This window comes from Lethenteron reissneri, chromosome 50 (assembly GCF_015708825.2).
Source record: "Lethenteron reissneri isolate LAM-NWPU_2019-01 chromosome 50, ASM1570882v1, whole genome shotgun sequence".
NCBI lineage: Eukaryota > Metazoa > Chordata > Hyperoartia > Petromyzontiformes > Petromyzontidae > Lethenteron > Lethenteron reissneri.
Window position 1 is genome coordinate 8909573 of NC_083828.1, and position 72089 is coordinate 8981661.

The following is a 72089-nucleotide window of genomic DNA, read 5'->3' on the forward strand; positions in this document are numbered from 1 at the left end:
CTCGTCCTCTGGCTTGAGATGGCTGCCACCTATGGGTCAGATGATTGTCTGCCAGTATTAAGCAATTGGTAATTAAATATTTAATTTGTTTTCCCTAAACAGTGTAAAATTTTGGAGAAAAAAAATTCACGAACATTAATTGTCTCGCACAACGAGTCTGTGTGGAAAATGTCAGCTCGATTGGATCACGGGAAGTGGGTTAAAAAACGACCGAAATATTTGCACGGTCGTAAGCAAGCAAGCAAGCGAACTTAATATAAAGGATTTAATCATCTGTGCCGAACTGGCCGGACGTGACGTCTGGACGTGACGTCACTTTCAAAGCCACGTGCGTGCCGCTCACTTGAAGGTACATCACGTGACATCCCGCTCCTCTGATTGGCCCAGTGGGCTACGTACAACGCGAACGAAGCTCAACACGCACACACTCACACGCACGCGCACATCACTTCCTCACACCGCCGTTAGGCAAGAGCAAAGGTTTAATTATGATTCTTTCTTACAAACGGAACGAGATACAGAGAGGGAGGGGGGGATCCCTGTGCCACGCAAAGTCTGGCAGTTAATAGGGCACGTGATCATCGTCGTCATACTTAGAATAACAGCCACGCAATAATAATAATCAGAACGACAGCCAACAGCATCAACACTGAACAAATGATAGCACGAGAAGAGAGAGGGGGGGGGGGGGTACGCGCAGACACGTCGCCTCGGTCTCGTGGGATTAAAATAGTTTAATTTTTTTTTTTACATTTTTTTTCGTGTGAATATTCTCTATTTTACAAATCTCCAAATATTGTAACCGCCAAGTTCACCGCTCCCTCCCCTTGTCCCCCCCCTTCCCCCCCCCCCCACACACCTTGTGTTGATAATAAATTAAATAATTATTTTGTTATGATACAAAGACGGGAAGGGAGGAGAGAGACGCGCTGCGTGGAGTTGATGCGGTCGCTGATGGGGGGGTAATTGGAACGGTCACGTGGTCCAAACTCGCTGTGACGCCGCATCGGAGAGGAACGCACGTGAGTGATGGATACGGATTGACCGCACAGGGCGTGGCGCTGAGGAGGACAGTTTCACCGGAGTGAGTGCCACATGGTGGTGGTGGTCACCCCTGCTGATGATCCCCAGAAAGGGGGGGCAAACCCGATCGAGACTGCCCGATTAAACCAGTTGCCGAGGGTTAACAACGCAACGGGGTTTGCGAGGCCGAGAGATCGATGGGCGAAGATAGATTTGTTTTTGGTTTGTTTGATTGCGGGGATGCAGATGTTTAGCTATTGTCGTCGCCACCGCTCGCCGGCTCCATTTGATCTCCGGGCGCGGCAGTTGAAGCAATGGCCAAGTTCATTCACCCCCCCCCCCACCCACCTTGCCACCCAGCGGTGTTAATAGGTTACGCCGCTACAGGTGATCGATCGACAGGTCGCGCGCGCGTGTGTGTTGGTGGCGTCAAGTGTGGGCATCTCCCACGCGGAGAGCGTGGAAGAGTTGGGAAAGGGGGGGGGGGGCAAGATCGCCCTCTCGGGACGAGCTCCACGGAGCAGGTTAGAGACCCCCCCCACGCCCCCCCGCCCCCCCCCCTTTCGCCTAACTTTTTTGCTACCAACACGAGTTTCGTGCGTAACTTGGGGTGGCGTTTTAACAGACCGCAGCCCGTGTGTGTGTCTTTAAAAATTAAAAAAACCCAAATTTATTTTTTGCCGTCGGTGCTCCGCAAATTTTTCGACGGAAAAACCCTCGCGGGGTACCAGGCACGTGATCACTCGATGACGCGCCACGTGATCTCGCGATGACGCGTCACGTGATGACTCGATGACGCGCCACGTGATCACTCGATGACGCGTCGGCCGCTCATTGTCTCGGTCACCACGCGGAGTTCAATCTCTCGGCGGTGATTGGTGGAGGCGACGACCCGCGACGCTCGGATTGGAATTGAAGCGGTGGTGGTGGGTGGGGGTAAGGGGTGGGGTGCGAAACGTCGTGAGGAGAGGTTAGGGCTTGGGCTACTAGGGACAGCGCTAGCGGCTGATTGGCTAGTTATGGTTACGTGCTGGTTAGCTGGTGTGGTTAGAGTCTCTGGTTAGTTGTGGTTATGTGCTGGTTATCTGTTGTGGTTACAGCTCGTGCAGTGAGCGATAGATTCTAATATGTGCACCACTCCTCGCGCTCTCCGTGTTCCAACGCCAATGATGCAATGCGGCCACGCACGTGGGCAGCGTCATCACGACATCATCCCATCACATCGCGTCCCCATCGGACAGTCACGGCCCCAGCATCCAATCCCGTCGCGTGCCGGGCTAAACACGCCTGAAGCGTGTATACACACACATACATACACGCACACGACACGGCATATGTATACATGCACATATGCAGTACATATGCCCCTCTTAACCTGTAGACTCGCGTATATAAATACAGACACACTCAAAATAATCTCTTGCCCCTCCCCCCCCATCCCCCCAAAGTAAAACATCGTTTTCCCCCCTGGTCCATCAGCCTTGGGGAACCACAGTTTTGCAGCAGTGTTGTTTTGTAAGCAAGGCACACCCTGGGGCCTGTCTGGGCCTCTCTTACCCACTTGTTCCACTGGCACATCCGAGCCGTGTGTGCGTTTTCCTCTCCCTCCCCCCCCCCCTGGCTGGATAAATTGCCGCGCCGAGCCGGCACCGAAGCCATGCTACGACGGACAGCCTCGCGGAAAGGCGTTCCTGGGTCTGGCTGGGGGCCAAGCAGGGCCAGGCGCGGGTGCGGGGCGGAGGGTAAACGCTGCGTGAGCGCCGGTCGGAGGACACTTTGCAGCGTCGCGGACGAGCATGGCTCGGGTCCCGGGGTGGGGGAAAAAACCAAACGTGGGACCGGCGCGGCTCGGTTGTAGTGGCGATAACGTAGCAAGCATCTCACGGGGATCGGGGCCGGGGCCCGTGGAGCGAACTCTGCCGGCGCGGTCGGACTGTTGTTGTCGGCGGGATCACTCCACCGTCCGCGCCCTGGAGGCCCCTGCAGCGCGACGCGGCAGAATTGCAGCGACGAAATGGCCGTGAGATGCGAGCGGCGAACGTGTGCGTGGCTGTTCATTAGTCGCCCGTAATCCTCGATGGGGGCACGTGACTTGTCTGTGCTCGTGACCGACTGTGCACGTGACCGACTGTGCACGTGACTGACTGTGCACGTGACCGGCTGTGCACGTGACCGACTGTGCACGTGACCGACTTTGCACGTGGTCGTTGCCTCCACGGCGAGCTGCAGCGCTGCGGCCGGCTGCTGACGTTCTCGATCGCCGGTTGCTGGTTGTGGTTTTTGTTGTTGTTGTTGTAGTCGTCGTCAATGTTGTTTCCGTAGTAGTTGCTGCTCGTTGCTGTACTCTGCTGTAGACCTTGTCGTTGTTGCTGTCGTTGTTGTTGTTGTCTGGCTCAATAACACTTATGAAGAGGAGTTGCTACCCCCAACGCGCTCTCCGGCATTGCTCCTAATCACTGCCATCATCATCATCCTCATAACGTCAACAACTTCAAATTGACCATGTCACTCCCTTGCCGTTCATTTCTAATCCTCCTGTATCACTATCACCATCGTTTTTATCATCGACATCACCAACATCTCCGTTGCCATCACTATGATTGCAATCATCCATGCACATTGCGGGGAGGGCCACACACTGGTATGTACACCGTGTACGTACACCGCCACCTCCTCCTTCGTATGTACACCGCGTATGTACGCATCTATGTACACGGGCTTCGGGGGGGATGCAGGGATTGGAGAAGTGTAGCTGCTGCTGCTGCTGCGTCACTACACGTGCCCCCCCCCTCCCAGCCCGAGAGCTCGACGCTTCGTTGGCAGTCGGGCACAGAGAGCGACGTCCCACGGCACGCGCGACGAGCCGCAGCGATGGAGCAGGGGGTCGCGGGGTCGCGGGGTCGCGCTGGGCCGCTCGCGACCCCTCGTCGTCGCCCCTCCGCGGGCCACCCAGGCCCACGCGCTCTCTCGCGCCGCTCCTCGCCCCGAGGTTCCACGGTCCCCGTGGTTTTATTTCAGTCCGCCAGTTCGTCGCCCCACCCCCCACACCTCTCCAACGTTCGCAATGCCGCCCCCCCCACCCACCCACGGCTCCAATCGTCGTCATCCCACACCACCCTCCCCCCATCGACCAGCAGGGCAACCGATCAACCGACAGACCGGCCGTCTAACCGCCGAGTGACCGACCGACCGGCCGATTCACCAGCAAACCAATCGGCCAAACAACCAGGCGAGCAGCCAAAGCGGCTGACGGACCGACCGACTGTCCAAACGACCCCATCAACCAAACAGGCCGGCCCCATCGGCCCGGCCAGCTGACTGCCACACGTCCGCTCCAGGCCGGGGGCGATGCTCTGCCCCACCGCTGCCGCTGCCGCCGCCGCTGCTGCTGCTGTTGCTCAGGCCTCGATGGGGCTGGAGCCGATGCTGGTGGGAGTGTCGGGCAGCTGCGAGAGCGACGTGATCTCACTGCCCGTCGAGTTGGAGCCCGGCCGCCCCTCCGAGAAGTTCACCTGCTCCACGCGGCCAGAAACCACCGCCACCATCACCATTAGCACCCACCACTCACCACGACCATCATTACCACCACCACGAGCCACCACCACCACCATGACCACCACCATCACCACCACAACCGCCATGATCATCATCACCACTACCACTACTACCACCACAAGCCACCACCACCGTCATCACCACCATGACCACGACAACCACCATGATCATCACCATCATCACTACCACCATGAACATCGCCACACCGTCAGTGGTTAGAGGACTGTGCCACAAACCCGGTGACCCGAGTTGGATTCCCGCTCACGGCCATCACTGGTCTCTCTACGTGTGTGTCTGCGCGTGCGTGGATGAGTGCGTACGCGCGCGCCTCTGTGCGTTTTATGTGCGTGCGTTTGCCTGTGCGCGTGCGCGTGCGTGCGCGCGTTGCGAGCGCCAGCGCGCGTTGCGAGCGCCAGCGCGCGCCCTCACCAGCTGCTGGAAGGGCCCCTGGTCGAGCTCGCTGCTGAGCGCGAAGTCGCTGAGCGCCTTCCAGGGCGGCTGGTGGAAGGTCTGCACGTCGACGGCGCCCACAGGGAGGCCCGGCCCGTCCTGCCGCACGGGGCTCCCAGCCACCAGCGGCGTGCCCGTCAGGCCTTGCAGGTTCTGCGCAACGGCGCGGCACGGGAGGAGACACGCACGCAGAGGGACGCACGCAGAGGGACGCACGCAGAGACACGCACGCAGAGGCACGCGCACGGGAGGAGACACTCACGCAGAGGCACGCACACGGGAGGAGACACGCACGCAGAGGCACGCACCAGAGGCACGCACCAGAGGCACGCACGCAGAGGCACGCACCAGAGGCACGCACGCAGAGGCACGCACGCAGAGGCACGCACGCAGAGGCACGCACGCAGAGGCACGCACACGCAGAGGCACGCACACGCAGAGGCACGCACCCAGAGGCACGCACGCAGAGGCACGCACACACAGACACGCACGCAGAGGCACGCACGCAGAGGCACGCACGCACAGACACGCACGCAGAGGCACGCACGCACAGACACGCACGCACAGACACGCACGCAGAGGCACGCACACACAGACACGCAGGTCAGGTGATGAGCGTATTTTGTGTGGCCAGATGAGAACCCCCAGAGAGTAAAGCAAAATTAATCAAAAGCAACAGCGTCGCAAATAGAAAGGCGAGGCACAAACAGCGTCACAGGTGTGGAGGCGTTTCTGGCTGGGTACACTCCCCTCCATCCCCCCCCCCCCCGCTCCGTCATTCACCACTAGAGAAGGCTCATCACCACCACACACCATCACCACCACCATCATCATCACTACCATTACCACTACTACCATTACCATCACCATCATCACTACCATCATCACTACCAACACCATAATCAACATCGGGATTAACTCTGCCGTAGTCGTCATCATCATCATCAGCCAGCGGTCAATCCATCGACCAACGGATAGAGTAATTGGGCGATCAAGCGAGTAAGCAATCTATCAAATCCATCGAGAAATAAAAAAATCGAGCGATCAAAAGTGCAGCTGATCTATTGATCCATCGAGCAATCGAGCCATCAAAAGAGCAGCTGATCTATCGATTGATAGAGCATGTGAGAATCGAGCGATCTTAAAAAGCAGCTGATCTATCGATCCATCGAGCAATCAAGCCATCAAAAGAGCAGCTGATCTATCGATCCATCGAGCAAGTGGGGGGGGGGGGTGGGAGGGTTGGGGGGGAGGGGCCCTCACCGTCTTGTCACCGCCCTGCTGCTGGATCTGCTTCATGAGGATGCTGCGCTTCTTGTCCTTGCAGCGCTTGTTCTGGAACCAGACGCGGATGACGCGGGGGCTCAGGCCCGTCATCTCCACGAGCTGCTCCTTCATGAGCGCATCGGGCCGCGGGTTGGCCGCGTAGCAGGTCCTCAGCGTGTGCAGCTGCTTCTCGTTCAGCACCGTGCGCACGCGCGTTGTCTTCTCCGCCTGCTTGTGCACGTGCGGGCGCAGTGGGTGGTGGCGGCCAGCCGCGGACATGGGCTCGGCTGCGGGGGGGAAGGGGGGGGGGAGCCCGCGGGGGGTGCGGAGATGGAGGAGGGAGAGAGGAGTGAGATCAAGCAGGTAAGGCCCCAACTGGGCTATACGGAGCTTCTTGTTCAGAAGCGACCTGGCCGTCACAAATGAGAGCTCGACGAAAGTGGATTATCGTCATCATCGTCGTCGTTGTCGTCGTCATCATCACGTGGAAATTTAGAGCGGCCAAAGAAAGTGTGAAACGCGCGACGTCGATTCTAAACGTGGAGGGGAGAACACGGGGAGAACGTGCAAGCTTCAGATAGACAGGGGTAAGGGGTCGTCGCGATTGAACCCACGACCTCCTGTGTAACATACGCTTTGGTTCTTTCGGTAAAGTCACGTTGGTATAAAAAAATTAATAAATAAAAATTACGCAATTGTTTTCTTGCTGTGGTTGTCCCACCTGATGAAGGACGCTTGTGTTGCGCCCGAAACGTCGTGATTTAATTTATTTGTATCTTTTATACCTCCTTCAAGTCTCCTGTATACCGGCTGAGGTAGTTAACATCTCCTAGCCACCGTGGCGCCCGACTGCGCTAGGAACCCGGCGACCCGAGTTCTATTCCCGCTCACGGCCAACATCGCTTGCAAATATCTGAACCGGTCCTGCACCTCCCCTAGGTCGACTCAGCCTGGTGCAATCCGTGATCATTGTTACTCGGGAGTCAAAGTCAGCTGGACGTGGTACTGGCCACCCATCATTTTGTGTACCGTGCGGACCTAACAGCACTTGCCCCTACAGTCTGTTAAGGTTATGAGGGGGATATTTGTCTTTGTGTGCGGCCGGAAGGAGGCCTTCATCCAACGGTTGGATTGAGGAGACACACACCCGGAATAGCAGCGCTCCTGCCATACACCCCCACACTCACCCCATCTCACCCCCCTCTCTCTCTCGCTCACCCCCTCCATCAACCCCTCTCACTCACTCACTCTCAGCCCCTCACTCACTCACTCACCCTCTCTCTCTCACTCACTCCCTCTCAGCCCCTCGCTCACTCACCCACCTTCTCTCTCACTCACTCACCCTCTCTCTCTCACTCACTCCCTCTCAGCCCCTCGCTCACTCACTCACCTTCTCTCTCACTCACTCACCCCCTCCATCAACCCCTCTCACTCACTCACTCTCAGCCCCTCACTCACTCACTCACCCTCTCTCTCTCTCTCACTCACCCCCTCCATCAACGCATCTCACTCACTCACTCTCAGCCCCTCACTCACTCACTCACCCTCTCTCTCACTCACTCACTCACCCTCTCTCTCTCACTCAGCCCCTCCATCAACCCATCTCACTCACTCACTCTCAGCCCCTCACTCACTCACTCACCCTCTCTCTCGCTCACCCCCTCCATCACCCCCTCTCACTCACTCCTTCTCAGCCCCTAACTCACTCACTCTCAGCCTCTCACTCACTCCCTTCAACCCCTCACTCACTCATTCACCCTCTCTCTCTCATTCACTCCCTCCATCAACCCCTCTCACTCACTCCTTCTCACCCCCTCACTCACTCACTCACCCTCTCTCTCTCACTCACCCCCTCTCTCACTCACCCCCTCCATAAACCCCTCTCACTCACTCCTTCTCACCCCCTCACTCACTCACTCACCCTCTCTCTCACTCACCCCTCTCTCACTCACCCTCTATCTGTTATTCAACATCCTCACCCCCTCTCACCCCCCCCCCCCCCCACACACACCCCCCCCTCACCGGCGAGCTGCAGGGGCCGGCCGCCCCCCTGCCCCGGGCTGCCCAACATCCTCACCCCCCCCCCCACACACACCCCCTCACCAGCGAGCTGCAGGGGCCGGCCGCCCCCCTGCCCCGGGCTGCCCAACATCCTCACCCCCCCCCCCACACACACCCCCTCACCAGCGAGCTGCAGGGGCCGGCCGCCCCCCTGCCCCGGGCTGCCCAACATCCTCACCCCCCCCCACACACACCCCCTCACCAGCGAGCTGCAGGGGCCGGCCGCCCCCCTGCCCCGGGCTGCCCATGCCGTCGGCGGTGCCGGCCCTCTCCAGAAGCTCGTGGTCAGCGCGGCAGAAGAGGCCGTCCTCCCGCAGCGCAAACTCGTCACCCGGGATGAGCTGGCGGCTGCACGCCACGCAGCGGAAGCACTCGAGGTGGAACACCTGGGTCCGCACCCTCATCACGAAGTCCGTCTTGCTGAAGCCCACGCCACACTTAGCGCACTTGATGCCAAACAGCCTGCGGGCGCCCACAGGGAGAGGGGAGCGAGAGGGAGGGGAGGGGGAGAGACGGAGGAGGGAGAGGGATGGAGAGAGAGGGAGCGAGATTGGAGAGAGAAAGAGAGAAAGTTGATTTTGATTAATCAGGTGGGAATTCAGGAGGCCCAGGGTAGAGCCTCGGGGGCTGCAACGTCGACCTGGGTCTATAAGATAGCGAGGGCTCAGCTGACTCGGCTAACTCAACTAGCTCAGCTAACTCAGCTAAATCAGCTGACTCGGCTAAATCAGCTGACTCGGCTAAATCAGCTGGCTAAGGTCAGGCTTGCAAATGAGCGGGATCCGAACCGCTTTGGCTTCTCGCTCCGGTGAAACGAACAACGGCGAATCGCGTCGCTCCGATGCGCTCGCAGGAGGCAGTGATGGCGATTGCGTTGCGCAAACAAAAAAAAACACTCCATTTCTTTGGGAGCGGTTGGGGTTAGCGTTTGTTGAGTGTGGGTGACGCCGGTCTCGGTATGGGCCACTGGTGACCACGCTGTGCTGACGAGGCCTGAGAAGGACGAAACCGGTCTGCAGCTGTCCGTCTCTGCATCACCGCTGCTCGTCAAAGCAGCCACGTTTCCTCGAATGCATTCGATGGTTGAGCAGAAGGTAACGGGATGGTAATGCAGGGGCGCCGCGGTGGCTAGGAGATGTTAACTACCTCGCCTGGTGTACAGGAGGTCGTGGGTTCGATTCCGACCCTGACGCCTGCTGTATATTTGGAGTTTGCATCTCTCTCTCTGTCATCGTCATCACGGTGGCTAGGAGATGTTAACTACCTCGCCAGGTGTACAGGAGGTCGTGAGTTCGATCCCGACCCTGACGCCTGCTGTATATTTTGATGTTCTTAGTTTTTTTCGGTAAAGTCACGTGGGTAAAAAAATTTAAATTAATAAAAGTAAAATAAAATAAAAATCACGACGTTTCGGAGGCAACACAGGCTTCCGTCTTCAGGTGAAACGTCGTGATTTTCATTTTATTTTACTTTTATTAATTTTAATTTTTTTTATCTACGTGACTTTACCGAAAAAACCTAAGAATATGAATCCTTGCAGTCACGAAAGCTTCAAATCTAGAATGTATATTTTGAGTTTGCGTCTCTCTCGCTCTGTCATCGTCATCACGGTGGCTAGGAGATATTAACTACATCGCCTGGTGTACAGGAGGTCGTGGGTTCGATCCCGACCCTGACGCATGCATGGAGTTTGCGTGTCTCGCTCTCTCTCTCTGTGGAGATGTTAACTACCTCGCCTGGTATACTGGAGGTCGTGGGTTCGATCCCGACCCTGACGCATGCATGGAGTTTGCGTGTCTCTCTCTCTCTCTCTCTGTGGAGATGTTAACTACCTCGCCTGCTATACAGGAGGTCGTGGATTCAATCCTGACCCTACTGTATATTTGGAGTTTGCGTCTCTCTCTCTCTCCCCATGGTAGCGTGGATTTTTATCCGGATCCTCCCTGTTTTTGCTCCACATTTAGAATCAACATCACGCGTTCTAGAGTATTTGGCTGCTAACAAAAAAAAATCCACACGATGAAAATGATGAGCCACTTCGTTGGGCTGTCATTTGTGCGCGCCAGGTCGCATCTGAACAAGCGCCACGTAGCTCAGTGGGGCACTTACCTGCTTAGATAAAAAAAAATTGTAAATAACAATAACTGCAGACGATTCTCTTTTGCTGCCATGACGCACGAATGGCCGAGAGTTTTGGTTTATATCGAGCACGCGTCTCTGCGCGAGTCGTTTGAAACTTCTGTACGTACGGCGCCCCGCGTGGCGATCAAAATATCCGCCACTGATGTTGGCCGTGAGCGCGAATCGAACTCGGGGGTGGTTTCGTGACGCAGCGCGGCGCTAACCACTGCGCCACCGCTCTTCCCGCCCCACTCCCCGCAGCTGTCCGGCAGTGACGGCGCGGGCGCCAGACAGCTCCTAAACCTCGCGATGTCACTTCCGCGAATGGCTATTGACAGATCTTATCAGGCGAGGTGGCAGGGCGAGTGATGGCTATTCACCCCCACACACACACACGGGCTCCCCTACCCCTCTACTCCAGCTCCCTACCCCCTCTACCCCCCCTACCCCTCTACCCCTCTACCCCACCCCCCTACCCCTCTACCCTACCTCTCTACCTCCTCCATCCCACCCCCTACCCCCTCTACCCCACATCCCTACCCCCTTGTATCTCACCCGCCCCCCGCACGGACTTGAGATAGCGAGAGGAAGTAGAGGTAGGGGAGCAGAGGGAGGAGAGGGAGGGGAGCAGAGGGAGGAGAGGGAGGGGAGCAGAGGGAGGAGAGGGAGAGGGAGGAAAGGGAGGGGAGAGGGAGGAGAGGGGAGGAGAGGAGGGGAGGGAAGTGAGGAGAGGGAGGAGAGGAGAGGTAGGAGAGGGAGAAGAGGGAGGGAGCAGAGGGAGGAGAGGGAGGGGAGTAGAGCAGAGGGAGGAGAGGGAGTTTTTAACCTCCGCCCGAGCAGCCCCACGTTGTGTGCGCGTGTCGTGCGAGTGCCACGCCCGATCGCCTTTGTCTCCCCGGTGCCGATTGTTTTTGACATACCGTCGATTCAAAACTAAAACTACGATAATAACTTTTATTTTATTTAACCCGATGAGGCCCCACTGAGCTCTTTAGCTTTTTTATCAGAAGCGATCTGCCACAATTGATAGCTCAACGAAGTTGGCTTATCATGCGGAAATGCAAAGCAGCCAAAAGCCCTAAACGCGTGATGTTATTTCTAAATGTGGACGGGAAACCGGAGGACCTGCATAAACATCCACGCGAGCACGGAAAGAGAGAGAGACAAGCCTATCAGGCGAGGTAGTTAACATCTCATAGCCACCCTGATGATGATGATGAGAGAGGCACGCAAACTCCAAATATACAGCAGGCGCCAGGGTCGGGATCGAACCCACGAGCTCCTACGTATCAGGCGAGGTGGTTAACATCTCCTAGCTAGCGTGATGATGATGACAGAGAGAGAGAGACACCCAAACTCCAAATATACAGCAGGCGTCAGGGTCGGGATCGAACCCACGACCTCCTGCGGATCAGGCGAGGTAGTTAACATATCCTAGCTACCGTGATGATGGTGACAGAGAGAGAGACGCAAACTCCAAATATACAGCAGGCGCCAGGGTCGGGATCGAACCCACGACCTCCTGCGCGACAGGCGAGGTAGTTAATAACTCTTAGCCACCGTGATGATGATGATGACAGAGAGAGACACGCAAACTCCAAATATACAGCAGGCGCCAGGGTCGGGATCGAAGCCACGACCTCCTGCGTATCAGGCGAGGTAGTTAACATCTCCTAGCCACCGTGATGATGATGGATGATGGTGAGAGAAACACGAAAACTCAAAATATACAGCAGGCGTCAGGGTCGGGATCGAACCCAGGACCTCCTGTATACCGCGCGCGGTAGTCAACATCTCGCCACTGATGTTGGCCGTGAGCGGTCATGTAAGCTCCGGTTCGCCGGGTTCGTAGCGCAGTGCGCTAACTCATTGCGCCACTGACCCGAATTGAATAGGCGCTCGCTAACAGCGCTGACACAACGCTCTATAACGCTGACCGACCGGGCTATTCCACCATTGGAACCTCATTTGCCAGAAGAAAAAATATGATAATTGTTTTTTTACCATTTTATCTGGCAACAAAACGGACACATTTTTTACAAGGAGTCAGGTTTGCATAGACCACAATACCTGCAGTCGTAATGCAAACAAAAAACATAACTCTGATAATGTATGCACTGTCCTGGAAATTGATTGGTCCACACCCGAGACAGCTTTCCTTAGAGCCTAGTCTCACATGGTGTTGGACCAGATGACGCTAAAAGGTGCACAACTCAAAGACAATGAACCATCAGAGTATGAGAGCTCGGGGTAAGAATTTACATCATTGAAACCTCATTTGCCAGAAGAAAAAATATGATAATTGTTTTTTTACCCTTTTATCTGACTATTGTCAGTGATCTTCTTGGTTCTTTCGGTAAAGTCACGTAGAAGGGAAGTAATAAAATAATAAAAAATTGTGTTTTCTTTTTATTATTTAATTAATTCCCTTCTACGTGACTTTACCGAAAGAACCAAGAAGATGAATCCCTGCAGTCACGAAAGCTTTAAATCGAAATTTATTGTCAGTGAGTTTAACACGTGGTAGGTTTGCGCGACCAACATCATCCATAATACAGGGGTGGTTTTTTGTGTTGGGTTAGAGCGCGTAAATATATAAACATATAACGAACACAGGAGGATTTCTCCACAAATCTGGCTGTCGCCTGATGAAGCTAGTTGTAATTTCAGGCGAAACGTCGTACTCGGATTGTAAATGTTGTGGATTTGCTCTCCAACACACGCGTGTTGCCGGACTAGCAACGGATTGGCCACGTGCTGTTCACGTGACAAACCTTACTACTGTTTTGTTCTTTCGGTAAAGTCACGTATAGGTAGAAAAATACAAATAATAAATCACGACGTTTCGATCGCAACACAAGCGATCGTCATCAGGTGAAACAAAACTCCAGCAGTGAAACAACACAGCGAGAGCGCTGCGGTCGAAACGTCGTGATTTTTTATTTTAAATTAATTTTTCTACCTACGTGACTTTACCGAAAGAACCAAAGAGTATGGATTCCTGCAGTCACGAAAGCTTACTCATTGGCCGTGTCGGGTGGTGGCGGGTTTAACGACACACTTATATATTTACGCGATCTAACCCAAAACAGAATCTCTATTGTGGGCCTAGTGTTAAGGTGTATTGTATATGCAGCTTTGCACGGAGACTTTGACGGGACGCGACTTTTATTTGCGATGCACCGATTAAGGGCCGCACGGAGACGCGTTTGGGAATTCGTCGGATGGATTTAATTTCCCGACGAAGGGTTTCCTGTTGATTCAATTCGTCGTATCTGGAAGTTTCAACGCCCGGCGAGAAACCTCACCAAGTGATTCAGCTGTAACGTGTGTTTCGTTACAAGTCAGCGTGCAAAAGGCGTGCGAGTGATTGTGGCGCTCGCAACGAATTGGCAACGTCGTCCATTTAAACCGCAAAGGGTTCAACATTGCCGCGTCGAGGCGGGAGCGGTGGCGGAACGGTTAGCGCACTCTACGCGCTCCTTGTCCCCGCCGACGGAACCCAGTTTGATCGTCTCTCGCAGCGGCGAACATCATCATCATCAATCCCCACTGCGTGACCGGTAAAACGCGTGGGGGAGAGGAGGGGGAAACCGGTTAATAAACCGGTTAGGGGCCGTCCATAAATGACGTCACGCACCTGGGGGGGGGGGGGTCAGACATTTGTGACGATGTGTGACGGGGGGGAGGGAATTAGAAATCTGACGTCACATCAAAATGCGCAACTTTAAATAAATATAGAATTGTTATAACGACACTAATTGTTATAACAACACTCCTACAACATCGGAGTGCAGCGCCACATTAAATACGCACTACAATGACAATAGTTTAAAGCGATTTGAAGCATGTTTTATTTTCTAAATGGAAACATGCTTTTGGGGGGGGCAGAGCTTTGTGACGTCATATTTGAGGGGGGGGGTCTGACTTTTTGTGACGCCGTGTGACGAGGAGGGGGGTGGGGGTCACAAATCGTTAAAAAGCACGTGACGTCATTTATGGACGGCCCCTTACCCGTTTGCCGCGCACACACGCTCATACATATACAGTCCAGTATGTATATATCTGTGCGGTTGGTATCGACTGCATAGACCTCTGGCAATAAGCGCTGGTTTACTCTCTGACTGAGAGTGGAAGGGACGACGCAGCAAGTTGGATTTGGAGAGGTTCCGAAGCAGCTCACGGGGCTCGTGGGTCGTTTCGATCTCTCGGCGCGGCATTTGCAACCATGGGGGGGGGGGGCGATTCCTAAATCCTCCCCCCCCACCACCAGCCTGCTTCCCCCCCCCCCCCCCCACCGTCAGGAGATGTGGGCAGGTCACGTGTATGGTGGGGGTCAAGTGCGGGTACGGCCACCTCTTCCGAATAAAAATAAATAAATCCCCACTGGAATCTATGATCGATTTCTGAATCGATGATCGTTGAAGAATTCTAATTATATATGTAATGCCGGTTCCATTCTCGCTCATGGCCAACACCGGTGACGATTATCTGAACCGGTCCTGGGCCTCCCCTAGGTCGAATCAGCCTCAAATTAGTACCTGGTGCGGTGTGTAAACATCGCCACTGGGGAGACAAAGGCGGCCGGGCGTGGTGTTGGCCACCCACCCCGTTGTGTGCCGTGCCGGCCTTCATAGGTGCTCGCTAACAGCACTTGCCCCAACAGTCTGTTAAGGCTATACGGGGGATCTTTTTAACGAACTAAAACATCTCATTAATTTAATCAATAACACTGTGTGGCCTTCACATTAATTATATAATAGGCGACGTTTCGGCCAATGGCCCTTCACAACGCATGGGAAGAGAAGGCAGAGACGGAACTGAGAGCTGAGATTGAGCGCGTCATTTCAAATGTCTTCTGATGACCGGTTTGTAAATAGGCGCATGAATAATGTGAAGATACTTGTCTTCACGCGGTTAAACCTTCAAACACGAAATATAATATGTACTTGTTTTACTTTTAGTATGCATTGTTTTATTTCGTGATAATAACTCGGTTGGTTATTGAATGGTTCGTCTGTTCCTCAGTAGCTATCCTATACAGAGACTCCTCTACTTGCGAACATTCGACTTACAAACATTTAGAGATACGAACAAACCTGTCCGTATGTCCCGTTGGGTATTCAGACCGAGAGTCATAAGTTCAACCGCCGCGCAATAGATGACGGTGGTGGCATCTACATCTGCAGAACGTGAAGAACCAGTGGCATCTACATCTACAGAACGTGAAGAACCAGTGGCATCTACATCTGCAGAACGTGAAGAACCAGTGGCATCTACATCTGCAGAACGTGAAAAACCAGTGGCATCTACATCTGCAGAACGTGAAGAACCAGTGGCATCTACATCTGCAGAACATGAAGAACCAGTGGCATCTACATCTGCAGAACGTGAAGAACCAGTGGCATCTACATCTGCAGAACGTGAAGAACCAGTGGCATCTATATCAGCAGAACGTGAAGAACCAGTGGCATCTACATCAGCAGAACATGAAGAACCAGTGGCATCTACATCTGCACAACGTGAAGAACCAGTGGCATCTACATCTGCAGAACATGAAGAACCAGTGGCATCTACATCTGCAGAACGTGAAGAACCAGTGGCATCTACATCTGCAGAACATGAAGAACCAGTGGCATCTACATCAGCAGAACATGAGGAACCAGTGGCATCTACATCTGCAGAACATGAAGAACCAGTGGCATCTACATCTGCAGAACGTGAAGAACCAGTGGCATCTACATCTGCAGAACGTGAAGAACCAGTGGCATCTACATCAGCAGAACGTGAAGAACCAGTGGCATCTACATCTGCAGAACATGAAGAACCAGTGGCATCTACATCTGGAGAACGTGAAGAACCAGTGGCATCTACATCTGCAGAACGTGAAGAACCAGTGGCATCTATATCAGCAGAACGTGAAGAACCAGTGGCATCTACATCAGCAGAACGTGAAGAACCAGTGGCATCTACATCAGCAGAACATGTAGAACCAGTGGCATCTACATCTGCAAGAGATTAAACAACTTTTAAAGCCATTCCCCGCATTCAGTGTACACGCCGTACGCTCTGTTTGGAATCGACAGGGGTAAAGTTGGACTTACGAACAAATCGACTCACGAACAGACCTCTAGAACCTAACTTGTTCCTAAGTAGATGAGTCCCTGTATCAGCAACAGCTTCAGAGATTCGCTATACTTCGCCCAATTCATACATTCCGAATACTCGATCTAGAGAAAAAACGGCGTCACAAAAAGTCAGACCCCCCCTCAAATATGACGTCACAAAGCTCTGCCCCCCTCCCCCCCCAAAAAAATAAAAACATGCTTCAGATCGCTTTAAACTATTGTCATTGTAGAGCGTATTTAATGTGGCGCTGAACTCTGATGAAGGAGAAAACATTTATTAAAAAGTCTATTTAATTAAGTAGAACGTGTTGTCTATATTTATTTAAAGTTGCGCATTTTGATGTGACGTCACATTTCTCACCCCCCCCCCCTCGTCACGCATCGTCACAAATGTCTGACCCCCCCCCCCCCTAGGTGCGTGACGTCATTTATGGACGGCCCCTTAGCAGATTTGACCAACAGACGCACGCACGTACACGCATTACATACACGCAGAGAAATATGTACACACAGATACCTATATACATACGTAACACGATACGAGTTATTTCTGGAATTAACTGCAGTATTTAGTGACAATACTATTAATGTGTCTCTCACAGTAGGTCATCAAAATAATGTTTACGCAATAATATACTCTAATAACAATAGATAAATAATCGTATGAGCGTGGATGGTGTGGTCCAGGACCACACCCGGCCGCATTTGTCTCCCCAGTAGCTGCCGTTCACACACCGCATCAGGCAGCGCTCGTTTAAAGCTGAGTCGACCTAGGGGAGGTCCAGCACCGGTTCAGACATTCGCCAGCGATGTTGGCATGGGCAGCGTGATTCGATCTCGCGTAGCAGCGCAGCGCGCTAACCATTCCGCCACCGCTCTTCACACGTGCGCATAGGAGCAATGCATTTAGTAGCTACGCAAAAATCTGTCAAAACTTGACCCCCCCCCCCCCTCCCTGTACGCACGCGGACTTCTTACACCCCCCCACCTGCGTACGTACGCTTCATGCCCCCCCCCCCCCCCGAATCCTATAGAACGGCCGATAGTTAATCCACGCAGAAACGATCAAGGATTAATAATATTAACGTGTTTAAGCGAACAGATAGTCCACCGCCCGACTATCTAACTCTTTTGAAGACCAATGTAGACAAATTATTATCGAGACCCCCCCATACGCAAGCGGAACGCATTTGGGTTACCCCCCTCTCCTCCCCCTCCATGTGTACGTACTAAATGGATGGCCCTATACGAGACACGGACACAATCGGTGAGCGGGTGATACGTTCGTACGCCACGCGCACGCACACACACACAGGCCTGTGGATGAAGCAGCATTACTAATCTCGCCTTCCCATCTCCGTCCGTCTCTCCCGCGTGAAATATTTTTGTTTTGTTTTATTCAAAAAGGATAACCCGGCCTACGCGTCCGTCCATCTGTTAGCGGCGTCCTCGTCGGCCGAGTGACGCTCGCTTGGCTCGCTGCCGGCGGTGAGCTGCCCGACGTTTTGGGGCCGTCCATAAATGACGTCACGCGATTTTGGGCGATTTTGGACGATTTTTGACCCCCCCCCCTTCGTCACACGGCGTCACAAAAAGTCAGATCCCCCCCCCTCAAATATGACGTCACAAAGCTCTGTGCCCCCCCCCCAAAAGCATGTTCACATTTTGAAAATAAAACATGCTTCAAATCGCTTTAACTATTGTCATTGTAATGAATATTTAATGTGGCGCTGCACTTTGATGTTGTAGGAGTATTGTTATAGCAATAATATATTTATTTAAAGTGGCGCATTTTGATGTGACGTCACATATCTCAACTCCCCCCCCCCCCCCGTCACACATCGTCACAAATGTCTGACCCCCCCCCCGTCCCCTAGGTGCGTGACGTCATTTATGGACGGCCCCATAGGCAAGGACCCTCCCTCGGGGTTCCCTGTAACTCGTAGAGGGCCGGGCAACGCTTTCTATCGGCTTTAGCGTCGCACTCTACCGGGGGGGGGGTGGGTGAATCGAGCCAAACCGAGTTTGATTCCCAACAATCAATATCTGAACCTCTCCTGCGTCCCTCCCCTAGGTCGGCTCAGCATTAAACGAATACCCGGTGCGGTGTGTGAACATCAGCACTGTGGCTGCTCCGACCTTAATAGGTGCTCGCCAACAGCATTTGCCCCTAATAGTCCCGCAAACTAAACGGGTCTCGGTGACGCTTTCGTCTTGCAGCGCCGTGGGAGGTGAGGATTGACATTTGTCAACAAGCGCCAAAGCAAGCAGGAGCCACTCGGAAGCTCCCCCTCACCCCCCCCCCCTCGTCAACTTACCACAAACCTTTAACTCCGACCGCGTCTATGATTACTATCGAAACGATAGCGAAAAGCCTCGGAGGTTTTTGGGTAAACTGCTCGCGGATAAAGGCGTCGGTGACAGTCAGCCACGGACGCGAATGGCGTCGATTGGGGGTTGTCGTCGAGGTTGGAAGGCGAGCCGCAGATTTCTAAGACGCGCTCCTCTGTAACCCAAACCCAGAACTCGGTAGGGGCCGAAATCCGCGGAAGCTCCTTCGCGTCCCGTTTCAATCGAGCAGCGCATTCGATTCATTTCACCTATTCGAGAGCGAAACTTGATGTCGATCTTTCGATTTAAAGCTTTCGTGACTGCAGGGATTCATCTTCTTGGTTCTTTCGGTAAAGTCACGTAAAAGGGAAGTAATAAAATAATAAAAATAAAAACGTCGTGAGAATTATTTTATTATGTTTTATTTTTATTATTTTATTACTTTCCTTTTACGTGACTTTACCGAAAGAACCAAGAAGTTGATGTCGATCGATTCAATTATTGCCGCATTCCAAGACGCACTTGCCCTCCAGTATTACAAAGTAACGCTTGGGAGCCGGGAGGTGCGTCTTATAAACCGGTAGGTGTGTGGTCAGAATTTGTATGACTTTAGATTTGAAGTTTTCGTGACTGCAAGGATTAATATTCTTAGGTTTTTTCGGTAAAGTCACGTGATACAGCTGTCGTGGCTGTGACGGTTCCACCTGAAGACGGAAGCTTGTGTTGCCTCCGAAACGTCGTGATTTTTATTTTATTTTACTTTTATTAATTAAAATTTTTACCTCCGTGACTTTACCGAAAAAACCTAAGAATACGAATGTGTATGACTTTATTGACAGCGGGCGCAAGCTTTTTTTGGGTGGGGGTCAATTTTACTTTCCGGCGCGCCTTTTTATAATCCAGACAAAAAACGCCAACTAAGTTGTTATCGCGATTAATTATCAACAAAAAAAATATCTAGAAATTTGCGTCAGAAAAATCGCCGCGAGCAAGATAAGCGTATGTATAAAGAAATATTATAATGGCGGATTTTATTTTGTATTAAGTTGCCAAAACACGATATGGGCAAACTAGTTCGTTGTCCAAAATCCCCCGATTGTCCTCCCCTCCCCCCGTGACTCCCCGCTACACCCACTTGGAGTCAACAGCGACAGGGAACGTCCCTTTATTTCACCAGGACGAGAATTTCAACGTCCCTGTATTTAACCAGGACTAAAAATTTCAACCAGGCCGCATGCACCGGATTATAAAGACGCTCTCGAAACGAAGACGCACCTTCCCCCCCTACCTGCCGCAAACTCGTGCCTTTCTTAATTAAAAAAGAAAAGAAAATTTTAGGGTGAGATCGCGTAAGTATAAATCTTGTGTCGTAACCCTCCACCACCCGACACAGCCAGCAAGGTTCGTCACGTAAACAAAACGCGCCCATTAGTTTACGACTCCAGCTCACCGGTGCGTTGGAGAGTAAATCCACAACATTTACGATTTTGAGTAGTTCGACGTTACATCCAACATCATCGGGGCGATTTGCCAGAATACGTGTTAGAATAACGCATTGTGCCTTTCTGTCGTCTGTAAAGTTATTGAAATCTGCAAGAGGTTGTTTTTTTGCGCGGTTATATCGCATAAATTTATAATAAATGTGTCGTTGGACCCGTCACCACCCGACACAGCCAATTAGTAAAGTTTGTCACGTAAACAGAACGTGTCAATTTCGTGACTACACTGTAAAAAATAATTCCGTAAATTTACAGTAACTTTGCTGGCAGAAAGTTGCCAGTGAATTTTACCGTAATTATACGGAAGATTAAATCCCATTTTTTACAGAAATATGTACATAAACGTACATAAATAAACGAGTATTGCTGTGCTACACTACTACACGTGTAGTAGTGGAGCTACACTACTACACGTGTAGTAGTGGAGCTACACTACTACACGTGTAGTAGTGGAGCTACACTACTACACGTGTAGTAGTGGAGCTACACTACTACACGTGTAGTAGTAGCTACTACACGTGTAGTAGTGTAGCTACTACACGTGTAGTAGCTAGTAGGTGCTCGCCAACTGCACTCGCTCCGACAGACGCGTGCGGTGTGGAGCGTTGCGTGTGCACGTGAACGCACGCGCATGAATGGACACTACACAAGTACGCATCTACCAACTGTGTGCAACGTTTGCGGTGCGTACGCGTGCACGTATTACGTACTGTGTATGTATGCGCATATTTACGTGCAGTACTATGAAGGGGCCGTCCATAAATGACGTCACGTGATTTTGGACGATTTTTGACCCCCCCCCTCGTCACACGGCGTCACAAAAAGTCAGACCCCTCCCCAAAAAAAATAAAACATGCTTCAAATCGCTTTAAACTATTGTCATTGTAGTGCGTATTTAATGTGCCGCTGCACTCTGATGTTGTAGGAAAAAACATTTATTATTAAGTCTATTTAATTAAGTAGAACGTGTCGTCTATATTTATTTAAAGTTGCGCATTTTGATGTGATGTCACATTTCTCAAACCTCCCTCGTCACACATCGTCACAAATGTCTGACTCACCCCCCGCCCCCCCTAGGTGCGTGACGTCATTTATGGACGACCCCTAATGTATGTGTATCATATTTTTTCATGTCCGCACCTACGATCGGCAACGGTTGGCTACGTACGGTGCGAACGAAGTTCAACGTACTTACATGCAACAGGAACGCGTGTTGTGTACATGCTTAATAATGTATCGGTCGGTCATTATGTATACATATGCATTGTGCATATTTTATATGCATTTATGTGTATTACATATTGTGTGTATATGTGCATGGTAATAATACAGACTATGCAATATATATGTACAGTACGCGATGAATGTGAATGTGTTTGTGTGGGGAGCGGTGGTGCAACGGTTAGCGCTACGCTGCGCTACGAACCTGGCGACCCGGGTTCGATTCCCGCTCACGGCAAACACCAGTGACGATTATCAGAACCGGTCCTGGGCCTCCCCTAAGTCGACTAAGCCTCAAATGTATACCTGATGCGGTGTGTAAGCATCGCCACTGGGGAGACAAAAGCGGCCGGGCGTGGTGCTGGCCACCCACCCCCCTCGTGTGCCGTGCCGGCCTTCATAGGTGCTCGCTAACAGCACTTGCCCCAACAGCCTGTTAAGGCTATACGGGGGATCTTGTGTGTGTATATACTGTATATATATGTGTAGGAGTCTAGTGGTTAACTGCGCTACGAACCGGGAGCCTCATGTTCGATTCCAAAATAGGTGGCATCTCCTAGGTTTATTCAGCCTTAAATGAGCACATGGTGCGGTGTGTAAACATTACCACTGGGGAGACAAAGGCGGCCGGCCGTGGCGTTGGCAACCCACCCCTGTGTGCTGTCCCGACAGCCTTGCTAAACGCTACACGGATATATATTGTAGATGTGTGTGTACATGCATATACAGTATATGCATGTGTATACTGTATATATATATTACACACGTGTCATAGTGTTGTCGCGATAACATTTCTCGAGATTTTTAACGATGACGATTTTTTTTCTTTGCGATATCAATTCAATCCACAATTGTATTCTCTATGTTTTGTTGTTGGTGCTTTGCCGTACAACGGTTTAATGTACCACGTCCTTCGACCGCAGTTCGCTCGGCGTTAAGAGGCCAGGGGCTCTGTCGCGCTCAGAGCGCGCGCGCACGCCCCGAGACGAAACCCAAAACGCCGCTAACCAATCAAATCTCGGCAACTCCGCACCCGCGGACAGCACCCACGTGGAGAGGGGGAGGTAGGGAGGGAGAGTCACGGACGCCATCGAACGGGGGAAAAATTAACCCGTAAAAAACAAAGTTTTTCACTATAAATCCTTTATATGCGTGGCATCGGTTTTATTTTATTATTCATTTCTGTTTTTCTTGAGTAAGAGTTTCATTTTTATCACATTGGTATTTTAAATTAAATATGAATTTTTTCTTTCCTAAAAAGTGGAAAATTTTGGAGAAAAAATTTTCACGAAAATAAATTGTCACGCACAACGAGTCTGTGTGCAAAATGTCAGCTCGATTGGATCACGGGAAGTGGGTTAAAAAACGACCGAAAGATTTGCACGGTCGTAAGCGCGCGAGCAAGCGAGCAAACAGGTGAACTTAATATAAACGATTTAAAAAGAGAAAGGAACGGGAGAGGGACGAGAGAGGATGACGAATAAGAAGATGATAAATAACGAGGAATGAGAGGAAAGAGGATGTGGAAGTAGACGAGGACGAGGTCAGAGACAGAGGCTCCGCCAGGTGGCATCGACGCTCCTGCTGCTCCACGTGGTTCGTGACGTCACAACGGCGATCATGGCGGTGAATCCCCCGGGCGGGCAGCCATCACCACCCCCCACCCCCACGTGGGTTCAAGTACGCCACGTGACCCACGATGGATCGCGCGGCACGGACGCCAAGGGGCAGGACGCCGTGTCGCCAGCGACAACGCGGCGCCGTTGTCAAAGTTGTAAACGGGACCCGCGTATGGACAAGGCCGAGCCGGTAGGGTGGTTCGCCCCCTTTCGCTTGAATTCACGGTTCGAATCCACTCGGCCGCCCTGATTAATACTGCCGGTGTGATAAGCGGAATAATAATAATGTTACTCCGCTGTCTGCTTGACGGTGGACGTGACAGGTCCCGTGAAGTCACGGTGTTGAGATGTTAACTACCTCGCCTGGTATACAGGAGGTCGTGTGTTCGAACCCAACCCTGACGCCTGCTGCTGTATATTTGGAGTTTGCGATGTCTCTCTCTCTCTCTCCGTAGTCGCGTGGATTTTGTATACGGGTCCTCGTGTTTTTCCCTCCACGTTTAGAATCGACATCACGCGTTTCGAATATTTGGCTGCTACGAATCCCCACGTGATGATAAGTCACTTCGCTGAGCTGTAATTTGTGATGGCGAGGCCGCTTCTGAAAAATATCTATATGGCTCAGTGGGGCCTCCTTACCTGTTAAAATAAAAAAAATTAACCCGTAAAAACAAAGTTTATCACTATAAATCCTTTATATGCGTGGTGGCTAGAGTCCTCTCGTCCTCTGGCTTGAGATGGCTGCCACCTATGGGTCAGATTATTGCCTGTACCATTAAGCAATTGGTAATTAAATATTTAAAAAAATTCCATAAAAAGTGTAAAATTTTGGAACAAATTTTTCACGAACATTAATTGTCACGCACAACGAGTCTGTGTGCAAAATGTCAGCTCGATCGGATCACGGGAAGTGGGTTAAAAAACGACCGAAAGATTTGCACGGTCCTAAGCAAGCAAGCAAGCACGCAAGCACGCGAACTTAATATAAAGGATTTAAAAATAGTTTAGTTTTTAGTTTAGTTTAAAGTCGTTGGCAGCAGTCGACTGGGGTTCGACACATCGCGTCAAAAGGGCCTCCCAATAGATGGGGAGGTGGCTATAAAAGAGAGGCACTCGAGGGATATCACTTGGTCTACTCTTCCACGCCTGCCAGACGCCTCGGAAGACGTGGGCCTTACCCACAAGTTTACCCCACCACACGTGACCGGCCGTTCGATCGGCTGTTGCGAACCCACTCAAACCGCTGGGTGGACAGAGGTGGGGGAGGCACGTGGGGTTGGGGTAGCTTCAAGTTCCACTGCTCCCCACTCTTGCACGCACGCGCACGCACACACACACTAGCACCGTATATCTAATTGACATCTATATCTAATTAACACGCGGTCACATTATAAACGTCTCGTCGAAAGGCCGCAGCCGTGTAATGCAAATGAGCGCTAATGTCGGTAATTATCCACAGGTAACACGCCGGACACGTGACGTGTAATTTGGAAATTTTAATTCCGCGAAGGTAAAGATGCAGGCCTGCCATTGCTTGCTCATGCCACACACAGACAAAGATCCCCCGTATAGCCTCAACAGACTGTTGGGGCAAGTGCTGTTAGCGAGTAGCACCTATGAAGGCCGGCACACGAGGGGGCGGTTGGCTAACACCACGCCCGGCCGCCTTTGTCTCCCCAGTGGCGATGTTTACACACCGCACCAGGTACTCACTTTAAAGGGGGAGGCCCAGGATCGGTTCCGTGAATCGTCACCGATATTGAACTCCACATGGTGGTGGGAAGGTGGGTTAAACCGGTGTGGGGGAGGTGATAATAAAGGGAGAGTTGAGGGGGGGGGTAAGTGGTGTTTGAGTCGGAGGAGCAGTTTGAGGTGGAGCTGTAGTGCGATGGTGTGTCACCACCACCCCCCACCAGCACGACGCACGAGCCACCAGCAGTCATCGCTCGCTTCATTGTCTGACCATTCCCGCCCGGTTACCAACTCCAGCGGTGCCCCCCCCCCTCCTCCCCCCGTCGCCCCCACCACCTTGGGAGGGGATACCCCGGGGGCAACCGCCCACTCACCCCACCCCACCCACAGAGTCTCTGGAGAACACACAAAGACAAAGATCCCCCCTGTAGCCTGTAACAGGCTGTTGGGGCAAGTGCTGTTAGCGAGCACCTATGAAGGCCGGAACGGTACACGAGGGGGTGGGTGGCCAGCACCACGCCCGACCGCCTGAGACTGAGTCGACCTAGGGGAGGATGCCCAGACCTTGTACAGATAATCGTCACCGGTGTTGGCCGTGAGTGGGAATCGAACCCGGGTCGCCAGGTTCGTAGCACAGCGTAGCGCATAGACACACACACCACGTGCACGCACAGACACACACACCACGTGCACACACAGACACACACCACGTGCACAGACACACACACAGACACACACAGACACACACAGACACACACACAGACACACACACACAGACACACACACAGACACACACCACGTGCACACACACACACACAGACACACACACACAGACCACGTGCACAGACACACACACCACGTGCACACACACACACACACAGCACGTGCACAGACACACACACAGACACACACACCACGTGCACACACACAGACACACACCACGTGCACACACACACACCACGTGCACACACACACACCACGTGCACACACACACAGCACCGTGCACGCACCTGACGTAGTCCCGCTTGCAGTAGGTCTTGCCGTCGCGCACGAAGCATGTGCACGTCTCGTCCAGGTACTGCGCGCACTCGGCGCACTTGAGGCACGAGGCGTGCCACTCGAGGTCGGGCGACACGCGCAGGATGAAGGGGTCGCGGATCTGGGCGCCGCAGCCAACGCACACGGACGCCAGCCGCTTCTCTTGAGGCAGCGACAGGTGAGAGTTGGAGGCGAGGGGGCGGGGGGGAGACGGGGAGGGAGGGGGGGGGAGATACAGAGGAGAGAGACGAAGAGATGGACGGAGGAAGTGAAATTGGTGAGGGAGGTGAGGTGGGGGCGGGGGGTAGAGAGGGGGCCCGAGGGGCGAGACGGAGAGACGCAGAGAGATAGGAGAGAGATGGTGAGATGATGGAAGGAGAGGGGCGGGGGGAGTAGAAATAGATACGGAGACGCGATGAGAGAGATGGAAGGCGGTACACGTATCGATGATACACGGAGCGAGAAAGAGACGTGAGGATGGGAGAGAGAGAGAGAGACAGCCAGCGAGGGACGAGGAAGAGGAGGAGGCAGATAAGGAAGAGGGAAAGTCGGCAGATCGACGCGTGGGGAAGAGTTGGGAGCCGACGGGGAGGAGGCGAAGCGCGGGGAGGAGAGAGAGACATCACGGAACAGTGGAGGGAAGAAAGAGACGGACAGAGACACAGACAGACAGTGGACACAGGGCAGACAGAAAGACGACGTGTGTTGAGTCACGCACGTGTGTGTCAGGGATACACATGCAAAGGACGCAACCAAACGCACGTGGAAACACGCGCGTGGATGCAGATCGGGGAGACAGAGAGAAACAAAAACAATCGGACGGACAAACGCACGGATAACGTCAGAACGAAATTATAGCGGGCATGGATAGCGGTGGTGGAGGTAGAGGTGGGAGGAGGGGGGTGGAGGTGGGGGGAGGAGGAGAGTCCGGCGTGAGGAGGAAGGTGTATGAGACGATGGGCAGAAATGAAGATTGCAGGATGGAGGGAGGAGGGGAGTCATGAGTGGGGACACGAGAGGCGATTCTCGCAGATAGCGAGAGGGGATGAGAGAGAGGGGGGGGTAGAGGGGGGGGGTGATAGAGGGGAGGGAGACGCGGGGAGAGAGAGAGAGACACACAACACAGCCATTCATTAACATGAGCGCCACTTATAAGCACAACAGCCACCTTGAAAACATCCCTGCTGCTGCTGTTGTTTGCGAGCACCTATTAGGGGTTTGTCACGGCGCGCACAAAACCGCTCGCGCGCGATGGCACTGCCAACAGCACGGACTGGGGAGACAAAGGCGGCCGGGCGTGAGCTGGTACGAGAGCGCACGGACCGCATTGTGCGTGAGCAACACCGGCGGTGCGGTGCAGATCCACCGAAGCAGGTGTCCGTGTCAGCTTGAGTTCGACACGAGGGAGAGGGTTCAGGGGGGCGTTAGATTCAAGGTGATCGCGCAGTGCCACTGGATGCGCGCCGTGGCCAGGTGAGCCGCAAAGGTGAGACTAATGCGCCGTGCCCAGGTGAGCCGCAAATGTGAGACTCACGCGCCGTGACCAGGTGAGCCGCAGGTGACACGCACGCGCGGCCCGCGTTCATCCCGTGGGGCTCCGTTTTTTGGCTTTTGCGATTCTGTGCCGCGCGTTCGCGTTGGGGGGCTGGGCGCATAGTGAGCAGTCGTCCTCTACCCCCCCCCTCTCTACCCCCCTCTCTTACCCCCCCCTAACGCAACAGCACAGTGGTGAAGTATGGACATTCAAGCCCCCGTGGCCACAAACAAGGCGTGGGGAAGCCTCCATCCAAGCCGAGGATTGACACAGGAGCTGGACATTAGCATTAATAATTAACAACGCTCGACGCGTTAGTCAATAACACTGTAGCCTTAAAAGGAACAAAACATATATATATCTAATAGGGGGACGTTTCGGCCAAAGAAATCAGTGTGTGTGTGTACTGTACACACACACGCGTAAGGTAAGGAGCGGTGGTGCAGTGGTTAGCGCTGCACGCTCTGTGCAGCTGGCAATCCGAGATCGGTCCAGGGCCCTTCGATGGCTGAATGAGGAGCAGGTTTGCAAAGTGCACAAACCGGCACTGGGGAGACAAAGGCGGTCCGGCGTGGTGCTGGTCACCCAACCCACTCTTACACCGTACCGGCCTTCATATAAAAAGGTGCTCGCGAACAGCACTTGCCCCAACAGTATGTTAAAGGCTATTCGGGGATCTTTGTCTTCATGTCTATGTATTTGAATTGCCCTGAGCGGATTCTGCCAGATTCATATCGGCTTTCGCGTCACACTCCACGGGAGGCAAATTACTCGGTCCGCTGCTGATGGGGATCGTACTGTGCGTAATCAGTCTTTAGCGCGAGATTCAGAACAGCGATTTAGAACTATCTCTCTCTCTTCCGGCTGATCCTGCCGAACGTAACCAAATCAACATCCATCCCAGCCCTAAATCTTTGAGCCCTTGTATGATCATCATCATCATCATTTACGTCACTCACCGTCGCTGCTCCGGCCCTTCTAGAACTTCAATACGTACCACGTGACTCAAGCCATAACGCAGCGTTTATTTATACTAGCGTTAAACATCGCACTAACACACACGACTAAGACAAAGATCCCCCGTGTAGCCTTAACAGGCTGTTGGGGCAAGTGCTGTTAGCGAGTAGCACCTATGAAGGCCGGCACGGCACAAGAGGGGGTGGGTGGCCAGCACCACGCGCGACCGCCTTTGTCTCCCTCGTGGCGATTTGTACACACAGCACTAGGTACTGATTTGAGGCCGAGTCGACCTAGGGGGAGGCCCAGGACCGATTAAGATAATCGTCACTGGTGTTGGCCGTGAGCGGGAATCGAACTCGGGTTGCCGGGTTCGTAGCGCAGCGCGCTGACCGCTACACTCCCAAGACACACGCGCTAATGCACTTGAAGACAAACACACACACATATCCCCCCGATAGACGTCAACTACTTTTGTGGAAAGTGCTGTTAGCGAGTAGCACCTATGACGGTGGGTACGGCACACGAGGGGGTGGGTGACCAGCAGCAGCAGCAGCCTTCGTCTCCCGAGTAGCGATGTTTACTACACACCGCACCGGGTCCTCGATTTGAGGCTGAGTCGACCTAGGGCGAGGCCCAGGACCGATTCAAATAATCGTCACTCGTGTTGGGCGCGAGTGGGTTCGTAGCGCAGCGCGCGAGGACCGGTGCACGACCGCTCCGCCTTTTACGCACGCGCGCACTCACGCATCATTGCACGGTACTGTACACGAAACAAAGACAAAGATCCCCCAGTAACGCCGTTTACTGCTGGGGCAAGTGCCGCAAGCGAGCAACTATTAGAGACGCGACGCCAAGCGTAGTTTTTTTTAAACACTGGGGAACTCCCCCCCTCCCCAGCTACACACACACACTGAAAACGCGTTTCGTTATTTGTCGCTAAACCATCGCGATCGACAATGTCGTTGGTGCCGGTGCGGGAGCATTGTGGGTGACAGGGAAGACGACGACGACACCTCGGTCTGTGTGAGTCATCGCCAGTCCATCGGCCTATCGACTCACCGCGCCAACATTATAGCAGCACCAGAGGCGGAGTGCAGTGGAGGGGGTTGGCAGGGGTTCGCTTTGTCCCTCGCATTAGGAATCTAGGGTGCATTAATCAATTTTTTATAATCATCGTAAACTTCTGAAACTCCGCCCGTGCCCATCAATTCAAACACTGGTTTCGATCGGCTGGGTCTCATCAGTAGAGTAGTAGTAGTAGTCCAAGTATAGTTGTTGTTGTTATACAATCAACATCAGGGCCGATGCTTGTTAAACCCGGTCGCCCACGCTGTTGGCAAGAGCACTCCATATAAACTCCGGGGCCCTGTTCAACACCAAATATAAAAACAACAAAAAAACCCGACGTTGTTTAACCGAAACTCATTGAGCGTCTCCGCGCATAAAGTGCAAAGTAACAAAATATAAAACTCCGACGAAATCCGCCAACAATAATCACTGCGCGTGTGGCCTTCAAATGAAAGCGGAACGCAACGGGCGACGCGTCGTTCGGGACCCTTCCTCGGCGTATCGAGAGTGGCGTCATGTAAACATATACACACACACACACACGGCACTGCAATTGAAATGTTTATGAAATCTGAAAGAATGCTCAAGAGTGATTATCCCCGCACAAGTGAGCTCATCTCCCGTTCGCAGTCATAAGCCAGTGGTGGAAATTCCACATTCATATGGCGGGCAAGGGTTGGGGGTGGTTTATCTAAAAGATAACCATGTTGACTTCCCCACAAAATGGAACCAATTTTATCGACCCCCCCCCCCCCCGGGACTCAGTGAGCTGCTACGCTGGCAATTAATGTATCCATTCCAATGCACGGCCTATTCGTGAATTCCGCCAGAATTGTTCTATGGAGAACATTATTCCCGAAAAGGTTTTGACCGATAGAATCGCCCCGAGCGCGCGTGGACAATCAGCGACATCATTTCTACTCGAGCGCGCGTTCACGTTCACGTGACAAAAGACAAAGGTCCCCCGTATAGCCTTAACAGACTGTTGGGGCAAGTGCTGTTAACGAGCACCTACGAAGGCCGCAACGGCACACGAGGGGGTGGGTGGCCAGCACCACACCGGGACGCCTTTGTCTCCCCAGTCGCGATGTTTACACACCGCAGCAGGTACTCATTTGAGGCTGAGTCGACCTAGGGGAAGTCCCAGAACCGGTTCAGATAATCGTCACCGGCGTTGCTCGTGAGCGGGTATCGAACTCGGGTCTTCGGGTTCGTAGCGCAGCGCGCTAACCGCTTCACCACCGCTCCCCACACGAACACACACAATCGACTACACATTCATCGTATTGGTGCAGGCAGTGTGTGTGTACATGTGTGTACGTGGGGTAGTGAGACCCAACTTAGAGTCCCGGTCACGGCTATTATCAGTGGCGAGCGCTATCCGACCCGGGATATGAACCAATCTTGGGCAAATCCTACCTCGGTCGACTCAGCCTTACGCCTGTATACAGGAAGTGCCTGGTGCGGTGTGTGTATGTATACACACACCGCACCGTGTGTGTATGCATACACACACACCGTGTGTGATGGGGAGACAAAGGGGGCCGGGGACGTGGTGCTTGCCACGCCACCCCGTGGTTGACCTTACTGGGTGCTCGCCAACGGCAATGGGTCAGTCCGCTCGGGGCTAAGTGGGGCATGTTGTGTGCTGTTGGCGGTGTAAGGGTGCTTGTGCGCGTGTGTGTACCCACGAGTGGATGTACTCTGCCTCTGTGTGCGTGTCTGCGTGTGTGTGTTTGCGTGTGTCTGCGTGTGTGCGTGCGTGTGTGTGTGCGTGTGTGTCTGCGTGTGTGTGTGTGGGGAGCGGTAGTGTAGCGGTTAGCGCGCTGCACTACGGACCTGGCCACCCGGGTTAGATTCCCGCTCACGGCAAAACACCAGTGACAATTATCTGAACCGGTTCCGGGCTTCCCCTAGGTCGACTCAGCCTCAAATGAGTACCTGGTGCGGTGTGTAAACATCGCCACTGGGGAGACAAAGGCGGTCGGGCGTGGTGCTGGCCACCCACCCCCTCGTGTACCGTTCCGGCCTTCATAGGTGCTCGCTAACAGCACTTGCCCCTACAGTCTGTTAAGGCTATACGGGGGATCTTTGTCTGCGTGTGTGTGTGTCTGCGTGTGTGTCTGCGTGTGTGTGTGTCTGCGTGTGTGTGTGTCTGCGTGTGTGTGTGTCTGCGTGTGTGTGTCTGCGTGTGTGTGTGTCTGCGTGTGTGTGTGTCTGCGTGTGTGTATGTGTCTGCGTGTGTGTGTGGGGGGAGCGGTGGTGTAGCGGTTAGCGCGGCTGCGCTATGAACCCGGTCGAGCCGAGTTCGATCCCTGCTCACGGCCAACACCGGTGACGATTATAGGAACCGGTCCCGTGCCTCCCCTAGGTCGACTCAACCTCAAATGAGTGCCTGGTGCGGTGTGTAAAACATCGCCACTGGGGAGACAAAGGCGGTCGGGCGGGGTGCTGGCCACCCACCCCCTCGTGTGCCGTGCCGGCCTTCATAGGTGCTCGCTAACAGCACTTGCCCCTACAGTCTCTTAAGGCTATACGGGAAACCTTGCCCTTGCGTGTGTGCGCGTTTGTATTTTTAGTACGTAAAACGTACAGTGTGTGCACGCAACGTATCCTAGCCCTGTTAGCGAGCACCTATTAAGGGCGGCACAACGCACGAATGGGGTGTGTGTGTGTGTGGGCAGAGCCACGCCCGGCCGCTTTTGTCTTCCCCAGCGTAGATGTTATACACACTTGAGGCCGGATCGATCCAGGGATCATGCTCAGGGGGCACGGTTCAGATCATCGCTTGCGGCGCGGGGAAATTGAACCCGTGGTTGATTAAGCGGGTTCGTAGCGCAGTGCGCTAACCACTGCGCCACCGCTCCGCCCCCACCATTCACACACACACACGCGCGCGGTGTACAGACGATACTGGATAAACATTCCGTGAGCAAACTATTGTCGAGTAGCAGAGCAATTGTTATGAAAACCCTTACGTCGCTCGGAGCGAAGGTATGCAAATCACATCGGCAGTGACGGCTATGCATTAGAGCCTTGAGCACGACTTAAATACGTGACGGGTTTAGTGCTTTACCATCCTGTGTACATCTGTACGGTCGTGTGGATGTTTATACATTACACTGTAATTATAACGCACTCGCAGGCACCAACCCATCAACACAAAGCTACCGAAAGAGAACTTGTACACGCGTCTATAGATATACCCACACACACACAGGACGGTCAAACACACCGTCGCGTCTCTGGAAGGCCCTCGCCCAGCAGTAGATTGACAACAAAGACAATGACACCCCCCCCCCCCCCCCGTATAGCCTCAACAGACTTTGGGGGGCAAGTGCTGTGAGCGAGCACCTACGAAGGCCGGCACGGCGCACGACCCGGTGGGTGGCCAACCCAAGGCCCGGCCGCCTTTGTCTCCCCAGTGACGATGTTTACACAGCGCACCGGGGTATTCATTTTACACGCGCCGTCAGCTGCGCGGACTTCTGGGAATGCGTGGGGGGAGAGGCCCGGTCACACAATCAGAGATTGGGCCACTGATGTTGGCCGTGAGCGCGAATCGAACTCGGGTCGCCGTGTTCGTAGCGCAGCGCGCTAACGACTACACTGCCGCTCCCCCACCCCACCCCCCCTTACATTAAGCACACAACCTCTCAAAGTCACACAAAGACAAAGATCCCCCGTATAGCCTGAACAGACTGTTGGGGAAAGTGCTGTTTGCCAGCACCTATGAAGGCCGGCACGGCACACGAGGGGGGTAGGTGGCCAGCACCATGCCCCGGCCGCCTTTGTCTCCCCAGCTGCGATGTGTACACATCGCACCAGGTACTCAATTGACGCCGAGTCGAGGCCCGGGACCGGTTCAGATAATCGTCACTGGTCTTGGCCGTGAGCTGGAACCGAACTCGACCCGCTGCATTCAGTAGTACAGCGCGCTAACCACGACACTACCGGCTCCCCACGAACACTCATACACATGTGTAGTAAATCCACACACCATACCGTATACAGTGTAGTGTACATGGTGATAAAAATAGTTTTTTTTCGATTGCCGGTCACCGCATGAATAAAACCGGTTTCTAGCGGGTTACCGGTTTTTCACGTCTCGCTATGAACACAACGCGTGGCGCCATTGACGGCAGAGACCCAGGGAGGAGCTGTCACGGTGGCGGAGTTAACGGTCAGGGCACTGCACTTGCAGCTCGATTCCATCTCTTCCCGGTGCGGCAGATGATACGATGCTGAATGTATTTAAACGATGTTTTTTATTTGACCAGGTAAGGCCAGCTGTGCTACCGTATACAGCTTTTTTTTTTATAAATGATAGCTCAACGAAGCGGCTTATCGGCATGCGAAAATTTATAGCAGCCAAATACTCTTGATGTTGATTCTAAATGTGGAGGGAAAAACCGGAGGACCCGGACAGAAATCCACGCGACCACGGGGAGAGAGACACGCAAACTGCAAATATACAGACGGCGTCAGGTTCTGGATCGAACCCACGACCGCCTGTATACCAGGCGAGGTAGTCGACATCTCCTAGCCACCGTGATGATGAGAGAGAGAGAGACGCAAACTCCAAATATACAGCAGGCGTCAGGATCGGGATCGAACACACGATCTCCTGCGTACCAGGCGAGGTAGTTAACATCTCCTAGCCATGATGATGATGAGAGAGAGAGACACGCAAACTCCAAATATACAGCAGCAGGAGTTCGGGTCGGGATCCAACCCACGACCTCCTGCGTACCAGGCGAGGTAGTTAACATCTCCTAGCCACCGTGATGATGATGAGAGAGACGCAAACTCCAAATATACAGCAGGAGTTCGGGTCGGGATCGAACCCACGACCTCCTGCGTACCAGGCGAGGTAATTAACATCTCCTAGCCACCGTGATGATGATGAGAGAGACGCAAACTCCAAATATACAGCAGGAGTTCGGGTCGGGATCGAACCCACGACCTCCTGCGTACCAGGCGAGGTAGTTAACATCTCCTAGCCACCATGATGATGATGAGAGAGAGAGAGAGATACGCAAACTCCAAATATACAGCAGGAGTTCGGGTCGGGATCGAACCCACGACCTCCTGCGTACCAGGCGAGGTAATTAACATCTCCTAGCCACCGTGATGATGATGATGAGAGAGAGACACGCAAACTCCAAATATACAGCAGGAGTTCGGGTCGGGATCCAACCCACGACCTCCTGCGTACCAGGCGAGGTAGTTAACATCTCCTAGCCACCGTGATGATGCTGAGAGAGAGACACGCAAACTCCAAATATACAGCAGTTGTCAGGGTCGGGATCGAACCCACGACCTCCTGTGTACCAGGCGAGGTAGTTAACATCTCCTAGCCACCGCGATGCCCATAATAAATCCACCCTCCACCGCCCCCACCGCCTCTGTTCCACCCCGCAGTATAAATAAAGGGTATGCACGGCAGTCTATCGTATTAAGGTGGGGTCAAGTGTGGGTATCTCCCCCCCGCTGCCACACACATACCACACACATACCACACACATACCACACACCATCTCATTGAGCAAGCGACAGACCCTCGGCTGCGTCTCGAGACTTTCCATCGAGAATCGAGGGCGGATGCTGCGATCCGTTCCGAATAGGTTTCGCGGTTTGCCGACTTCCCAAAAACGGGACATCGACTTTGAACACGACGACCTACAACAATTTGAGGTCACCGTTTCGCAACCCCCCGTTGAAAGAGGAGCACATGCCACCTTATTGTCCGGATTATAGGACGCGATTTTAGCCTTCCCCTTGTATTTCAAGCCAAATCGGGGGTGTGCGCGTCTTGTAGTCCGGTAGCTGCATGCGTGCGAGACCAAGGTTCCCGTAATCTTCTCGAGGTGCGTCTTACTTTCCGGCACGGCTCATAACCAGATTAACAGAAATACGGGTAGAATGCTTGAGGCCAGTTTGACACTTAGCAGGCGGCTTTCGCGAACAATATTGTCCATAATAGAGGTTTTTTGGGGGATTCAGATCGCGTAAATATACAAATGTGTGTCGTTAAAACCCGCCGTCTCCGCCACCCGACACAGCCAACTAAGTGAGGTTTGACACGTAAACAAAACGTGGCCAATTCGTTACGAGTTCAGCACACGGACGCGTTGGAGAGTAAACCCACCACGACATTTGCAATTGTCGTCGTTGGTTTACTCTCCAACACACCGGTGTGACGAACATTACCAATTGGCCGTGTCGGGTGGTGGGCGGCGGGTTTCACGACACATTTAGATATTTACGCGATCTGACATCAAAAAACCTCCATTATGGATAATGGCTAAAGCACTTCATCAATTCACTGCTGGATAGAGGTCCATCCACGCCGTGTTCATAGTATCGGGGTTGAGCATACTTCACCACGCTGGTCAGTGCAGCTTGGTGAAGTTTGATTTTGTTGTGGGGGGTGGTTAGGGGGAGGTGGCCGATATCACTTGCCACCGATTTCAACCGTGACCTGGGGAATCCAACTCAGGCTTGCCGGGTTCAGAGCACAATGCACGAAAACAGCTCCAACCACCGCGTCTCCCACGTTCTCCAGCGCCGTGCAGCGCATGTGCTCACAGCAGAGGAGTAACGATTACAATCTTTCGATGATTCATTGTTGGTAACAAAAAAATAAGCATTTGTAAATTGAGACCACAATGAGCACACGCATGCAGATACCGTACACACGTGACACTCAACGCATTTGCCGGTGGCAACACTGCGCGCGGCCTTAAACGGAAACTTCGATTAGCAGGCGGCGACGTTTCGGGCAATTGCCCTCGTTCTGTTTGGCATTGCGATCGCAAGGGATTTCACTTCGCTCTCTTGCGGCTTTGGCGTCGCACTCCGCCGACTTGCGGACTTACTCGAGTGTGGGGGGTGGGAGGGTTAGCGTGAGACTCTGAACCAATGTCGGCCCTGACCCTCCCCCTAAGTCAGTGTGGTTCTTACTCTTTGGTTGTTTTCGGTAAAGTCACGTAGGTAAAAAAAAATTCTAACAAAATAATTGAAAACAACTGAATGAAATCACGACGTTTGTTAGTTGTTTTCATTTATTTTATTCGAATTTTTTTACCGACGTGACTTTACCGAAAAAACCAAAGAGTATGAAAGCTTCAAATCTAGAATTAAAGTGTGGTTCTTGTTATTCTTCTTCTTAACCTGGGGTGCCCCCCCCCCCCCCCCGCCCGCCCTGGGTGCGAGATGCCCTTTCTGGTGCCGAGGCACGCCAGATTTTTTTTGTCGAAGGCAGATCATCGAAAACACAAATTAAACACGTACGTGCCAACTTACTTTGTTTCACCACACCCTCGGTATTCATTAACATGGTACATTGTTGATCGATCGACAACCGAACGGGGTGCAAGGCTGCAGTGTCGGTTAAGGACCACTCAGTGCGCTAAGTGAACCTGAACTCACCTGCAAATCGACGAGCACCTCTCGAGAACGTCACTCCGCATTCACCTCGCTCACGACGATTCACCCCACCGAGCCCTTCTAGAATATCATCGGCATCTACACCAACGTGATTGCACGCAGTACGTTGTTAAGTATTTTATAAATATACACGCAATGTGCCGCTAACTTAAGACATCTCTTGACCAATCCTATTTAAAGCCAGCACCACCGCGGCTTATGTAAAACGTAAGGCACGCCTTATGTAATGAAAACAATTAAATAATTAGCAGCAGCCAGCAGTCTCCTCCCCAATATCGGCCACCCACCTCCCCAATATCGGCCACCCACCTCCCCAATATCGGCCACCCCATCTCCCCAATATCGGCCACCCACCTCCCCAATATCGGCCACCCCATCTCCCCAATATCGGCCACCCCATCTCCCCAATATCGGCCACCCACCTCCCCAATATCGGCCACCCACCTCCCCAATATCGGCCACCCCATCTCCCCAATATCGGCCACCCCATCTCCCATATCGGCCACCCCATCTCCCCAATATCGGCCACCCCATCTCCCCAATATCGGCCACCCCATCTCCCCAATATCGGCCACCCCATCTCCCCAATATCGGCCACCCGATCTCCCCAATATCGGCCACCCACCTCCCCAATATCGGCCACCCCATCTCCCCAATATCGGCCACCCACCTCCCCAATATCAGCCACCCGATCTCCCCAATATCGGCCACCCACCTCCCCAATATCGGCCACCCACCTCCCCAATATCGGCCACCCACCTCCCCAATATCGGCCACCCACCTCCCCAATATCGGCCACCCACCTCCCCAATATCGGCCACCCCACCTCCCCAATATCGGCCACCCACCTCCCCAATATCGGCCACTCCACCTCCCCAATATCGGCCACCCACCTCCCCAATATCGGCCACCCACCTCCCCAATATCGGCCACCCACCTCCCCAATATCGGCTACCCTACCTCCACATCCTTCACGCGATGGACGCCAGAGGTCCATCTCACTGCTCCACGTTGAGCAGGCTCCGTGACCAGGCTCCGTGACCTGGCTCCGTGACCAGGCTCCGTGAGCCGGCTCCGAGCGGGCTCCAAGCGAGCTCCGTCTCCACGCAGGGGGGTCGTCTCCCCCTCTCTGTGGGGTTCCCCACCCGTGGCTCCCCCGTCAGTTCCCGTCTCCAGCCTCGCGACATCGGCGCCGCCCGGACCCCCCCCCCCCCCCCGCGTGCGTCCTGCCCCAAGCGACCCCCTCCCCCCCCACGGCTCGCTTTGACCACGCGCCGACGTGATGACGTGACGAGGTGACGGGGACGCCTCCACGTTTGCGTGACCCCCCCCCCTCCTTCTCTCATGCGGCGCTGTTCCGCCACAGCCTCGACCAAGGCACCCCCCCCCCAGCCTTTGTCTTCGGAATTGGATGAACGAACCGCGGTGAATTCAATCCAGGACAGAAAGTCCCTTCCTCCGTGCCGTTCAGTGGCCGATCCAGCACCCCGCCACCCCCACCGCCATCTCCAGCCTCTCTCCCCCAATAGAGTAAGAAATCAGAGCCGTCAGCCACCACCACCACCGGCCCCCTCTCGACTCCCCCGGTCACGGGATCGCTTGTGCGCGCAGATTGCTCTGTGTGAGGATGGAGCGAGGTCCCCGAAATGCGTAGGAGGGGGGGGGGGTGAACGGGAGCCACCTCTTTCTCGTCTCGAACTACGAGTCCAAGCACGCGCCTCTCCCATGCGTCATGATGACAACAACAACAACACAGACAACAACGATGATATGGCAGTCGCCGTGGTCTACCCGCCGCTGGGCGAAGGATCAGTGCGATGTCTCTGCCGAGTGTTGTGCGATCCACGTGTGCCCCCCCCCCCCCCCCCCCCCACTTCATCATCTCGCAGCTTGTGAGCGGCATTATCACGCAGCCGTTTAAACAAATTAATTATAGTCAAACATTTGTGTATCGATTGTTATCAATTTGTTTTAAAAGTACATAGACGCATATATATTTGCGTAAATTGCTTGATATGTTAATGAAGTATCTTTTTGTACACTTTCTATGTTAATGAAGTGGATATACTTGGACCGTGAGTGCACTGCCAACTGCTGTGACCTGGGTTAGATTCGGGGCCACAGCTCACGTCAGTGGGCTCGTGGTATCAGAATCCGTCATTCCCGCATTCCCGACAAATTTACCAAGCCAGCGTGGTAAAGTATGGTCAAAAAGCCCCCTATAAACGACACGAGTGCGTGGAATACACGCAACACACACCGTTCGTATCAACAGAAAGGCAATGACCCCCTCTCCCCCCGTATATCGCCTTCAACAGAAAATCAGAATTTTCAGATTCATCAGAAAATCTTTAGCGCATCCCAAAGAGAAAGATCCCCCGTGTAGCCTTAACAGACTGTTGGGGCAAGTGCTGTTAGCAAGTGTCTATGAAGATCGGTACAGCGCATGAAGGAAATGGGTAGCCAGCACCACGCCCGGCCGCCTTTGTCTCCCCAGTGCTGATGATTACACATTTGCAACCGAGGTGAGGCCCGGGACCGATGCTAATATTCGCCACTGTCATTGGTTCGTGAGCGGGAATGGAACTCGTGTCGCCGACTTGGGAGTGCAGTGCGCTATGCGGTGCGGTGCGTAGCGTAAAAAACTACACTCGTACACGCAATGCGTTCGTCAATAACAGCTGGCGTTTCGGTAATGGACCTTCTGCATTGCTAATAAAAGAATGCATGCACACGTGGGATTTTTTTTTTGGGACCAATTTTTTTACATCTTCGTGCTGACAATAGTGACGTCACTCAATTTTTAGCGGGGGGGGAAAAAAGTTCGGGAGTGACGTGATTTAATAATCCGAAATGTAACAAAAACAAAAATCTGAATTTTCAGATTCATCCGAAAATCTTTAGCGCATCCCAAAGACAAAGATCCCCCGTGTAGCCTTAACAGACTGTTGGGGCAAGTGCTGTTAGCGAGCAGCACCTATGAAGGCCGGCAGGGCACACGAGGGGGTGGGTGGAACAGCAACCACGCCCGACCGAATTTTCTCTCCACAGTGGCGATGATTTTTACACACCGCACCAGCTACTCATTTGAGGCTGAGTCGACCTAGAGGAGGCTCAGATAAATCGCCACTGGTGTTATTGGCCGGGAATTGAACACGGCACGCCAGGTTTGTAGCGTAGCGCGCTAACCGCTACACTACCGCTCCCCACCCACAACACGCACGCACATAAATACCCGTGCAAAGACAAAGATCCCCCAAATCGCCTACTACATAGACTGTTGGGGTCAAGTGCTGTTAGCGAGCAGCACCTACGAAGGCCGGCACGGGCACAACGAGGGGGTGGGTGGAACAAGCAACCACGCCCCGATTCTAATATTTACACACCGCACCAGGTACTCATTTAATGGATGAATCGATCCATACAATCACGCACGCAAAGACACATTCCCCGTGTAGCCTGCAGAGACTGTTGAGGAAAGTGCGATCGGGTGGAGTGGGAGTACAGTACTACACCCGACCGCCTTTGTCTCCCCAATGCTGATGTTTTACGCTTCGATATTTCTCGCCGATTTTAACCGTGAGCAGGGAATCGAACTCGGGTCTCTACCAGGTTCGTGTGCTAACCACTACACTGCCGCTCCCCACACGCACAAAGACAAAGAATCCCCTGTAGGGGCAAGTGCTGTTAGCGAGCACCTATGAAGGCCGGAACAGCACACGAGGGGGTGGGTGGCCAACACCACGCCCGACCGTATTTGTCTCCCTCCTGACGATGTTTACACACCGAACCAGGTACTCGTGTGAGGCTGAGTCAACCTAGGGGAGGCCCAGGACCGGTTCAGATAATCGTCGCCGGTGTTGGCCGTGAGCGGGAATCGAAACCGAGTCGCCAGGTTCGTAGCGCAGCGCGCTAACCGCTACACTACCGCTCCCCACGCACACAGACACACAGACAGACACACACACACACATAGTCACAGAGACAGACACACACAGTCACAGACACACAGTCACAGACACACACAGACACACACACAGTCACAGACACACACAGACACCACACACAGACACACACAGACACACACAGACACCACACACAGACACACACACAGTCACACACACAGACACACAGAGAGTCACAGACACACGCACATACCGAGAAACTCGTCATGAACATCGGTGGCTGACGTTTCGAGAGTGCATGGCTGCGGTGCACGGCGCGGGTTGTCGCGCTGCTATTATGCAGCTGTCGTTCCCGACGACGTCCAACGTTTCGCTCCACGCGCCCACGTAAGCCCACGGCCGTAGTCCCGAACGTTGGCAGTCCGTGCAGAGAGAATTATCGTGAATAGAATCCGCGCAGAACGCTGCATTCGGACTCGTTACAATTCGTTCGGTAAATGAACGCTGCTCCGTTGCGTCATTAGTCGTGGCCATCGTCATCATCGTCGTCGTCGTCATCCATGGCCGATCCGCTGCTGGATGAATGTCTCCTTCCATCGCTCACGATCGTGCGATGCAGAAATTTCGCGTCCGAGACGAGGGCTATAACGTGTCTCTCTCCAGCGAACATTTACAGGATGATGCATACTGGATGTGGTGTGCCCGGGTACGCGTGCGCGTGCTCCTGCTGGGCCGTGTCAGACAATGAAGCCGTTGTAACCACGGAGACGGAATCGTCGGCGTAAGGCACTACCACGAGAGTACAACGTACATATATGGTAATCATTAACGACGTAATTAGATACGCATAAGTAATCTTCACGCGCACACGCACCAACAAAGAAAAAGATGCAGATCCCCCGTACGGACATACAGTTGATTGGGGCAAGTGCTGTTTGCGAGCGTCTACGAAGGCCGGCACAGCGCACGAGGGAGGGGGTGGCCAACACCCACGCCCCGGCCACCTTTGTCTCCCCCAGTGCTGAAGTTTATACGTTGCAATCTGGCATTCGTTTCTGGCAGAGTCGACCTAGGGGAGGTCCGGGACCGGTTCAAATATTTGCCACCGTTATCGAACTCGTGCGGCCGGAGTTCGTAGCGCAGTGCGTTAACCGCTGCACCACCGCTCCCCATACACCACCGCAGACATCAACGCGCGCACATGCACGACAACCACATACACCACCACCACCACCACTAGCAAAGACAAAGATCCCCCATATAGCCTTCACCAGACTGTTGGGCAAGTGCCGTTGTGAAAGTCGGCACGGCACACGATGGGGGTGGGACGGCCAACACCACGCCCGGCCACCTTTGTCTCCCCAGTGGCGATGTTTACACACCGCAGCAGGTACTCATTTGAGGCTGAGTCGACCTAGGGGGAGGTCCAGGACCAGTTCAGTTAATCCGTCACCGGTGTTGGCCGTGAGCGGAAATCAAACTCGGGTCTCTGCCGTGTTCGTAGCGCAGCGTAGCGCTAACCACTACACCACCACCCACTCCACAAAGATCCCCCGTATAGCCTTAACAGACTGTAGGGGCAAGTGCTGTTAGCGAGCACCTATGAAGGCCAGAACGGTACACGAGGAGGTGGGTGGCCAGCACCACGCTCGACCGCCTTTGTCTCCCTAGCGGCGATGTTTACACACCGCACCAGGTACTCATTTGAGGCTGAATCTACCTAGGAGAGGCCCAGGACCGGTTCAGATAATCGTCACTGGTGTTTGCCGTGAGCGGGAATCGAACCCGGGTCGCCAGGTTCGTAGCGCAGCGTAGCGCTAACCGCTACACTACCGCTCCCCACACACCACAACACACACAACACAACACACAGACAGCGCCGCCAAGTTCGACGTTCCGGACTGCTCAGTCTGATAGGAAGAGCAGCTTGATGTGGAGCTCCGCGCGCGACTCTCGCTGCCCCCCCACTCCACGTCCCGTACCCAATGCTGACGGATCGTCCGGGAGGATTTCTCTATTTCCCACGGCCGGTGGGTTTATTGCCACCCTACCAGCACCGCCCGTGTACATTTAGGGGTGCAATTGGGACAAAATAGCCTCTAGATATATTTATATAGTATTTTTCTATATTGAAATATATATTAAAATATGTTTTAAAATATTTTTCAATATATATTTTTTATTAAATATTGTATAAATAACCGTGTTCGTTAAAACGTGAATCGTAGTTATACAAAAAAAAATATAATCTGGTTAAACAACATCCGCACGCATTTTATATAAATATGTACAGTGTGTATATACACACGCTATTACGTGATGTTGTGTATATTGTTTAAGATAAGTCCACAAAGCTCCCCCGTGTAGCCTTCGCAGGCATTTGGGGCAAGTGTAGCGAGCACCTTTGACGCGGCAGGAACGGCACTCGCCCGGCCGCCTTTGTCTCCCCAGTGCTGATGTGTACACACCGCACGAGGTAATCGTTTAAGGCCGAGTTGACCTAAGGGAGGCTCGGGGCTGGCTTAGAAATTCGCCACTGATGTTGGCCGTGAGCGGGAATCCAATTCGGGTTACCGGATTTGGAGAAACACTTTAACTACACACACACATATATACACACACAAAACAAAGATAAAGATCCCCCTTATAGCCTTAACACGACGTGGGGACAAGTGCTGTTAGTGAGTAGCACCGATGAAGGCCGGCATAGCACACGAGGGGGTGGGTGGCCAGCACCACGCCCGACCGCCTTTGTCTCCCCAGTAACGATATTTTTTTACACACCGCAACACGTACTCATTTGAGGCCGAGTCGACCTAGGGAAGGCCCATGACTGGTTCAGATAATCGCTACTGGTGTTGGCCGTGAGCAGGAATCGAACTCGGGTCGCCGGGTTCGTAGCGCAGCGTGTTAACCACTACACCACCGCTCCCCACAATGCACACACACATACACACACATATACACACACACTTACACACATACACATATACACACACACTTACACACATACACATATACACACACACTTACACACACACATATACACACACACATATACACACACACATATACACACACACACATATACATACACAAACTCACAGTCCTACATATACAGACGCACACACACGTAGGAGTGTATGCAGTGCATACAAAAATAAAGATCCCCCGTGTAGCCTTAACAGACTGTTGGGGCAAGTGCTGTTAGCGGGCACCAATGAAGGCAGGCACGGCACACGAGGGGGTGAGTGGCCAGCACCACGCCCGGCCGCCTTTGTCTCCCCAGGGGCCGATGTTCACCCACGGCAATTGGGAGGGCGCTACGAACCGGTTCAAGACATTCGCCACTGACGTTTTTCGTGGCCCTGTGCGGGAATCGAACTCGAGTGTCGCCAGGTCCGTAGCGCGCACGTGCGACACAGACAAAGATCCCCCGTGTAGCCTGCAACAGACTGTTGGGGCAAGTGCTGTTAGCGAGCACCTGTCAAGGTACACGTGGGGGTGGTGGTGAGTGGGCAGCAACACGACCCGGCCGCCTTTGTCTCCCCAGTGGCGATGTTTACACACCGCACCCAGGTACTCATTTGACCCGCACCTTCGACTAGCACGCTTGGCTACGTACCGTGCGAAAGAAGTTCAACACACACACGCACATAGTACACACACGCACATTGTACACACACGCACATTGTACACACACGCACATTGTACACACACGCACATTGTACACACACGCACATTGTACACACACGCACATTGTACACACACGCACATAGTACACACACGCACATTGTACACACACGCACATAGTACACACACGCACATTGTACACACACGCACATACCACCAACAACAACAGTATGTACAAAACAATTACACGCACACACGTTTACACACACACATATATATATAACATAAACACGCACGTACACACAAAAACACACACATATTAATATATATAATGTACTATGCGTGTAAACATATACACACACACAAACACATCGGTAAAAGAATAAGCAAATCATTTGGCGATGCTGCTGCTGCCGAGTTGGCAGCCTCCCTTACGAGGAAGAACAAATAGGCGACGTTTCGTACCATTGCCCTTTTTCATGGCACGTAGCAGGCATATACGTTCCATTGTAGGCAATGTGTTATATACTCACAGGCACAAATGCACACACACACGTGCACTTGTAAACAAACACATGTATTTACGTTTATATTTACATTCACATACACGGGCATGCACATGATGAATACAAAGATCCCCCCTTGTGTAGCCTTAACAGACTGTTGGGGCAAGTGCTGTTAGCGAGCACCTATGAAGGCACACGAGGGGGTGGGTGGCCAACACCACGCCCGGCCGCCTTTGTCTCCCCAATGGTGATGCATACACACCGCACCAGGTATTCATTTGAGGCTGAGTCGACCTGGGGGAGGCCCAGAACCGGTTCAGATAATCGTCACCGGTGTTGGCCGTGAGCGGGAAACGAACCCGGTGGCCGGGTTCGTAGCGCTAACCGCTACACCACCGCACGCACACACACACACGTACACACACACTCACACTCAAACAAACGTACACACACAGACACACGTACACACAGACACACACTCAAACAAACACACGTACACACACACACGCGTACACACACAAACACACGTTCACACACAAACACGTACACACGTACACACACACAAAACGCGTGCGTAAACACACACAGACACACACACACGTACACACACACAGACACACACACGCGTACACACACAACACACAAACACACGTACACACACGTAACACAGACACACACTCAAACAAACACATGTACACACACACACGCGTACACACACACGAGTACAAGTACACAAACACACCTTCACACACAAACACGTACACACGTAAACACACGTACACACACACAAAAACGCGTACGCAAACACACAGTAGACACAAACACAGTACACACACAGTAGACACAAACACACCTACACACACAGTAGACACACAGTAGACACACAAACACGTACACACACAATACACCTCCACAGTACACACACACAAACACAGTACACACACAGTACACACAAACACAGTACACACACACCTACACAGTACACACATGCACACACCTCCACAGTACACACACACCTCCACAGCACACACGCAAACACACACGTACACACACAATACACACCTCCACAGCACACACACACAAACACACACGTGGATTGGTGGTGACGTCTGAGCTATTCCTGTACCCCCCCACCCATCGCCCTACACGTACTGACCAGCGAGGTGAAGTATGGTCACACAACCTCCACGACCAACACGGAGCGGCGAGGCCTTCATCTAGCAGTGGATTGACAAAGGACTGTAAATTAATATCATTATTTGGCACACACACACGCACACGCGCGTAACGCAGATGTAATGCTCATTTTATATTACACGTATGCATACACAGAAGATAGACACACACGTATATGCGCAAATATGCAATCACACATGTGCAGTACGTCCATGCGATGTAACGGAGCGAATATGATTTTACACAAACCTATATATATGCACACACGCACACAAAGATACCCTATAGACGCCGTTCAAGGGCTGTTGGGGGGGGGGGGCGAGTGCTGTTAGCGAGCTCCTATTAAGGCCGCCTTTGTCTCCACAGTGGCGATGTTTACACACCGCACCAGGTACTCTTTTCAGGCCGAGTCGACCTAGGCGGAGGCCCAGGACCGGTTCTAATATTTGGCACTGTTCTTGGGAAATCGAACTTGGGTCCCCGACGTTAGCAGGCAGTGCGCTAACCACTGCGCCACCGCTCCGCACATACGAAGACATACAAAGATATACACATATACACACACACACAAATACACATGAATGGAATGACAAATATCCCCGTGTAGCCTACTTAGACTGTTGGGGCAAGTAATATTAGTGAGCCCATTTTTACAAAGACACACTCACACACATATATACACACACTCATACATACACACATATATGTATGCACACACACACACATATATGCACACACATGCACACGCACGTTACACATTTGAAACTGTTTACGGAAGTTGCCGTCGTCGTGTGCAATAGCGACACGGCAAAGGTGTCAGCAGCATTGGATTCAAATTCAGCCGCAGCAGCAACAGCAACAACAGCAGCAGCAACAACAGCCGCAGCAGCAACAGAATTAGCGGCAACATCATTAGCTGCAGAAGCAATAGGTTCAACGGCAGCCAGTAACAGCATCAACAACAACATTAGTAACATCAACAGTAGCAGCAGCAGCATCAGCAACATCAACAACAGCAGCAGAAGAAGCAACATCAACAACAGCAGCAGCATCAGCAACGTCAACAGCAGTAACAGCAACATCAACAACAGCAGCAGCAACGTCAACAACAGCAGCAGCAACGTCAACAACAGCAGCAGTAACAGCAACATCAACAACAGCAGCAGCAGAAGAAGCAACGTCAACAACATCAGCAACGTCAACAGCAGTAACAGCAACATCAACAACAGCAGTAACAGCAACATCAACAACAGCAGTAGCATGAGCAACAGAAGACAGCGTGAGCGGTCGGCTCCACCACCAGCACCACCAGCACCAAGCACCACCAGCACCACCACCACCAGCAGCACCAGCACCACCAGCACCAGCACCACCAGCACCACCACCACCAGCACCACCAGCACCACCACCAGCACCACCACCAACACCACCAGCACCACCAACACCAGCACCACCAGCACCAGCACCACCAGCACCACCAGCACCACCAACACCACCAGCACCAGCACCACCACCAGAACCACCAGCACCACCAGCAGCACCAGCAGCACCAGCAGCACCACCACCACCAGCACCACCACCAGCAGCATCACGAGTCTTCCTCCACCGAGCCCCGTGCCAGTGGAGGTCTGCGTCCGAGAGCGACCACCAGAACTTAGCTCCTCCACCACCACCACCATCACCAGCACCGCGAGAGCGACCACCATCACCACCAGCACCACCACCAGCACCATCATCACCACCACCAGCACCACGAGAGCGACCCCCATAGCTTAGCTCCTGCACACGCGGGTCGGTCGCCACTTACTTTTGGAGTTGTCTCCCATATCACCCATGTCCTCGTCTTCTTCGCCGTGTTTCTTCTCGCCACGGCCAACGAGCTCTCCGCCTCGATCTCCTCTGCCGAGGAGGAGGAGGAAGAGGCGGCGGCGGTGATGCTGGTGATGGGAAGTCCTCCTTCACGCGACGATGATGCGAGCCGCGTGCCAGGCACAGTGCACCCTGCCATGCATCTCTGGAGCTACCGCGCCACTGGGTGGCTGCGGGCAGGGGTGCAAATGTTGTTGTTGTTGCTGCTGCTGCTGGTGGTGGTGAAGGTTGTTGTGAGTGGCTGCTGCTGCTGTTGTTGTTGAATGTTGTATCTGCCGGAAGATGAGTTGAGTAGGTCGATAGGTAGCTGGGTGGGTTGGTGGATGCAGGAGGTTTAGGTGCGTTGGGGGGTCGGCGGCTGGGTCGGCTTGCTCGGTAGGTGTGCGGGTATGTGGTTAGGCGAGCTGCCGGGATGACTCACGCGATGTTGCCTGACCGCTGCCGCATTTCCCTTCACGATTCGCGACTCCGTCTCGGCACCCACCACGGCCGTTCCGCTCAGCAGCCGCAGATGCAACACCCCTTCTTCTTTAACCCTCTCTCTCTCGTACTCTCGATCTCTCTGCGTGCGCGCGCGTGTCCCTCTCTCGCTGCGTGTCTTGGGAAGAGCGCAGCACTGGACGCTCAGAGCGAGAGGCTGAAGATGGGGCAGAAGCAGCAGTAGCAGCAGCAGAAGCGGCAGCAGCTGCAGCAGCAGCAGCGGCGGCGGCGGCAAGGGGGCAAGCCGCGAGAGAGCTGTGAGCCACAATGCGAGAGCGCGCCCAGCCTCCACGGCCCCAGCACTTCGTGTGCGCGGTGTTCATTGGGCAGCCGAGGTCGGGTTTAGTTGGCGGAGAGGGGAGGGAGGGAGGGCGGAGAGGGTGGGGGGAGGGAGAGGCACGGGGAGAGGGCGAGGAGGATAGGGATGGAGGTAGGAGGTGAGGGAGGGTTGGGTGTTGTTTGGAGTATGCTGGTGGTTGGTGCTAGCGGTGGTGGTGGTGGTTGGTGCTAGCGATGGCGGTGGTTGGTGCTAGCGATGGTGGTGGTGGTTGGTGCTAGCGATGGCGGTGGTTGGTGCTAGCGATGGTGGTGGTGGTGGGTGAGCGGTGGTGGTGGTGGTTGGTGCTAGCGATGGTGGTGGTGGTGGTGGGTGCTAGCGATGGTGGTGGTGGTGGGTGAGCGGTGGTGGTGGTGGTTGGTGCTAGCGATGGCGGTGGTTGGTGCTAGCGATGGTGGTGGTGGTTGGTGCTAGCGATGGCGGTGGTTGGTGCTAGCGATGGCGGTGGTGGTGGGTGAGCGGTGGTGGTGGTGGTTGGTGATAGCGATGGTGGTGGTGGTGAGTGAGCGGTGGTGGTGGTGGGTGAGCGGTGGTGGTGGTGGGTGAGCGGTGGTGGTTAGCGCACTGTGCTACGGTCCCCACTCGCGAGCAATGACAGGGACATCGGGATATTCGAACCGGTCCTGGGATTTCTCCTAGGTCGACTCGGCCACAAATGAGCGCCTGGTGACAATGGTGTAAACATCGAGACAAAGACGGCCGGGCGTGGTGATGCCCCCCCCTCCTCCTCTTCCCCCATTCGTGTTACCGCGCCGGTCTTCATGTGCGCTCGCTGTCCAGGCTATACGGGTGATCTTTATAATGTTTTATTTTTATTATTTTATTATTTCCATTCTACGTGACTTTACCGAAAGAACCAAGAAGATGATATCATTATTCATTCGTCGTCATCAACCATGGCCAATCCACCGCTGGATGAAGGCCTGTCTCTCTCACACTGTGCACGTGTAGCGGTGACCTGCACGTGTACACAGTGTGCACGTGTAGCGGTGACCTGCACGTGTACACAGTGTGCACGTGCAGCGGTGACCTGCCCGTGTACACAGTGTGCACGTGTAGCGGTGACCTGCACGTGTACACAGTGTCCACGTGTAGCGGTGACCTGCACGTGTACACAGCGTGCACGTGTAGCGGTGACCTGCCCGTGTACACAGTGTGCACGTGTAGCGGTGACCTGTCCGTGTACACAGTGTGCACGTGTAGCGGTGACCTGCTCGTGTACACAGTGTCCACGTGTAGCGGTGACCTGCTCGTGTACACAGTGTCCACGTGTAGCGGTGACCTGCACGTGTACACAGCGTGCACGTGTAGCGGTGACCTGCCCGTGTACACAGTGTGCACGTGTAGTGGTGACCTGTCCGTGTACACAGTGTGCACGTGTAGCGGTGACCTGCTCGTGTACACAGTGTCCACGTGTAGCGGTGACCTGCTCGTGTACACAGTGTCCACGTGCTGCGGTGACCTGCCCGTGTACACAGTGTCCACGTGTAGCGGTGACCTGCTCGTGTACACAGTGTGCACGTGTAGTGGTGACCTGCCCGTGTACACAGTGTCCACGTGTAGCGGTGACCTGTCCGTGTACACAGTGTCCACGTGTAGTGGTGACCTGCCCGTGTACACAGTGTGCACGTGTAGTGGTGACCTGCCCGTGTACACAGTGTGCACGTGTAGCGGTGACCTGCACGTGTACACAGTGTGCACGTGTAGCGGTGACCTGCCCGTGTACACAGTGTCCACGTGTAGCGGTGACCTGCCCGTGTACACAGTGTGCACGTGTGGTGGTGACCTGCCCGTGTACACAGTGTCCACGTGTAGCGGTGACCTGCCCGTGTACACAGTGTCCACGTGTAGCGGTGACCTGCACGTGTACACAGTGTGCACGTGTAGTGGTGACCTGCTCGTGTACACAGTGTGCACGTGTAGCGGTGACCTGCCCGTGTACACAGTGTCCACGTGCAGCGGTGACCTGCCCGTGTACACAGTGTCCACGTGTAGCGGTGACCTGCCCGTGTACACAGTGTCCACGTGTAGCGGTGACCTGCTCGTGTACACAGTGTGCACGTGTAGTGGTGACCTGCCCGTGTACACAGTGTCCACGTGTAGCGGTGACCTGTCCGTGTACACAGTGTCCACGTGTAGCGGTGACCTGCTCGTGTACACAGTGTGCACGTGTAGTGGTGACCTGCCCGTGTACACAGTGTCCACGTGTAGCGGTGACCTGCCCGTGTACACAGTGTCCACGTGTAGCGGTGACCTGCTCGTGTACACAGTGTGCACGTGTAGTGGTGACCTGCCCGTGTACACAGTGTCCACGTGTAGTGGTGACCTGCCCGTGTACACAGTGTGCACGTGTAGTGGTGACCTGCTCGTGTACACAGTGTGCACGTGTAGCGGTGACCTGTCCGTGTACACAGTGTGCACGTGTAGCGGTGACCTGCTCGTGTACACAGTGTGCACGTGTAGTGGTGACCTGCCCGTGTACACAGTGTGCACGTGTAGCGGTGACCTGCACGTGTACACAGTGTGCACGTGTAGCGTTGACCTGTCCGTGTACACAGTGTGCACGTGTAGCGGTGACCTGCTCGTGTACACAGTGTGCACGTGTAGTGGTGACCTGCCCGTGTACACAGTGTGCACGTGTAGCGGTGACCTGCACGTGTACACAGTGTGCACGTGTAGCGGTGACCTGTCCGTGTACACAGTGTGCACGTGTAGCGGTGACCTGCCCGTGTACACAGTGTGCACGTGTAGCGGTGACCTGCCCGTGTACACAGTGTGCACGTGTAGCGGTGACCTGTCCGTGTACACAGTGTGCACGTGTAGCGGTGACCTGCTCGTGTACACAGTGTGCACGTGTAGTGGTGACCTGCCCGTGTACACAGTGTGCACGTGCAGCGGTGACCTGCCCGTGTACACAGTGTGCACGTGTATCGGTGACCTGCCCGTGTACACAGTGTCCACGTGTAGCGGTGACCTGCCCGTGTACACAGTGTGCACGTGTAGCGGTGACCTGTCCGTGTAGCGGTTAGCACGATGCGCTACCAACACGGTGACACGGGTTCGATTCCCGCTCACGGCCAAGATCAGCGACGATTATCTGAACCGGTACGGGGCCTCCCCTAGGTCGACTCAGCCTCACACGAGTACCTGGTGCGGTGTGTAAACATCGCTAATGGGGGAGACAAAGGCGGTCGGGCGTGGTCCTGGACCACCGACTCCCTCGTGTGCCGTGCCGGGCCTTCATAGGTGCTCGCAAACAGCACTTGCCCCAACAGTCTACTTAGGCTATATGGGGATTCTTTATCTTTGGTAAACGCGATACGCTAAGGACTGCGTGGGCAGAGCTATTGGCGGTTGCGCTGTGCGGATCTCCCGCGTGTGTTCGGGTCCGAAAGCAGCTCCCGGCACGTGGAGCGAAACGTCGGACACGCTGCCGAAAACGTAGCGCGACCGCGAAGCCCCGCGCAGACACTGACACCGCTAGACCTCTGATATCGCCGCAATCTCCCGATTATAAGACGCAATAACCCCACTCCCCCACCCCCCATCTTCTCACTCGGGTGGCCGTGTGCGCGCGTGTCGCCGGCTCTCACGCGTGCCCGGCTCCTTTTAAATTCGAGCCAGTTCGTGAGAGCGATGCACGATATTGCTGCATCTCAGGATGGTGACTGATGGGAACGACTTGGGGGTGGGGGGAGGGGGGAGGCTTTGATCCAGCAGTGGATCGATCACAGCCGACGATGACGATGACGGTGGCGTCAGAGTTGCGTTCATAGTCGCATCACGAGAACTGCAGCCTTCCCGAAAGCAATCGCCTGCCATCATCATCATGCTCACTGCAGAACGCGCGCGTGCATGTTGAACTTACGTCGCACCATACGTGCTAATCGCAGAACAACGTCGCATATCCGCCCGATTAACCGACCAGTGCAAGGCATCTTTATATATATATTTTAAAAATGTTCGCATAACCGACCTTCTCGGATATTTCGCCTACCCATCATCTCAGCTCTCTCGGCGAGTGGGAGACGCGGCGATTCCCACTCATCAAAATCGTCGCGGCAAAAAAATAAAAAAAACGGCTCAAGTTCGCTTCGTGTGTTCAATTAATTGTCATTTCACTTCGCTTTCAATAATTAGCTTCATGTATTATATATATATACACACGGGATATATGGATTCTCGTTCGCTGTGTCTGCGCTTCTGTTGTGGAATTCGCTACCGTTTAAAATTCGTTTATCTGATAATGTGGACACTTCTAAGCGTCGTCTAAAAAACACATCTTCGTAAGTCAATTTATTCTATGTAGCGTTTCCGTCTCTCTTAGCCTTTCCTTAACCGTATTCTTACAAGACGCCTTGAGACATCAGTAAAAGGCGCATTACCAATACACGTACATTATTATTATTATTCAAGGAATTTACAGAGAATTAATAACGGTCTTTGGCCGTGTCGGGTGGTGGATGAATACGACACAGCTATAACTAACGCGATCTTACCCGAAAAAACGTTTATTAATAATATTGGTCGCGAAAGCCTACGTGTTCAACGAACGGTGAAACGTATGAATGTAATTGGCGGAGACGAGCTTTAATTAAATCGATGATGGGTGCGAATCTGTGATGGATAAATTAACGACGACGATACATGATGATGATGATAAATGGATGGAATATATACTCGCGATAATCATACATGCACGTGTGTGCAGTTCATAAAACGCGGCGTACCAATTGGCCCTGCAGCTGAAAGTTTTCAATCAGTGGGGACTGAGAGTTGGATTGGCGCAGCAGAGGAGAAAAAAATCCATCAAGTTGACCGCTGGAGAAAGTAACAACCGAGAAAGCTCAACACCCTTTCGCCAATGACACTGAAATAAATAAATAAATCTGTTTAAATATGCGACGTTTCGGGCAGTCGCCCTTCTTCACATCGCATAGAGAGATAGGGAGGCGAGGCGATTGCGTTATTTATGAATGTGTCATCGATGAATTCTCATTGAACAAATGAGTTGGTGCTGCTGCTGCACAGTAAACAACACAAAACTCGACACGCTCGTCAATAACGACGCCGTGTCCTGAACAAAATATATTATGGACGACGTTTCGGGCAATGACCCTTATTCATATACATATTTTTATTCCCCTCTAAGGCCACAACTGTTGTTATTGACAAACGTGTTGAGTGCTGTTTGTTGTTGTTGTTGCTGCTGTTTGTGTGCCACCGCCAGCGGCAGTGGTAAACATTACGGGTGGAGGGGGACAGGGCGGCGTGGATGCGGGCAGAAGCATCATGGGGATGTTAATGTGATCATGTACATTCATAAAGCGCCCTCAAGCAAGCGCTCTCAGAGCGCTGTGCGTGGCAAGGCGGAAAATCATTTAACAACAACAACCAAGTAAAGAAGACGTGAGAAAGACGTTTGGAAATAACTAAAGAGACATAGGCCTTCTTCAACAGGTACGTTTTTTTTATATTATTGTTTCCCTTCTACGTGACTTTACCGAAAGAACCAAGAATATGAATCCCTGCAGTCACGAAAGCTTTAAATCAACATTTAGGTACGTTTTTGTTCGTCGAGATTTTGAAGATGATTTCCTCACCCCGAAGGGGCAATGGGTCACAGAGTTTAGGTGCCGCAATTGTAAAGGCACCGTCACCGTCACCACCCCCCCCCCCCTCTCCGTGGAAGCCTCGAGGCCACCGTGCACCAAAACCACCGCGCGCCACGACCCGAGCCGCGAACAACCCCCAGACGGAGGGGGCCGGGGCGAACCGCGGCTCCGCGCGGCTGCAGTCCGCACACAAACACCCGAAGCACGCGGCCGTCGTTTTTGTCCGAACTCTAAGCCGCTCCGGAAAGTAAGACGCACCCCCCCTCCCCTCTCGCCCACGTGCCCTCGGTGTGTCTATCAAATTACGCGAATGTGGTCACGCTAACAAAAAAGCCTTCGACAGACTGCTGGGGCAAGTGCTGTTAGCGAGCAGCACCTACGAAGGCCCGGAACGGCACACGAGGGGGTGGGTAGGCCAGCACCGGGCCCGGCCGCCTTTGCCTTCCCAGTGGCGATGTTTACTACACACCGCACCAGGTACTCATGTGAGGCTGAGTCGACCTAGGGGAGGCCTAGGACCGTCGCTGGTGTTGCCTGTGAGTGGGAATAGAACTCGGGTCGCCGGGTTTGGAGCGCAGCGCGCTAACCACTGCGCCACCGCTCCCCTCCACGCACGGACCTACAGGATCATTAGACGTGCCCTTAACTTTGGTTTTCAAATACAGGAGAGGGTTAGGGCGTCTTATAATACGGAGAATGCGGTATTATTGGAAGTTATCGATCTTAGTGCTGCGTGGATTTGCATGGTCGTGCTGCGTTTTCGGGCCTGTGCCACCGTGTATTGCTCGGCAGCATGTCCGACGTTTCGCTCCACGTGCCGGGAGCTGCTCTCAGACCCGAACAACACGCGGGAGATCCGTCCAGCAACAACCGCCAATAACCCTGCCCATGCACACACATACACTGTGTGTGCGTACGAGGGAGCCTGACTGAGTCTCAAGACGCGCTACTAGGAGGGTCCTGCCACACATTGCGATGCTTGTCCATTAATTCCAATAAAACAATAAGAATAAAAACGTCACATCTTCTTGGTTCTTTCGGTAAAGTCACGTAGAAGGGAAATAATAAAATAATAAAAATTAAACATAATAAAATACATTTCTCACGACGTTTCGGCCACAACGCAAGCAACCGTCCTCAGGTGAAGAACAGGTCTGTCGGAAAGACAGCGTCTGAATGAAACACCACCAAGCTTGGCAGCGTATATTTAAGCTGAGTTAGAGGAGGAGAGCGCCTTGACAAAGGAATTTGCATATCAACACCTGAGGACGGCTGCTTGCGTTGTGGCCGAAACGTCGTGAGAATTGTATTTTAAAATGTTTTATTTTTATTATTTTATTATTTCCCTTCTACGTGACTTCACCGAAAGAACCAAGAAGATGAATCCCTGCAGTCACGAAAGCTTTACATCGAAAAAAAACGTCACAATCGATTCCCGTGCAGCTGATGCCGGGCAGGCATCGCTACACCGCAGGGCCGTGGTGATAGGCGGCGGCTTGAACAGAGAGAGAGAGAGACAGAGAGACAGGCCTTCATCCAGCAGTGGATTGAACATGGGAGCTGCTCCCAATTCAGCTTTGGGACGTCTTCGCGAACGTCCGCGCGGCGCGACGCGGAGTGGCAGCGCGTGGCTGGGGCGCTGTGCGGACGGTCGTTTCGAGTGATCGTGGCCGGGGTTAAGGGGCTGGGTTAAGTGACAGCGAGTGCAAGCCGCCCCCTAATTGTAGCAGGAGACATTCAAACTCAAAGAGGTCATTCGTCACCACCATCATCATCATCATCATCGGCATCATCATTAGCAGCATCATCACCATCATCATCATCACCAGCAGCAGCATCATCATCATCACCACCATCATCATCATCATCATCATCACCGGCATCATCATCAGCAGCATCATCACCACCACCATCATCATCACCACCATCATCATCGGCATCGTCATCATCAGCAGCAGCAGCATCATTACCACCACCATCATCATCATCACCGGCATCATCATCAGCAGCACCACCATCATCACCGGCATCATCATCAGCAGCATCATCACCACCACCATCACCACCACCACCATCATCATCATCGGCATCATCATCAGCAGCAGCATCACCACCACCATCATCATCATCACCGGCATCATCATCATCAGCCGTGATCAATCCACTGCTAGATGAATACTTCTCGCCCAAGCTGGCGACCAGCTCTCGCGGCCTGAGCGAAGCAGCAATATCACCCCACGCCACCACCCGCCTCTCTACGCGAGCTCATTTCTCTCCTCGTCGTCCTCCGAGATGGCTGGACGACCTTTCGCCCGTCGTGTCCCTCCACTCGGCTCGCCACTGCGTCATTACCGTCGACCGACGGCCACGAAATGGGCCAGGCCGCTCAGAAATCCGTCACCTCTTTGAGGCTCGCAACAGCAAACTCCAGCGAAGTTCACGGCTTGATTTTAAGCTTTCGTGACTGCAGGAACCCATAGTCTTTGGTTCTTTCGGTAAAGTCACGTGGGTAGAAAAATGTTAAGATCACGAGGGTTTCGTTCGCAACACAAGCAGCCGTCGTCAGGTGAGACGAACACAGCAGGAGAACTGTTGACGCAGCAGCAGCGTTTGTCTCACCTGATGACGGCTGCTTGTGTTGCGATCGAAAACGTCGTGATCTGTAAATGTTCCTGCGACGCGACTTTACCAAAAGAACCAAAGCGCACAAATATTCTTGGGGTGTTTCGGTAAAGTCACGTAGGTAAAAAATAAAATTAAATTAATAAAAGTACAATAAAAATAAAATAAAAATCACGTTTCGGAGGCAACACAAGCCTCCGTCTTCAGGTGGAACCGTCACAGCACGATAGCTATATCAATGATTGCTGTATCAATGATAGCTGTATCAATGATACAGCAATCGTGCTGTGACGGTTCCACCTGAAGACGGAACCTTGTGTTGCCTCCGAAACGTCGTGATTTTTATTTTATCTTTATTTTACTTTTATTAATTGTAATTTTTTACCTACGTGACTTTACCGAAAAAAAACTAAGAATATGAATCCTTGCAGTCACGAAAGCTTCAAATCTAGACTCAAATGGCACAAAGTTCACGGCGTCTCTCCGGCGCCCTCTTTGCGTCGCCTCTAAGGGGGGTTGGGATGAAATTGACGTTCGCTGCGGGGGGCGGGATGGGGAGGGAGGGGATCCGACAAGTCTGGTAGTCGCTCGGAGCGGATTTTAAATTTGTATTAAATCCTTTATATTAAGTTCGCTTGCGTGCTTGCTTGCCTGCGTGCTTGCTTGCTTGCTTACGACCGTGCAAATCTTTCGGTCGTTTTTTAACCTACTTCCCGTGATCCAATCGAGCTGACATTTTGCACACAGACTCGTTGTGCGAGACAATTAATGTTAGTGAAATTTTTTTTTCCAAAATTTTACACTGTTTAGGGAAAACAAATTAAATATTTAATTACCAATTGCTTAATACTGGCAGACAATCATCTGACCCATAGGTGGCAGCCATCTCAAGCCAGAGGACGAGAGGACTCTAGTCGCCACGCATATAAAGGATTTATAGTGAAAAACTTTGTTTTTACGGGTTATACTTATTAATTTTAAAACATTCCGCCACTTGGGGGAGACCCGGCAGGCGCAGGGAGGGTTTCGCGTAGAACTATCGGGGCCTTCGCATCGTCTGCAGTCTCATGGAACAAATCGTTTATTTCGTGACAACGGCGCACATCCACGAATTAACAGCGCAAAACAACTCAACGCATTTGTCCAGAACAACACCGTGGCCTTCAAATATATATCGGTGACGACGTTTCGGACAATGGCCCTTCTTCACAGCACATGCCTCGCCCACGATATATTTGTGTTCCCTTTAAGACCGCAGTGCCGTTGTTGACGAACGCGTTGATTGTTGTGGCTGTTTAGCGGCCTCACCAAACAATGTGATACGAAGTGGGGCCACTCCCTGAAACGTCGCCTATTATATATTGTGTTCCCTTGAAAGCCCCCCCCCCCCACCACCCCAGCCACACACGCGCGCGCGCGCAAGCATTGTTACTGACGAATGACTGTGTTGGGGAACTTCTTGTCCTGTGCGTGTGATCGTGTGATCGTTTGTCGGCCACGCGATGTCGAATTCAGAATCCGTGCGGCGGTATCTGGAGCCGACTCCACGAGTCGAGCCCAACGCAGCCCCGTGTCCCTCTCGCGATCGAGAGCAGTGCGCCGGCGAATACAGTTGGACGCACCCGGGCACGATGCACGTACCGCATTGCTGACTTTATATTGTGTATATGTTATGAGTGTCGTCTCTTCCCCCACCCCCTCCCCTACCCCTCCGCTCGCAAGTTCTTACGACCGTAAGTCTCAATTCGAGAAAACGCGCAACGTTTGTCAATTGCAACTTTAATGGTGCTGTTTGTTGCTGGCCTGCTTGGCGTTTTTTGGGCCATTGGGCGGCTGAACGCCGTCGCTGTGAAATCCATCTGCCGTCTACTTTTGAATGACCACTACAGTAAATATGTGTGTGTGTGCATCGGTAAGAATACAATGCATTTTGAAAATGAAAAAAAAACACATTGTAACCGTCATCATGCGCTGTTATTTGAAATCGATGCGATGTAATTGTGATTGTTGCAACACACAACGTGTTCGTTAAAGGCATGCCTACGTGGCAAGTGCTGTCAGCGAACGCGTGTCCGCCCGCCCGTCCGTCTTTGTATCCCCGCGCGCTGATGTTTACAACACAGCGCCAGGGGCTGCACATTTAAGGCTGAGTCGACCAAGGAGAGACCCACTGGCACCCGTTGAGATGAATTTCTGCCGAGGCTAGTTCGTAGCCGTGAGCGGAATGGAAGGATCGTTCACGTACGAAATGACTAAACGTAACCACATTGATATCGATAACCATTCATAATAAAACCGCGTTAGTTGTCGTCAGCAAGTGTCGAAGTAGTCAGTGCGATCTCCAGACGCGGCAATTAAAACAATGGGAACCCCCCCCCACCTCTTCTGCTCACCCACCCGACAGCTGTAGTCGGTGGCCAGGCACATGTGTGCTGGTGGTGGTGGGGTAAGGAGTGGGTAGTCAGACCTCTTCCAAGTGCAGTGTGGATGTCACTATACGCTGTACACTTGAGGTTTTTACCACTCCGGCCTTAAAAGGAACGGGGGAGGGGGGGGACGTACATAGCAGCCGACGTTTCGGGCAATGGACCTTCTTTCTAGCACATGAAGGAGAATCACTGAGCGATAATAAAGGGTAATTGCCCGAAACGTTGCCAATTATCTATATTTTGTAATCGATTTAAGGCCGCAGTATTCGAATGTTGTCCAGGGTAGTTGTTAATTGTGCTTGTTGCACCACTGCCAGCGCAGACGCAGCGTCACTTCATGGTGACTACGTGTACACACAAAGACAAAGATCCCCCGTGTAGCCTTAACCGACTGTTGGGGCAAGTGCTGTTAGCGAGTAGCACCTATGAAGGCCGGCACGGCACACGAGGGGGTGGGTGGCCAGCACCACGCCCGGCCGCCTTTGTACGTGTACACGCGTGTGTACACACGTACACACGTGTGTGCACGTGTGTACGTACAGTCCGTGTATTATATTGGGTATGATGACAAGGATCTAGAGCCCCCGAGTCAATCCCACCGGTGATTGAAATCCGGCCTCGCCACGCCGTTTTGGTCGTGACGGGGGTCTGTTTGGCTATACTTCACCACGCTGGTCAATGCGGGTTGGTGAAGTAGTGAAGGAGGTGGGGGTGGGAGGGTGTGGGGGGCACTGGAACGATTCAGAGATCGTTCGCCACTGATGTTAGCCGTGACCTGGAATCCAACTCAGGTTACCGGGTTAATAGTGCGGTCCGCTCACTGCAGGGCTCCCCCTCCATATTTGCTCTGCCGTATGTACACGTCGACATAAATACAACAGCTGTTTCGTAGCGATTTCATGATGCAGTATGCATGCAAGAGATATACTGGATAAGTGTGTTAAGACTGCCACATTGCACGTAAAATATTTAAACAAATTGAATTGCATCGCACAGCGCGCATTACGATACGGCCTCTTAAAATTGAGAATTCGTTTGCTGATTCCCACGACGTAATACACTGACTGTGCAAATGTGTACGTACACAGAGGACATGACATTTGCATACATGCTTGATTGTATATAGCATACTATACGCATGTGCCACGTATGAATATGTACATAATTACATAACTCATACGTAACGCGTGATCCATACTTTTTGGTTCTTTCGGTAAAGTCATGGTGGTGAAAACAATAAAATAAAAATATAAGAATAAAAAAATAAAAATAAAAACGACGTTTCGATTGCAACACAAGCAAGCATCATCAGGTGTGACAACCACAGCAAGACATTTTTTTTCACCTACGTGACTTTATCGAAAGAACCACAGAGTATGGATCCTTGGAGTCACGAAAACTTCAAATCGAGAATAACACGTGATCACCAATACGCATTACATTAGCGCACGTGCACGCGTATGCATCGTTACACACAACTGCAAACATAGTTACGCACATTAAGACGCGGCATACATCGATACATATCAGAAAAAAATACACATTGTAGACATGAAGTCCTAAGTATATTTACAGACAAGCTTGCATGAATATATTGTTAATTATTACATACACCCACACATACACAATTACCCCATGGTACAGACGTGCATATGTACATACGTACGAACAACTATGCACACATATATGCGATGTCTTGATATAATACACAATTACGCACACTGCATACACCATACGCATACATGTAAATAGAACACACGCACAGACACGCACATATATACACAATGCCTGTACATTTATTTACAGGGCAATATTTATAAAGTTACGCACGTGCCGCCGATAGAATGAGCAACATTTTCCTAATGTTTAAAGATATGAAATGTTAAAGGCACAATCGCATGTTGTTTCTGTTTCGTTGTGAGAAAATTAATCAATTGTTGTTGAAAGTAGACAATATAACACGTGGACATACAGTGCTGACTAAAAGACAAAGCTCCGCCGGATAGCCTTAATAAACTGTTGGGGCAAGTGCTGTTAGCGAGCACCTATGAAGGCCGGCACAGCACACGAGCGGGTGGGGTGGCCAGCACCACGCCCGACCGCCTTTGTCTCCCCAGTGGCGATGTTTACACACCACCACCAGGTACTTATTTGAGGCTGAGTCATCCTCGGGGAGGCCCAGAACCGATTGAGATCATCGCCACCGGTTGTTGGCCGTGAGCGGGAATCGAACTCGGGCGGCCGGTTCTTTAGCGCCGCGTAGCGCTCACCGCGGCATGCAGTGCTGTGTAAACACACGTTGACATCACAAAGACAAAGCTCGCCCGGATAGTCTTCAACGCACCGTTGGGGCAAGTGCTGTGAGCGAGCCGCTATGAAGGCCGTAACGGCGCCGCACGAGGGAGGGGTGACGGCCAACACCACGCCCGGCTTTTTTCCCCCCAGTGCTGATGCTGCACTCCATGCCACGGTTTGTTGTTGTGCGCGATATTTGGAGATGGGTGGCGCAGTGGTTAGCTCACTGCGCTACGAACCCAGCGGCCGGGCGTGGTGCTGGCCACATCACCCCATCGTGCGTCGACCCGGCCTTAATAGGAGCTCGCTAACAGCACTTGTCCCAACAGTGTGTACTGTATAGGTCATGCCGAGGATCCTTATCGCATCTATGATGAGTGTGCCTCCATATTGAATGTATTTGCACGTGCGTGCGTATATTTGCACTGGTCGACTCAGCCTCAAATCAATCCCTGGTGCGGTGCGTAAAACATCGCCACGAGGGAGACAAAGGCGGCCGGGCGTGGTCTTGGCCGTCGCATCAGCCTCGTGCGGCGCCAAGTATAACGGCTCGCTCGCAGCACTTGCCCCAACAGTCTGCGCAGGCTATACGGGCGGATTTTTGTCTTTTGTCATTGCACATGTGAACGCGTGCAATTTGAATGTGCAGAACGGTGGTGGTCACGGTTAGCGCACTGCGCTACGAACCCTCCCCCCCGCCACCACCCCGCCGTCCCGAGTCTTGGCCACGTCTGACATAGGGTCACAAATGACGAATCAAACGATCCTGGGGTCCTCCTCCCTCCCCCCTTCCTCTGTGGAGCTCAGAGCCCGCAGAAGGTTTGTCCCGTGAGCGAGGTCAGCGTGCCCGCTCATGGCGAACGATGGCGAGCCACGATCTTTGTGATGGCTTCATCAACTCTCGTTGTGGTGCCCTGCCACGAGCCTTCGTGTGCTCCACGACACGTGCACACGGGACGTGTCGTGCTATACAATACAAAAACAAAGATCCCTCGTATAGCCTTAACAGACTGTAGGGGCAAGTGCTGTTAGGGAACACCTATGAAGGCCGGAACGGTACACGAGGGGGTGGGTGGTCAGCACCACGCCCGACCGCATTTGTCTCCCCAGTGGCGATGTTTACACACCGCACCAGGTACTCATTTCAGGCTGAGTCGACCTACAATACACGCACACACACACACACACAACACAACCCGGATGTAGCGATACACCGTTGTCGACCCATGCGGGTTTAGCCCGAATTCTTGTCCAGGGAAATTGAGTTTTCAGGTCCATACCGCGTACAGCCGTTTCAATACGGGCAAAAAAAATACAATAAAAAATGTGTGTTTCTCCCTTGTGTTGGCACTTTGTAGGCTGAACTTTTAGATTTATAAGGAACGGCGTGACCAGTACGGTCTGAATTGGTCTGTTATAAAGTAGGACACTGAAAATGGTTTGACAGGTAAGTAGTGGTGAGTGTGCTAGTGGTGAGTGTACTAGTGGTGAGTGTGCTAGTGGTGAGTGTAGTGCTGAGTGTATGAGTGGTGAGTGTACTAGTGGTGAGTGTTCTAGTGGTGAGTGAAGTGGTGAGTGTATGAGTGGTGAGTGTACTAGTGGTTAGTGTACTAGTGCTGAGTGTACTAGTGGTGAGTGTAGTGGTGAGTGTAGTGGTGAGTGTACTAGTGGTGAGTGTACTAGTGGTGAGTGTAGTGCTGAGTGTAGTGCTGAGTATAGTAGTGGTGAGTGTACTAGTGGCGATTGTCTAGTTGTGTGTGTTTCTCCCTTGTGATGGGACTTTATATGATGAACGTTGAGATTTATAAAGGGCACGGGGTGACCCAAACGGTCTGAATTGGTCTGCAATGAGGTAGGGCACTGGTGTGTGGTGTGTGTATGCACAAATAGATACACACATACCACATCATGCAACATACGGTACACAATCGTATTATTTGTTCCACACGTGGACAATGACCGTATACATTTGCACCAGGATTCGTACGTACTATACAACTATAACGTTGGAGACACACGTTCACATACACGATGATACGTAACAATATAGAGGCCTTCACGTAGTGTGACAAATGCGGATGCTATTTATGTTAAACATAAATTGTATTTAGCACACACATGTACACACACACACAAAGACAAATATCTCCCGTATAGCCTGAACAGACTGTTGGGGCAAGTGCTGGTAGCGAGCACCTATGAAGGTCAGCACGACACACGAGGGGGTGGGTGGCCAGCACCACGCCCGGCCGCCTTTGTCTCCCAAGTGGCGATGTTTACGCACCGCACCAGGTACTCATTTGAGGCTGAGTCGACCTAGGGGAGGCCCAGGACCGGTTAAAAATAATCGTCACTGGTGCCGTGGGCTGGAATCGAACCCGGGTTGCCAGGTTCGTAGCGCTGCGCGCTAACCGCTTCCCCAAACAACAACAACAACCGCCATTCGCCACTAAGTGGCGGTGACGTCACCACGACGCTTGTGCCAGGCTAGGTGCACGTTGAGGCCACGTGAAGTGCCGAACGCCCGCCGGCAGGAGGTCACGGGGCCGACCCAGCAGGTGCCACGGGTCGACCGACTGAGATGAGTGGCCGATGCACCACCTGTGCCCCCCTACTGTGCCAACTTGCTGTGCTTTATCCACCCGGCGCTCCGCTCGTTGTTGTGAGCGTCGCTCATCCGCCCTTCGCTGTTGTTGGGAGGTCCACTGCCTCCAACTGCCCAGTAGCGTCCTTCACGACTCCCCCCCCCTAACACTCTCTCACCCACGTGCCTATCCCCCCCCTCACCACTCCCCGTACCTGAATGGGCGCGTGACGCATTCATACCGAAGCGCTCCCTCGAGCTCATCAAACCGGACGCCACAAAGACCCTCAAGGTCCCGTGGCACCATTCACAAGAGCGGACATCCACGGCGTCACGCCGGCGCTCGTCACCGGCCGCCAGCGAAGTTGCACCGCGTGCCACGACCACGTGGTCGTCATCGTCGTTGTTGTTGTTGACGTTACGATGGCATCTATGTGCACCTAGGAAAGCAGCAGAGAGAGAGAGAGAGAGAGGAACACGTGGATGACAGATCACGCAACAGCAATGGATGACGAGGGTTGATTTATGATGATGACGATGATGACGACACCGCGAAGGGGTTGCACGCTTCTTCCAAGACGTCGGGGCCAGCGTGGAAGAGTAGGCCGAGCACTCCCTCCGCTCTCGAGAGTTCCCTCTGGCGGAGGCCTCTACCGACAACAGTGGGGCGAACGGGCAATCGCGGGGCTGCGCTTGTGACCTCGCCCGTGTTATTACGCAACACACACTGTGCACGGTGTCAACCATGCCGTTCACTTACCGTGACTTGCACGGACACGTTAACGCGGGAGCGTTATTGGCAATGTATCTACACGTCGCTTAACACACGGATGCTTAATTTAAGAGCGTATAATGTAGGGGGGGGGGAGCCACTGCGCTCTAAGCCAGGCAAAACCGAATTCGGGTCCCAATCACTTCTGGATGAAATGCCACCCCAAGCCGCGTCGGTCGTGGGGGGGGGGGGTAATTTGACCATACTTCACCTTTGTGGTCAGTGCGGGTTGGTAATGGGGAGAAGAGGGGGGGGGGCTATACGTCACACGCCACGGGATGCGAATCACCCAGTTCACCGATGACGTGCGTAGTGAGTGCTTAACGCGAGACTCGCAGCGGCGATTTGGAACTCTTTCTCTCGGCTGATTCCTGCCCGGAGCGAAACCCAAATCAACATCCGTTATTTCGGTAAAGTCACGTCGGCATAAAATAAAATGAATAAAATCACGACGCGTTTCGGGCGCAACACAAGCGTCCGTCCCCGGGCAAACATTTGGGATGAATGTCGGCGTTCGGATGTTGTTCGTTTCTAGCAACTTTTGTTCCACCCCGCGGTGTGCCACGTGAAGGGGGTGGGGGGTGAGAGCCAAGGGGGTCGGACCACCGGATTAGGAGACGGAACGGGGAGAGAGACGAGGAGCAGGTTTTGGGTGACCGGGGGCCTTCCACACTTCTCGTGGCCTCAGAGTGCACCGGGCCTGGCACAAGCGACGTGGTTGACTTTACCACCAATTAGTGGAAAATGGGGGTTGTTGTTGTTGTTGTTTTTGTTGAGTCTGTGTGTCTATGTGTGTCGCCTGTATAGGTGCTCGCTAACAGCACTTGCCCCAACAGTCTGGATAGGCTATGCGGGGGACGTTTGCCGTTGTTACAGCACTTGTTCTGACAGTCTATTCAGGCTAAACGAGGGATCGATGTCTTGGTGTGTCTACGTGTGTCTGTTTAAGTGTGTGTCTGTCTTCGTGTGTGTCTATGTGTGTGTCTTTGTGTGTGTGTTTGTCTATGTGTGCCTGTCTAAGTGTGTGTCTTTGTGTGTGTCTATGTGTGTGTGTCTACGTGTGCCTGTCTAAGTGTGTGTCTGTCTTCGTGTGTGTCTATGTGTGTGTCTTTGTGTGTGTGTTTGTCTATGTGTGCCTGTCTAAGTGTGTGTCTTTGTGTGTGTCTATGTGTGTGTGTCTACGTGTGCCTGTCTAAGTGTGTGTCTGTCTTCGTGTGTGTCTATGTGTGTGTCTTTGTGTGTGTGTTTGTCTATGTGTGCCTGTTTAAGTGTGTGTCTTTGTGTGTGTCTATGTGTGTGTGTCTACGTGTGCCTGTCTAAGTGTGTGTCTGTCTTCGTGTGTGTCTATGTGTGTGTCTTTGTGTGTGTGTTTGTCTATGTGTGCCTGTCTAAGTGTGTGTCTATGTGTTTGTCTTTGTGTGTGTGTGTTTGTCTATGTGTGTGTGTTTGTCTATTGAGTGTGTGTTTGTCTACGTGTGTGTGTGTCTATGTGAGTGTGTGTTTATGTGTGTGTGTCTATGTGTGAGTGTGTCTATGTGAGTGTTTGTCTATGTGAGTGTGTGTCTATGTGTGTGTGTGTCTATGTGAGTATGTGTCTATGTGAGTGTGTGTCTATCTGAGTGTGTGTCTATGTGTGTGTCTATGTGTGTGTGTCTGTGTGTGTGTCTATGTGTGTGTGTCTATGCTATGTGTGTGTGTCTATGCTATGTGTGTGTGTCTATGCTATGTGTGTGTGTCTATGCTATGTGTGTGTGTCTATGTGTGTGTGTCTATGTGTGTGTGTCTGTGTGTGTGTCTATGTGTGAGTGTGTCTGTGTGTGTGTGTGTCTATGTGTGTGTGTGTCTGAGTGTGTGTGTCTGAGTGTGTGTCTATGTGTGTGTGTGTCTATGTGTGTGTGTCTGTGTGTGTGTCTATGTGTGTGTGTCTGTGTGTCTATGTGAGTGTGTCTGTGTGTGTGTGTCTATGTGTGTGTGTCTGTGTGTGTGTGTCTATGTGTCTGTGTGTGTGTGTCTGAGTGTGTGGGGAGCGGTAGTGTAGCTCCCAGAGCCATGCGCTACGAACCCCACTCGCGACCAACGCAGCACTTGCCCCAACAGTCTGTTCATGCTCCACGGGGGATCTTTCCCTTTGTTTATGTGTGTGTCTCTATGTGTGTCTGTGTGTGTCTGTGTGTGTGTGTCTATGTGTGTCTATGTGTGTCTCTATGCGTGTCTGTGTGTCTATGTACGTGTGTCTATGTACGTGTGTCTGTGTGTGTCTGTGTGTCTATGTACGTGTGTCTATGTGTGTCTGTGTGTGTCTACGTGTGTCTGTGTGTGTCTATGTGTGTCTGTGTGTGTCTATGTACGTGTGTCTATGTACGTGTGTCTGTGTGTGTCTATGTACGTGTGTCTGTGTATGTGTGTCTATGTGTGTCTGTGTATGTCTGTGTGTGTCTGTGTGTCTATGTACGTGTGTCTATGTGTATCTGTGTGTGTCTATGTGTGTCTATGTGTGTCTATGTACGTGTGTCTGTGTGTGTCTATGTACGTGTGTCTGTGTATGTGTGTCTATGTGTGTCTGTGTGTGTTTGTGTGTGTCTGTGTGTCTATGTACGTGTGTCTATGTGTATCTGTGTGTGTCTATGTGTGTCTGTGTGTGTCTATGTGTGTCTATGTACGTGTGTCTGTGTATGTGTGTCTATGTGTGTCTGTGTGTGTCTATGTGTGTCTGTGTGTGTCTATGTACGTGTGTCTATGTGTGTATGTGTGTGTCTATGTGTGTCTATGTACGTGTGTCTATGTACGTGTGTCTATGTGTGTCTGTGTGTGTCTATGTGTGTCTGTGTGTGTCTATGTACGTGTGTCTGTGTGTCTATGTGTGTATGTGTGTGTCTATGTGTGTCTGTGTGTCTATGTGTGTCTATGTGTGTGTCTATGTGTGTCTATGTCTGTGTGTCTGTGTGTCTATGTGTGTCTGTCTATGCGTGTCTGTGTGTGTCTATGTCTCTATCACAGAGGCATACATCAGAGTAAGGGGGGGGAGTGTTGGGGGGGGAGCGCCACGCGCGCCACGCCGAGGACGCAACACGGATCGAATGTTGAGCCGCAGACTACGAGGCGTCAGTGGTGACCCGCGCCCCTCCCTCCCTCCCCCACCCCTCCTCCCCCCTCCTGTGCCCCCCCCCCTCTCTCTGCCCTCTCCACTTCTCTCGCTCTCTCTCCGATTCGGCCTCTCCCTTCTGCGTGCGTCCTCGCCGCTCCTCTCCGCCTCGCCGCCTGTCCCCGCCGTCTCCCCGGCTCCAGCCTCCCTCTCACTCTGAGCGCGTCTCTCTCCGTGCCCTGTCTCACTCTCCCCGTAGCCCTCCTGCGTCCCTCTCTCTCTCTCCCCCCTCTCTCCTCTCCTCTCTCTATTTCTCACGATCTCTCTCTCTCGTTCGCCCGTCTGCTGCCCGCCTCTCCCGCTTCGCTGCGTCCATTCCGAGTCGACAGCTTACGTGACCCTGACCTGATGTGACCCCGCCTGACCTGATGTGACCCCGCCCTGATCTGACCCTAATCTAACCCTACCTCACCTGATGTGACCCCGCCTGACCTGATGTGACCCCGCCTGACCTGATGTGACCCTGCTTGATCTAACCCTACCTGACCTGCTCTGCTCTGATCTGACCCTACCTCGCCTGATGTGACCCCGCCTGACCTGATGTGACCCCGCCTGATGTGACCCCGCCTGATCTAACCCTACCTGACCTGACCTGACCTGCTCTGACCCTACCTCGCCTGATGTGACCCCGCCTGACCTGATGTGACCCTACCTGACCTGACCTGCTCTGATCTGACCCTACCTCACCTGATGTGACCCCGCCTGACCTGATGTGACCCTACCTGACCTGCCCTGACCTGATGTGACCCTACCTGACCTCAGCCGATCAGAACAAACCCGATTTGACCCCGACCTAATCTGGGCCCAATGGTTGTCTGAGCCGTGCATTCACTCGGCCTCGGCACTCACAATGTGGGATTGGTGCGTCAATCCCTGGTCCAGCAACCGACCACGAACCGTGGCACTTCGATGGGGGGGGGGGGGGGGGGGGGGGGGGGGGGGGGGGGGGCATGGCGCGGTGGTTTCCTCGCCGCGTTACGAGCCTCTGCGACCCGGGTTCGATACCGACACGGGGATGGATTTGAGCAGCACCCAGAGGGCCGGACTATGGGGAAGAGAAGCCCTAAAACCAGACGCTGGTGGCAGTGGTGGTGGTGAGATGGTGATGATGATGATAATGATGATGATTATGGTGGTGGTGGTGAGATGGTGATGGTAATGATTTATGGTGGTGGTGGTGAGATGGTGATGATGGTAATGATTATGGTGGTGATGGTGATGATGATGGTAATGATTATGGTGGTGGTGATGATGATGGTGATGATGATGATGATGGTAATGATTATGGTGGTGGTGATGATGATGGCAGTCATGATGATGGTGATGATGATGATAATGATTATGGTGGTGATAATGGTGATGATGATGGTAAAGATTATGATGGTGAGGATAATGGTAGATGGTAATGATGGTGATGATTAGGGTGATAATGATGACGATGGTTATGATGATGATAATGATGATGATGGTGGTGATGTTGATGAACTTGTAGGCCGGGCGCCGCTGGTGCAGGATCTAAGCAGGAGGAAGGAAGCGATGGCGAGTGGCGGTGGTGGCGGTGGTGGCGGTGGTGGTGGCGGTGGTGGTGGTGGTGGCGGCGGTGGCGGCGGTGGCGGCGGTGGTGGCGGCGGTGGCGGCGGCGGTGGTGGTGGTGGTGGCGGCGGAGGTGGTGGCGGTGGCGGCGGTGGCGGCGGTGGCGGCGGCGGTGGTGGTGGTGGTGGCGGCGGTGGTGGCGGCGGTGGCGGCGGTGGCGGCGGTGGCGGCGGTGGTGGTGGTGGTGGTGGCGGCGGTGGCGGCAGTGGCGGCGGTGGTGGTGGCGGTGGCGGCGGTGGTGGTGGCGGTGGCGGCGGAGGCGGCGGAGGCGGCGGTGGCGGCGGTGGTGGTGGCGGTGGCGGCGGCGGCGGTGGCGGTGGCGGCGGCGGTGGTGGCGGCGGTGGCGGCGGTGGCGGCGGTGGTGGTGGTGGCGGCGGTGGTGGTGGTGGTGGCGGTGGCGGCGGTGGCGGCGGTGGTGGTGGTGGTGGTGGCGGCGGTGGTGGTGGTGGTGGCGGTGGCGGCGGTGGCGGCGGTGGTGGTGGTGGTGGTGGTGGCGGTGGTGGCGGTGGCGGCAGTGGTGGTGGTGGTGGCGGCGGTGGTCGTGGTGGTGGCGGTGGTGGTAGTGGTGGTGGCGGTGGTGGCGGCGGTGGCGGCGGTGGAAGCATCTCAGGCATTGGCCATGGCGAGCGCTTGATCTCAGCGTGTATAAGTTGAAGGCGCAGCCCTGCAAGTGCTCGCTGGGGGCCCCTCTCCACAGCACACGGCATGGCCAAGAGAGGTGGTGCAATTCACTTGCACCACCTCACTCGCGCTACGAAGAAGGGGCCTTGCCAGAAACGTCGTTTACTGTATATTTGCCATTCTATATTTTGCACACTAGAGTTAGTTTTTTTTCTGTGTGTGTGTGTGTTAGATCGCGTAAGTATATAAGTGTGTCGTCACACCCGCCACCACCCGACACAGCAAATGAAACCTGGCCAATTCGTGACCAATTCGGGTGGGAAAGCACCTGATGATGGACGCTTGTGTTGCGCCCGAAACGTCGTGATTTATTTTATTATTTTCTACCTACGTGTATGGATTCCTGCAGTCACGAAAGCTTCAAATCAAAGTCCGTGACCAGTTTGGCACAGCGGTGTGCTGGAGAGTAAACCCACGACATTTACCAATTCGAGTACGACGTTTCGCCGGTCACCCCTCTCCTATGGATACTAATCGCTCGCGTAAGCCGACGTGTCGGATCATTCTCCAGCTGTTTTTCCCTTTGGAAGGCCACCGTGTTGTTATTGACGAATGAGTTTGTTGTTGTTTGTTGTTGTTGTTTGCCCACCACTATTGACAACCTAGCAGCAGCAGCAGCTGTAATAATTATGTGTTTGAATTTCGATTTAAAGCTTTCGTGACTGCAGGGATTCATCTTCTTGGTTCTTTCGATAGAGTCACGTAGAAGGGAAGTAATACAATAATGAAAATTAAACATAATAACAATTCTCACGACGTTTCGGCCACAACGCAAGCAGCCGTCCTCAGGTGAAGACCAGGTTCAGACGCTGTCTCCCCGACAGACCTGGTCTTCACCTGAGGACGGCTACTTGCGTTGTGGCCGAAACGTCGTGAGAATTATTTTATTATGTTTTATTTTTATTATTTGATTGTTTCCCTTCTACGTGACTTTACCGAAAGAACCAAGAAGATGAATCCCTGCAGTTACGAAAGCTTTAAATCGAAGTATCGAACCATTTTACAGTTCTTCCCCTTTGGAAGGCCACCGTGTTGTTATTGGCGAATGAGTTTGTTGTTGTTGTTGTTTTCCCACCACTACTGACAACCCAGCAGCAGCAGCAGCAGCTGTAATAATTATTTTGTTCGCTCGATCATTACCCCCATCCCCGCACTCGCCCCACCCCCCACCCACCCCCCACCCACCCCGCCAAATCCTATACACGAATCCATGAACTTTGGGAAGAGGCCATCATCCGCCGCCATCAATCAACGACTCATCTCCAGCCATCAGCGCATCGCATCCATCACCGCATCACATCCTCGTCATCCATCAGCCGTCGGCGATGGACGATAGCAACCTCGCCGCGCCGCCTGATTCCTCGCGGCAGTTGTGTCTGGGAGAGGCTGACGGCCGTGTGGGGAGGTGTGTGTGTGTGTAGGTGTGTGTGTG

General features: G+C 53.0%; 1 protein-coding gene across 4 annotated transcripts; it reads right to left on the minus strand.

Moving 5' to 3' along the window:
- Positions 1-4118: 4118 nt before the first annotated feature.
- Positions 4119-52940, minus strand: LOC133355166 (insulin gene enhancer protein ISL-1-like). Of its 4 annotated transcripts, XM_061572503.1 has the most exons (7): positions 52901-52940; positions 48046-48792; positions 25977-26164; positions 8558-8817; positions 6292-6581; positions 5008-5181; positions 4119-4538 (listed from the first exon to the last, which is right to left on the minus strand). In XM_061572503.1, exons 2-7 carry the CDS (start codon positions 48244-48246, stop codon positions 4422-4424), a joined length of 1230 nt encoding a protein of 409 aa, XP_061428487.1. In that variant the 5' UTR covers positions 48247-48792; positions 52901-52940; the 3' UTR covers positions 4119-4421. The 4 variants fall into 4 exon arrangements, with proteins under 4 accessions (XP_061428487.1, XP_061428489.1, XP_061428486.1 ...); XM_061572505.1 differs by lacking the exon at positions 52901-52940 and having other exon boundaries at positions 25977-26161; positions 48046-48889; XM_061572502.1 differs by lacking the exon at positions 52901-52940 and having other exon boundaries at positions 48046-48889.
- Positions 52941-72089: the final 19149 nt, after the last annotated feature.

Coding starts and splice junctions, on each gene's coding strand:
- LOC133355166 (XM_061572503.1), bottom strand. CDS start 48,246: ATGGCAGGGTGCACTGTGCCTGGCACGCGGCTCGCATCATCGTCGCGT. Junction 8,818..25,976: donor TGCAAGCGGGACTACGTCAG/GTGCGTGCACGG, acceptor GGGCGCCCGCAG/GCTGTTTGGCATCAAGTGCG. Junction 6,582..8,557: donor CCGGCCCCTGCAGCTCGCTG/GTGAGGGGGTGT, acceptor TCCCCCCCGCAG/CCGAGCCCATGTCCGCGGCT.